The sequence below is a fragment of the Pipistrellus kuhlii genome, unplaced genomic scaffold (assembly GCF_014108245.1).
Source record: "Pipistrellus kuhlii isolate mPipKuh1 unplaced genomic scaffold, mPipKuh1.p scaffold_m20_p_13, whole genome shotgun sequence".
Lineage (NCBI taxonomy): Eukaryota > Metazoa > Chordata > Mammalia > Chiroptera > Vespertilionidae > Pipistrellus > Pipistrellus kuhlii.
In genome coordinates this window covers 38,735,927-38,792,969 of record NW_023425438.1, presented here as the reverse complement: position 1 = coordinate 38,792,969, position 57,043 = coordinate 38,735,927, and the positions used below count along the sequence as shown (strand labels likewise).

The 57,043-nt window shown below is 44.5% G+C and overlaps 2 protein-coding genes and 1 long non-coding RNA gene across 6 annotated transcripts; 2 read left to right on the top strand and 1 right to left on the bottom strand.

Moving 5' to 3' along the window:
* Positions 1-14,708: 14,708 nt before the first annotated feature.
* Positions 14,709-38,101, top strand: MOB1A (MOB kinase activator 1A). Of its 3 annotated transcripts, XR_004987526.2 has the most exons (7): positions 14,709-14,950; positions 19,342-19,508; positions 27,893-27,986; positions 30,164-30,297; positions 31,098-31,158; positions 34,191-34,354; positions 37,000-38,101. XR_004987526.2 is itself a non-coding variant. In XM_036435746.2 (6 exons), exons 1-6 carry the CDS (start codon positions 14,937-14,939, stop codon positions 37,075-37,077), a joined length of 648 nt encoding a protein of 215 aa, XP_036291639.1. In that variant the 5' UTR covers positions 14,714-14,936; the 3' UTR covers positions 37,078-38,101. The 3 variants fall into 3 exon arrangements, 2 of the variants coding, with proteins under 2 accessions (XP_036291639.1, XP_036291638.1); XM_036435746.2 differs by lacking the exon at positions 31,098-31,158 and having other exon boundaries at positions 14,714-14,950; positions 19,345-19,508; XM_036435745.2 differs by lacking the exon at positions 31,098-31,158 and having other exon boundaries at positions 14,715-14,950.
* Positions 34,419-48,230, bottom strand: LOC118717553. The gene is made up of 3 exons (XR_004987528.2): positions 47,892-48,230; positions 47,579-47,661; positions 34,419-34,693 (listed from the first exon to the last, which is right to left on the bottom strand). It is a non-coding gene; the product is annotated as an uncharacterized LOC118717553 (long non-coding RNA).
* Positions 48,231-48,303: 73 nt separating this feature from the next.
* BOLA3 (bolA family member 3) lies at positions 48,304-56,024 on the top strand. Of its 2 annotated transcripts, XM_036435747.2 has the most exons (4): positions 48,315-48,470; positions 50,998-51,118; positions 53,330-53,418; positions 55,787-56,024. In XM_036435747.2, exons 1-4 carry the CDS (start codon positions 48,417-48,419, stop codon positions 55,850-55,852), a joined length of 330 nt encoding a protein of 109 aa, XP_036291640.1. In that variant the 5' UTR covers positions 48,315-48,416; the 3' UTR covers positions 55,853-56,024. The 2 variants fall into 2 exon arrangements, with proteins under 2 accessions (XP_036291641.1, XP_036291640.1); XM_036435748.2 differs by lacking the exon at positions 53,330-53,418 and having other exon boundaries at positions 48,304-48,470.
* Positions 56,025-57,043: the final 1,019 nt, after the last annotated feature.

The window sequence follows — 57,043 nt, the reverse complement described above, 5'->3', positions numbered from 1 at the left end:
TTCAACCATGCTCCACCTCAGTGACAGCTCCTTGTACTGATATCTCAGCTCCCGCCAGGTGGGGGCTCTACCATCTCATAACAGTAAAAAACAGTCCAAGCAACTAGCACTCACCGACCCCCTCCTACTCGGTGCCAGACTCTCCCTGTTACCTCTGCTAGTCATCCCAGGGACTCCGTGAGGAAGGTGTGGCTCTCCCCACTTTACAGATGAGGAAAACGAGGCACAGGGAGCAAAGTGGCCTGGCCACGCCACAGGCTGGTGGTGAGTGGCAGAGCTGGGGTCTGGCCCATGCCTACCCATGTGGGACCACACTTGCACCTGTGTTCCCAGCCTGAGCACAGGGTCTGGCCCCCGCTAAGGGCTCAGCAGAGGTTTGTGGAATGAATCAGTGATCCACGGCATGAGGAAATAGGGCTCAATCATTCATGCTTCCCTGTCCCCTCACCCATCTGAGACCCAGTGCCACGGAGTGAATGAATGGGCTGCCCACCTCCTCGGGGTCCCAGAGGTTCCAGGGGTGGGCCTGGTGTAGAATGCTGTTTCATTCTCACTGCTGTGTGACATGCCACGGAGTCTCCTCTCCCAGCCTCACTGTCCTCACCAGTCAGGTGGGTTAGCAGTGTCCAACAATTGTTGGGGTGACAAGCAAAGGACTAAGCACCATGGCACTGGGGGGTTGGGGGGGTGTCCTCCTTGTCACTTGTATCCAAAGGAGCTGCCGCATGGAGAGGGCACGTGGCCTTTTCTTCTCTGCCCTGAGCAGAGCAGTCTGATGCAGGCCCGGAGGATGGCTGGGAGGATGGGGCCCAAACGGGTAGGTTACTTTCTGTGTGCCAGTCAAAGGCATGCCCTGGGTGATGGAGACAGGCTGGCACAGGGCATGTGTGCCTAGGCTTGCTCCTGGTCAAACCTTTCAGGGTGTGACTGCCTGCCCCCAGCCTTGGTAAGAGGAAATCAGATTTAGAAGCCAGTGGGTGCAGTTAAAAGAGGCTGGGGCTAGCCGAAACCAGTTTGGCTCAGTGGGTAGAGCGTCGGCCTGCGGACTGAAAGGTCCCAGGTTCAATTCCGGTCAAGGGCATGTACCTTGGTTGAGGGCACATCCCCAGTGGGAAGTGTGTAGAGGGCAGCTGATCGATGATTCTCTCTCATCGATGTTTCTAACTCTCTATTCCTCTCTCTTCCTCTCTGTAAAAAGTTAATAAAATATATTATTTAAAAAAAACAAAAAACAAAACGAGGCTGGGGCTAGAGGGAGGCATGGGACAAGGACATGGGTTGGAGAGGAGGGAGTGAGTGTGCAGAGGGCCCAGAAGCCAGCAAGGAGGAGGCTTTCTAGAGTGGGGGAGGGGAGCAAGCAGAAACCAGGAGAACAGGACAAGCCCAGGCCATGGTCTATGGGGAACTGGGGGAGGGCTTTCCAGCCAGTGCTGGCTCCTACCCCAAGGGAATGAGTGCTTCCCCCCTGAACAAGTCCCAGTGGTCCTTGTGGGACCCAGCTCCTGGCTGTCCCCGGAAGGTGGGTCCTGTTTCTAGTCCACTCTACAGAGTGTTGAAAGCTTAATCATGGTCACACTGAGGGCGGTGTGCACCAGACGCTGGCTCACTCAAAACTTCACCTCAGGGCACATTTATGTCACCATTTCTCACTCAAGAACAGTACACTTTCAGAAAAAGCCTCCAGTGAGTATCGCAGGACGTGCCCTGGTGATAAAGGTTTTCTTCAGTATGTCTGGCTCCTGTCTGAATCTCTTTCCCTACCCCCATGGCACTTATAGCTTCTCTCTCTGACCCAGGGCAGTGGACCGTGAGGATGAGAACTGCTGTGAGAAGAGTTCCCCACAGCTATTATTATTATTATTATTTTTTAATCCTCACCCGAGGGTTATTTTTTTCCCATTGATTTTTAGGGAAGTGGAAGAGAAAGAGAAAGACTGAGAGAAACATTGATGTGAGAGAAAGAGGTCAATTATTGTAATAGTTGCCTCCTATACAAGCCCTAATCAGGGCCCCAGACCAGGGAGGATCCTGCAACCAAGGTACCTGCCTTTGGCTGGAACTGAACCCAGGACCCTTTGGTCCACAGGCTGACACTCTATCCACTGGGCCAAACTGGGTAGGGCCCCATGGTCATTACTGTTATAACCTTTCCCTTCAGTCCTCATCTAACTGGAACTTTGAAGATCACGTCATAGAGTTGACCCCTTTTATTCCTCAACACTCTGCTCTTGCTTTATCACATCCCTTCCTATTTCTCTGACTGTTCCTTCTCAGCCTCCTTTGCCACAGCCTTCTCCTCTATGCAGCCTTTGAATATCAGAGTTCATCAAGGTTCTCTCCTGGCACCTCTTACTCTTCACCTTCACTGTTGGCTGTGAGAATGGCACCGGGTGTTAGATCAGACCAGACCTGGGTTCAGCAATCTTAGCACTTGAGTTCTGGCTAGGAAAGAATTCAGAGCCAAGACTCAAACTAAAAGACAAAGATTATTTAGAGCCGAAACCGGTTTGGCTCAGTGGATAGAGGGTCGGTCTGCAGACTGAAGGGTCCCAGGTTTGATTCCGGTCAAGGGCATGTATTGTACATTGGTTGCGGGCCCATCCCCGGTAGGGGGTGTGCAGGAAACAGCTGGTCGATGTTTCTAGCTCTCTGTCCCTCTACCTTCCTCTTTGTAAAAAAATCAATAAAATATATATTTTTTAAAAGATTATTTAGAAAGTCACAGAGGTAGAAGACATGGGCTCAGGAAACACATTACAGAAGCAAAAGAAGGGCCCTTGCAGCTTGGGAGAAAAAGAGGCAAGGAAAATACTCTGGGTGGAGATATGGGGGAGGGAGAAAAGAGGGAAGGGGAGAGCTGTTCCTGCCTGAGAATGAGCACTGGGTCTTCATCCTGGGGGCTTTTTTTAAATATATTTTATTGATTTTTTTACAGAGAGGAAGGGAGAAGGATAGAGAGTTAGAAACATCAATCAGAGAGAAACATCAATCAGCTGTCTCTTGCACACCCCCCACTGGGGATGTGCCCGCAACCAAGGTACATGCCCTTGATCGGAATTGAACCTGGGATCTTTCAATCCACAGACCGACGCTTTATCCACTGAGCCAAACCGGTTTCAGCAGAGCTTTTTTTAATTTTATTTTATTGATTTTGTACAGAGAGGAAGGGATAGGGATAGAGAGCTAGAAACATCGATGAGAGAGAATCATCGACCAGCTGCCTCCTGCACACCCCCCACTGGGGATGTGCCCACAACCAAGGCACTTGCCCCCAACCGAACCGAACCGAACCCGGGACCTTTCAGTCCATGTTGGAAACTGATCAGTGTCTCACTAATAGAAAGATGTAAAAGGCTGGTCAACCTTAAAGCTCTGAAAGGTCAGAGCTAACCATTCCCTATCTAATTGAGACAATGGTAGCTGAGGCAACTTCCCCATCTTGTAATCATGTAAATCCTTACTGATATGATAATCCACTTATTACCTGCTTAAGGGTAAGGGGTGTATCCTATAGTCTCAAAAAGGGATAGCAAGCCGAAACCAGTTTGGCTCAGTGGTAGGGCGTCGGTCTGCGGACTGAAAGGCCCCAGGTTCGATTCCGGTCAAGGGCATGTACTTTGGTTGCGGGCACATCCCCGGTGGGGGGTGTGGTCGATGTTTCTCTCTCATTGACATTTCTAGTTCTCTATCCCTCTCTTCTCCTCTCTGTAAAAAATCAATAAAATAGCCGAAACCGGTTTGGCTCAATGGATAGAGCGTCGGCTTAGGGATTGAAAGGTCCTGGGTTCGATTCCGGTCAAGGGCACGTACCTTGGTTGCGGGCATATCCCCAGTAGGGGGTGTGCAAGAGGCAGCTGATCGATGACTCTCATCGATGTTTCTAACTCTCTATCTCTCTCCCTTCCTCTCTGTACAAAATCAATAAAATATATTTTTAAAAATAAATAAATAAATAAATATCCACAAATGGGGGGAAAAATCAATAAAATATATATTTTAAAAAATAATAAAAGGGATAGCAAGGTCAGAGCCCAGAAGCAGTTCTCCCACTAGACCGCCTGGCCCCCATATCGTCAAGTTAAATTTCTTCTGGTCTCTCTCTCTCTTTTTAAAAAAATATATATTTTATTGATATTTTACAGAGAGGAAGGGAGAGAGATAGAGAGCTAGAAACGTTGATGAGAGAGAAACATCGACCAGCTGCCTCCTGCACACCCCCCACCGGGGATGTGCCTGCAATCAAGGTACATGCCCTTGACCGGAATAGAACCCAGGACCCTTCCGTCCGCAGACCGACGCTCTACCACTGAGCCAAACTGGTTTTGGCTCTAGTCTCTCTTTAATTTGCATGCGGCCCTTCTCCAGAACCCGAACCCTGAGCTGGAATCCTGAACCACGTGGGACGTGAAAGGGGTTCCCATAAGTCCACAGACTAACGCTCTATCCACTGAGCCAAACCGGTTTCGGCCATTCTAAGGGCTTTTAATGGCTGGACATTTTCCCTGGGAAAGATCTCAATAGAATATTCATCAGCGTTCCAGGAGTGTCCTTTCAGGGCATGGTTACCACTGATTGATCAGTGCCAGGCAGGACCCGCTGATTGGTCAGGACCCCCTGCATGGTCATGAGTCCCTGCAGCGGGTCCTAAGGTCAGCCATGGCCTAGCTTGTCTGGTTTTGCTGCTTTTCTGGGCCTGGAGCTGAAACTCATCTGAGGCCTAGATGTGTTTGATTTGGGTCAAGATCTCATTGTCCTGGGGGCTTAATGCTTAAATGGCTATTCTCCACTCCTCCCAACTCATTTCCTCTCCTAAGGGGTCTAACCTGCTAGACTAGCAACATGCCAGGGGAGGAAAGGTCAAGGGAGGGTCTGAATCACGTGATGAGCACCAAAAGGTCAGGTGGCCTAAACTGCATGACCAGTGATATAGAGGAAGAAAGATTACAGAGATGGGGGTGGGGAGGGGGAAGAAGCAGTGTGGAGGATTTTCTACCCTGGTGGCCTTCTATACCTGCTCCATCATCCTCGCTCTGCTCCTATCCATCTAACTGCCTATCACACTCACCTCAGCTATTTGAAAAATATATATGTATTTTTATTGATTTCAGAGATGAAGAGAGATAGAAACATCAATTGACGAGAGAGAATCATTGATTGGCTGCCTCCTGCATGCCCCACTGGAGATCAAGCTCGAAATCCAAGCATGTGCCCTAACTGGGAATCGAACTGTTTTCATAGGTCGCCGCTCAACCACTGAGTCACACCAGCCAGGCTTACCTCAGCTGTTTTGTCCACTGCCATGCCTGTAACTATCTATATGCTGACAATTCCCAAATTTATCTCCATCCTGCACTCTTTTCTGAATTCCAAATCTGTATATACCTGTACTATTGACACTTCAGAGTTAATACATTTACAACAGAACTGACCTAATCCCAAAGCTGCTTTTCCTCCCAGTCTTTTGGTAACAACCGATTCCCAGTTAATTGGTTGTGCCAGAGGCACAGAGAGTCAGCCTTGACTCACATCCACTGAGATCTGTGTATGCTTTTCCCAGAACAGATGTCAGTTCCATCTACTTCTCTTCATTGATCTGGTCCAGGTCAACTCCATCTGCTGCCCAGACAGCTACAATAGACGTAGTTGAATCTTAACTGATTTAGCATTTAATTTTTTAATTTTTATTTAATTTTTATTTTTTTAAAATAAATTTTTATTGATTTTTTACAGAGAGGAAAAGAGAGGGACAAAGAGTCAGAAACATCAGTGAGAGAGAAACATTGATCAGCTGCCTCCTGCACACCCCCTACTGGGGATGTGCCTGCAACCAAGGCACATGCCCTTGACTGGAATCGAACCTGGGACCCTTGAGTCCACAGGCCAATGCTCTATCCACTGAGCCAAACCGGTTAGGGCAGCATTTAATTTTTTAAAATGTATCTTTATTGTTGAAAGAACTACATATGCTCCTCCCTCCACCCCTTGCCTCGCATTGACCCCCTGATTCTAGGTTTTAGACTGCAGATGGCATCATCCTTCCCTTGAAAACCTTCCAGTGGCTGGCCACCTTGCTTCAAATAAAAGCCAAGATTCTCGGTGGCTGGTTTCAGTCCCTTTCACTGTCCCCTCGCCTGCCACATTCTCATCACTCTGACTTTTTTCAGTTCCTGGATCATTGTAAACTCTTTAACACTTTTGCACATTGTGCTGACTCTGAGCAGAACTTCTTCCTCTTCTTCATTCAGTTAGCTCACCTTCTGGGGTCTTGGCTTGAATACCATCTCCCAAGACTCCTCAGTCTCTTAGATCTCTCCTGCCTGTTCCACCCTCTTAATGTTCTTTTTAAAAAATATTTTTAAATTGATTTTTTTTCAGAGAGAGAGGAAGGGAGAGGGAGAGAGGGAGAGAGAGGGAGGGAGAGAGAGAGAGAGAGAGAGAGAGAGAGAGAGAGAGAGAGAGAGAGAGAGAGAGAAATAAACATCCATCAAGGATGGAGCCCCCCTGGGTACAGGCCCTGTCCTGAACCAAACTGGTGAAGTAGTGCAGTGATCTGCAAACTCATTAGTCAACAGAGCCAAATATCAACAGTACAACAATTGAAATTTCTTTTGAGAGCCAAAAACTGACTTCTGTGCATGGTCCACGAAGTTTCAATCGCACTGTATGTGTGTGCCTGCACGTGGTATTGTGTGGAAGAGCCACACTCAAGGGGCCAGAGAGCCGTATGTGGCTCGAGAGCCGCAGTTTGCTGACCATGGAACTAGTGTATGGGACAATGCTCAACCAACTGAGCCACACCTGCCAAGACTCTTTTAAGATTCTTAATGCATTCTGTGATTTTCCTCCTAATCCTTATGGTGTAAAAATTTGATTAATATCTCTCTTCTCCACTTGAACATAAGCTCCAGGGGGGCTGTGTATTTTATTTTTTTATTTTTAAAATATATTTTATTGATTTTGTACAGAGAGGAAGGGAGAGAGATAGAAAGCTAGAAACATCGATGAGAGAGAGTCATCGATCAGCTGCCTACTGGGGATGTGCCTGCAACCAAGGTACATGCCCTTGACCGGAATCGAACCCGGGTCCCTTCAGTCCCCAAGCCGATGCTCTATCCATTGAGCCAAACCGGTCTCAGCAGGGCTGTGTATTTTATTCACCAATGTGTATGTGTATATAATTGACAGAGGTCTGACTTTGACTTAAGACTGAAGTGGAGCCAAAACCGGTTTGGCTCGGTGGAAAGAGTGCTGGCCTGTGGACTAAAGGGTCCTGGGTTCGATTCCAGTTGGGGGCATGTACCTTGGTTGCGGGCACATCCCCAGTGGGGTTGTGCAGGGGGCAGCTGGTCGATGTTTCTCTCTCATTGATGTTTCTAGCTCTCTATCCCTCTCCCTTCCTCTCTGTAAAAAATCAATAAAATATATTTAAAAAAAGAAAAGAAAAGACTGAAGTGGAAATTTTCATCTGGCTTCTTTGCTGAGTGAGTCTTAGTTGTCTGATAAATTGGGACTTCTCTTTTACAATCTTCGGCCTGAGTCCTGAGATGACAGACAGGGACAGCTGAGCCACTTGTCCCAAGTAACATTTCTATAAATTTTACCAAATCACAACTTTATTATGTGTCTGTCTTTTTTTACCCATTTGTGATAGGGTCTAAAACACAAACTGCTACCCTAGCTGGTTTTTTTTCCTTTAAAAGTTTTTTTATGTATTTATTTTAGAGACAGAAAAACATTGATTTGTTGTTTCACTTATTTATGCATTCATTAATTCATTTTTGTATGTACCCTGACTAGGAATCTAACCTTGGTGTATTTGGATGACACTCTAACCCACATGTGTCAAACACAAGGCCCGCAGGCCAAATCCGTCCCGCCAGGCCTTGCAATGTGGCCCGCACTGCGCTGTCATCACTGCACTCCGCTGCGTTTCCATCACAATGACAGTTTATGACTGTTCAGTAAACCATTCGGCCCGCGATTTAGGCTGGATTTTAGATTTTGGCCCCTTCTCTGATTGAGTTCGACACCCCTACAACCAAATGAGCTACCTGGATAGACTCAAACGTTTCCTCATCGAATATCCATGACAACCCTTTTAAGTTTTTCTAATTTTATAGGCAAGGGAGACACAAAAATACTAATTATTTTTCTCATAATACAACTAAATAAAGACCATATTATACAAATAGAATCTTCGCTCATATCACACTTCACAAGGGTTATTAATTTACTTTTTCAGGCTCACTGACACTGGGAAGGGAACCACACAAAGCAGACCTCTAGTAATCACCACCACCATCATCTTACCATCATCTCTAATGTCTATTCCTTGTTCCCTGTGTGCTATCTGCTATGCCAAAAACATCAGAGTTTTGCTCTTATTTATTCACAAGGACAAAAGTAGTGATTCAGAAATATTAAGTAACACAGAGACAGAGAGTGAATAAATGGTGGAGCCAGGATTCCAACTCAAGTCTAACTCCAAAATTATGTTATTTATCAGAAGTAGCCCCTACAAAGTTATAATATATCCTGTACTTAAAACAAGAAAAGCATTCTGTGTTATAAAGTGAATCTCTGTGAATGTGGTTAGTGTTAGTTCCCCAGAGCCTTATGGTTTCTAAAATGTTTATAATCAGAGCCGAGGATGGGAGAAAAGCACTCCCAGTTTCCTCTCTTCTCCTCTCTGAACCTCGCTCTCACGCCCTGCCCGCCCTGTCCCCCTGCCGCCTGCTCGCCCCCCAGAGCAACTTCCACCATGTCCACCTCAGCGAGTTCCCACTTGAACAAAGGCATCAAGCAGATGTTCATGTCCCTGACTCAGGGGAATAAAGTCCAAGCTATGTATATCTGGATTAACGGTACTGGAGAAGGACTGCGATGCAAGACCCGGATCTGGACAGTGAGCCCTACCCTAGCTGGTTTTGCTCAGTGGATAGAGCTTCTGCCTGTGGACCGGGTTCAATTCTAGTCAAGGGCATGCTGGAAGCAACCAATCAACGTGTCTCTCTCACATCGGTGTTTCTCTCTGTCTCTCCCTTTCCCTTCTACACTCTCTAAAAATCAATGGAGGAAAAATATCCTTGGGTGAGGATGAAAATAAACAAGTAAATAAAACAGAAGCTGCCCAGAGGGGCAGAAACCTTACTGTGGTGACAGTGGGCAGAGGCCCGGCGTGAGCCACAGTGGTTGCTAGGGAAAGACAGGACGTTGACACAGAGTGAAAATGCAAGGTTGCAGATCCTGCCTGAGTGAGCGAGCTGGAAAGGGGAACTGTGTGATGAATGGGTGTGGGGGAGGGGAAGGGGGGGTAGCAGTACCGGTGGCTTTATAATTTACTGCTTAGCTTCTGCTTTCAAGCATCTGCTGTGACCAGATGGTGTGCAGAGATCTCTCTGACCAACTGATCCAAGGAAAGTAACACCTTCCCAGTCTTTGTACACTATAGGTTGTGTCTGGGGAAATAGCAGTAAACTGCCCCAAAGCAATTAGCACCTGTTCTCTCTCTCTCTCTCTCTCTCTCTCTCTCTCTCTCTCTCTCTCTCTCTCTCTCTCTCTCTCCCCTTAAATCTTATCTTTATTAAAAAAAATCTTATCTTTATGAATACTCTGGTCAAATGTTGATCTAGAATTTTCCCTAAATCCCCGAGGTTCCCTGCCTCTCCCCGTCACCCCAAATCTAGCTATCCTGAAAGGTTTTCCAAATGTAATCAACTTTTCATATCCTTGGTGAGTATCCAGTTTGAAGAACAGTGCCGTAAATGGGGGTTAAGAACTTGTACAAACTCCCTTCTCCCCAGGCTGCCGCGATGTCTGGAAATACTTTTATGATAAATAACATTATTTATTGAGTTGTATTAATAACAAATCATTATAAAAGTACAAATCTATACCCTGGCTTATAGCTTTTATACCACCACCAAATCGCACAGTTATAAATTAAACACCAAGAAAACGGCAAAAGTTCAGATAAAAATAATATCATTATTTAAAGTGACAGGCGATTTTTTGAATGAGATAAAATCACTTACGACATGAACATGGTAGTGACAGGTACTGGGCAAGTTCTTTTGGGATGGGCATCCTGTATCACCGTTGGCTGAGCTGTGACTTCACTCTCCCACAGTTTTTCTTGTCCTTATTTCTTCATTCCACCAAGATGTCATACGACTGTCCCTTGGTGCTACCATGTAGTTTCCTTATTGTGTGCTTCTGTTAATGTTTCCTTATTAGGGGTGTCGAACTCAATCAGAGAAGGGGCCAAAATCTAAAATCCAGCCTAAATCGCGGGCCGAATGGTTTACTGAACAGTCATAAACTGTCATTGTGATGGAAACGCAGCGGAGTGCAGTGATGACAGCGCAGTGCGGGCCACATTGCAAGGCCTGGCGGGACGGATTTGGCCCGCGGGCCTTGTGTTTGACACATGTGCCTTAGATAGTAACAACTTGGCACTTTGGTACCAACAAGAGCAAGTACAGACCTAGCCAGTTTGGCTCAGTGGATAGAGCATTGGCCTGTGGACTGAAGAGTCTCTGGTTCCATTCTTGACAAGGACACATGCCTGGGTTTTGAGGCTCAGTCCCGAGTAGGGGATGTGCAAGAGGCAGCCAATAAATGATTCTCTGTCATCATGGATGTTTCTATCCGTCTCCCTTCCTCTCTGAAATCAATAAAAATATATTTTAAAAAATAAATTAAAAAAAATAAAATCTTGGGGGGAAAAAGCAAGTTTAAATGGACCCATGGTACCGAAATTATGTTTAAAAGAACATACATATGATCTAGACCTGCACTGTCCAATATAGCAGCCACTAGCCACATGTGGCTATTGAGCATTTGAAATGTGACTAGTCCAAATTAAGCTGTAGATTTAAAATATCCTCACATAGCCCAGCAGTTTGGCTTAGTGGATTGAGTGTTGGCCTGTGGACTGATGGGTCCCAGGTTTGATTCTGGTCAAGGGCATGTACCTTGGTTGCAGGCACATCCCCAGTAGGGGATGTGCAGGAGGCAGCTGATTGATTTTCTCAATGTTTCTAACTATCCCTTTCCCTCCCTCTCTTTAAAAATCAATAAAATATATTTTAAAATAAAATGAAATACCCTCACATCATACTTTCATGACTTAGAATGAAAAAAAATTAAATATCTCATCAAAATTTTAAAAACTGATTCCTTGTTAAAAATCACATTATTTTCACCGAAACTGGTTTGGCTCAGTGGATAGAGTTTCGGTCTGTGGATGAAAGGTCCTAGGTTCGATTCCGGTCAAGGGCATGTACATTGGTTGCAGGCATATCCCCAGTGGTGGGTGTGCAGGAGGTGGCTGGTCGATGTTTCTCTCTCATCAGTGTTTCTGGCTCTCTATCCCTCTCCCTTTCTCTCTGAAAAAATCAATAAAATATATATTTTTAAAAATCACATTATTTTGGATATGTTTGAGTTAAATAAAATATATTATTAGGATTAATTTCAACTGGGATTTTGCTTGTGTTTATTTTTGCTAAATATATATATATATATATTTATAATATGTAATTTAAATATGTAATTTAAATAGTATATTTAAATAGTATATTTAAATAGTATAATATGTAATTTAGTATATTTAAATAGTATAATATGTAATTTAAATAGTATATTATGTAATTTAGTATATTTAAATAGTATAAAATGTAATTTAAATATAAATATATTTATATATATATTTAAATTACATATTATACTTCTATTAGACCACAGAGTCAGAAAGTGTGTACGACAAACAATATAAAACATTCTCATAGAGCCTGGCCAGTGCTGCTCAGTGGTTTAGCATCGACCCATGCACCAGGAGGTCCCGGTTTGATTCCTGGTCAAGGCAAATGCCCAGGTTTGTGGGCTCGATCCCCAGTAGGGGATGCCATTGATGATTCTCTCTCATTATTGATGTTTCTATCTCTATCCCCCTCTCCCTACCTCTCTCTGAAATCAATAAAAACATATTTTTAAAAATTCTCATAGAAAACACATATGCATCCAAGATGCATAAATTTAGTTTTCAGTGTAAACCAATGCTCTAGCATTTAATGGCTACATTTTTTTATATATGTATTTTTATTTTTTTATTTTTATTTTTAAAATATATTTTATTGATTTTTTACAGAGAGGAAGGGAGTAGAATAGAGAGTTAGAAATATCGATGAGAGCTGAGACCGGTTTGGCTCAATGGATAGAGCGTCGGCTTGGGGACTGAAAGGTCCCAGGTTCGATTCTGGTCAAGGGCATGTACCTTGGTTGCGGGCACATCCCCAGTAGGCAGCTGATTGATGACTCTCTCTCATCGATGTTTCTAGCTCTCTATCTCTCTCCCTTCCTCTCTGTACAAAATCAATAAAATATATTTAAAAAAAAAAAGAAATATTGATGAGAGAGAATTATCTATCAGCTGCCTCTTGCACACCCCCTATTGGGGATGTGCCCACAACCAATGTACATGCCCTTGACCAGAATTGAACCCAGGACCTTTCAGTCCGAAGGCCAACGCTCTCTCCACTGAGTCAAACCAGTTTCGGCTATGTATTTTTATTTTTTAAAATATGTCTTTATTGACTTCAGAGAGGAAGAGAGAGAAAGAAATATTAAAGATGACAGAGAATCACTGATTGGCTACCTCCTACACGACCCCTACTGGGGATCAAGCCTACAACCTGGGCTGTGCCCTTGACCGGAATTGAACACGGGACCCTTTAGTCCACAGGCTGATGCTCTATCCAGAGCCAAACAAGCCAGGGCTACATTTTTTTCTTATAGGCCAAGGGTACAGAACCAACACAGGACTTTTCTTGTGGCTCTCACTCCAGTATCCTAGTGATATAATATCTCAGTGGTTTTTCCACATGGCTGTCTTTTAAAAGTGTTTGGGAAAGTGTCCACCGATGCTCTATCCACTGAGCCAAACCGGTTTCAGCAAATCTTGCTTCTATTTTTTTTTTTTTTTCTTAAAGGAAAGTTAAGCCGAAACCGGTTTGGCTCAGTGGTAGAGCATCGGTCTGCGGACTGAAAGGTCCCAGGTTTGATTCCAGTCAAGGGCATGTATTTATTGATCTATAAAATCAATAAAATATATTAAAAAAAATAAAATAAAAAAGGAAAGTTAAAAAAATATAAGTATTTGCTTACTAGAATAAAGTTGGAAATTTAGAAAAATAGAAGAGAACATAAACTACAAAGGACAGGAAGGCAATTCACATGTTGATGAAAAAAGCAAATATTTGGTAAATAATTCTTTTCTGAGACATCTTTAACAATGGGACATAGAAAGAAAGTTGATTAGTGAACCCTGATAGGTTCTTTCCTGTCTGTCAGGCTTAATTCATATTAAACTATAGTTATATATGACAATAGGTTCCTTTCTGGAGCAGGTTCTCTCAAAATTCTTTTAGGGGTGTTGGGGTAAGGTTAAAGGTTCTTTCTGAGTCTTCTGTTCCTCGAAAATAACCAGCTTAAAATGATCAATATCTCAAAAGGCATATTTTGGGGGCCAGTGTAAACATGTTACTAGTCACATTATTCTTTTTTTTAATTTTTTTAAAATGAAATTATCTTTGTATATATACCACACATTCTTCTTTTTTTTTTTTTAAACCTATTTTATTGATTTTGTACAGAGAGGAAGGGAGAGAGATAGGGAGTTAGAAACATCGATGAGAAAGAGTCATGGATTGGCTGCCTCTTGCACACCCCCTACTGGGGATATGCCCGCAACCAAGGTACATGCCCTTGACCGGAATCAAACCCGGGACCTTTCAGTCCCCAAGCCGACGCTCTATCCATTGAGCCAAACCGGTTTCGGCTATTCTTCTTCTTAAAAAAATATATTTTATTGATTTTTTACAGAGAGGAAGGGAGAGAGATAGAGAGCTAGAATCGTCGATGAGAGAGAAACACCGACCAGCTGCCTCCTGCACACCCCCCACCGGGGATGTGCCCGCAACCAATGTACATGACCCCGACCGGAATCGAACCCGGGACCTTTAAGTCCACAGACCGATGTTCTACCACTGAGCCAAACCAGCTTCGGCCCACACATTATTCTTAATAGTGAAAATGTGGAAATGGAAATATCCACCAACAGATGAATGGATAAACAAAGTAAGGTATATTCATGCAATGGAATATTACTCATCTGTAAAGAGGAATGAAATACTGGCACGTACTACAACATAAAGATGCATCTTGGAAACCATTGTGCTAAGTGGAAGAAGCCAGTTATAAAAAGAGCACATGATTCCATGAATATCACACGTCCGGATTAGGCAAATGTATATAAAAAGAAGGTGGACTAGTTGCAGCCAGGGCTTGAGACTGAACGGGTTTCTTCATGCGGTGACAAAAATATTCTAGAATAGTGTGGATGGTTGCACAGCTCCCTGAATATATATTTTAAAAGAGTGACTTTTATGCTCTATGCATTATGCCTCAATAAAATGAAAATTTTTAGAGGCCCCCACGCTATCTAGGGAATTTAAACCAACAGCAACAAGCTGGGCCAAACACACAAGGCCAGCCTCTCTCCGGGGAACCAAGACCGCAATGTGACCACGCCTCCCAGGAAAGGAAGTCCTGGCCTGGGGGCTGGTGATTGGGTGATCTGCAAAGAGGGCGGGGCCGCGCGCCGCTCAGCTCGGGGCGGGGCGGGGAGCAGGCTTTTCTCGCGAGATTATGCTGGTTCCGCATTTCCTCTCCGCTAGGTGGGGGCGGCGGGTGAGGTGGGCACCGCGGCTCGTACCCGCTCACACTGGCCTGACCCCGGCTCGGAGCAGCGGCTGCCAGTCCTTCCGCTGTCGGCGGACCGAGGCCTCTCTGGTGCCTCCCAGCTCCCGAGCGAGCTCCGAGCCCCGACTGCGACAGGGGCCCGCGGCCCCTCCCCTCCCCTCTGAGGACAGAAGATGAGCTTCCTCTTGTGAGTGCGGCCGGGCCGAGGGTCCGGGCGGAGGGCGGAGGGCGGCGGAGGCGTGAGGGGGCGCCTGACGCGGGGGCCGGCCCTGGGGCCCGGGTGGTGGGCGCTTGGTTTGCTCCGGTTTGGGGTCACGGGGGTGGCTAGGAGGCAGGCGGAGATGAAAAATCGACGCAGAGGAAGCGGAGCGGGGAGACTTGGGGAGTAGAAAGGCCCCGGGGCCGTAGCGCCTCCAAACTTTTCCGCCCGAGCGGCCCTGAGGGCGAGGGGGCGACCCGCGGGCGGAGCCCGGGCCCCCCCTCCGCATCCCCCCACGGGCTCCCAGTTTCTCTCCAGTCTGGAGCCTTCTCCTGAGGATCCTTGCTGACCTAGCCTTTTACTCCACCGTTTACATTACCGTCGGTATTGGGTTACCCCGGGGAAAAACGCTGCCCCAGGAAAACGGCGAGTGAGTGCTGCGGGGAGAGAAGCGCTGCGCTATAGCATCTTGTTGATTACTCTCAGGTGGCTCCCTCTGACGAAGTACATTGCTTACATGTGTGTTGTCTGAAGGAATAAATACTACCCATTTTTGGTTTCAGACATTACCCACATACTTGACGTTTTTATTTTATTATTCTTTTAAAAATATATTTTATTAATTTTTCACAGAGAGGAAGAGGGATAAGAGAGCTAGAAACATCGATGAGAGAGAAACATCGACCAGCTGCCTCCTGCACACCTCCTACTCGGGATGTGCCAGCAACCAACGTACATGCCCTTGACCGGAATCGAACCTGGGACCTTTCAGTCCGCAGACCGACGCTCTATCCACTGAGCCAAACCGGTTTCAGCTTGACATTTTTATTAAAATTCAAAACTGCATGGTGTTTCATAACCAGCGTTAATCTAACTAGCTCCTTACCGTCAGAAATTTGGATTCATTTCGCTATTTATAAAATAGGACGACAGAGAATACCTTAGTCCGGATCGCTTTCCCCTCTTGATTATTTTGTTAAGGGTCTAGTCGTCAAAGTATGATTGTCAGGTCAGGAAGTCTGTATGATTTAGATTTTAATGGCAGATTTCTGTATTGCTAGAACACTCTCTTCCATCCCTCCCCCCCAGGTCTCTTTCATATGAGTTAATGTTTGTTTAGTGGTTTGTTTGTGTGTGCACGTTGCTTAGTTGCTCTTGGATGTAAATGTGAGGCTCTGTATTTCTTCTGAACTTTGTTTTGTTGATGGATATTTGGGTTTCCACCTTTTGGGTTTTACGAATAATGCTATGAACTTTTACGTGCTGTACACATTTTTGTATCCGTGTGTTCATTTCTCCTGGGTATTATACCTGAGCCAGGAATGAGCTACATGGCAATTATGTTTAATCTTTTGGGTAACTGCCAAACTTTTTCAAAGCACTGCACCATTTTGCGTTTCCAACAGTGACGTATGAGTCTCATTTTCCCCACTCTCGCTAGTACTGGTCTTTTTTTTTTTTATAACCACCCTAAGTGGGTGTGAAATGTGATTTTAATTTGCATTTCCCTAATGACTAAGAAGGTTCAGCATCCTTTCCTGTGCTTATTAGCCATTTGTATATTTTTGTTTGGAGAAATGTCTATTCAAATCTTCTGACCATTTTTAAAAAAATTAGTTTTATTATAGTTGACAACTTTTGACCATTTTTAAAAATTGGGTTCTCTTTTAGTTTTTGAGTTGTAAGAATTCTCTATCTTTGATACAAGTCACTTATCACATCTATGATTTGCAAGTATTTTCTCCCATTTTGTGGATTCTTTTCACTATCTTGGGTGTCATATGAATCACAATTTAGATGATGATGATAATTGAATATTGAGCCATCATTCTATGCCTTCCAAATTTAGTTTTCTGTCATTCACAGCTTTCTAGATGTAAAAGGCAATTCCTTGTAATTTAGCACTTCCCTAATAAATGTAGGTGTTTACCATGTTGAAAAACTTTCCATATTTGAATTTGTGTTTTTATAATTCATTTAACGTCTTTTTGTGTGTTTTTAAAATCAATTTTACTTATTAATTTTATTTAAAATTCAAATTACTGGGGTAAAATGAAAGCCCACAGTTTATTCTTTTCTTCTTTGTAGAAGTAATTAATCACCACTATCAATTTGATTTGTGTCCTTTCCGTACATTTACAAAATGGGCAATACTACATTTACATGGAGTATTGTGTTCTTAACTACAACGCAATACTCCATGGCACAGATGTGTCATAGTTTGCTTATTAATTCTTCTAATTAGCCTTGTTGTATCTCAGATCAGCGAGCTGGACAAGACACCTTAATCAGCCAATTAGTTAGGAATCATCTTTATTGCGCACAGGTTTAGAGCAGATTACCTCTGTCAAATTCTGAACAAACAGGAGGGAGTATTTCCTTTTTATATTCTTTTATTCTTTGTGTAAGACAGCTTGTAACCTTGAATACATATCGTATCTAAGACTTGTCATATCTATACAGACAACTTGTAACTTTGAGTACACATTATATCTATATAGACACCTGTAATCTTGGATGAACAAACACTTGGCAGAATATGTGAATTAATATCAGTTATCAGTGTATCAACCCCTTTAGATGGCTAGCTTGCAAGGTCAGACAGTTAAGTTTATCTTTTCTATTATTCAAGCTAAAAACAAAGTTGTATTTTATAGAATAAGATACTATCTAAAAATAGTAGAGTAGTTCAAACAGCAGTTTTAAACAGCAGTTGTCCAAAGAGGAATCACCATGCTTCAGCCTTAGGATTGTTTCCAGATTTTTCACTGTTAAAAACAATCTTGGAAAACACATCCTTACATATCTATCTAAGAGAGATACTTAGTGGAAGGGATAGATTGAGGAACATTTCAGTGTTAACATATACAGTACTGCCATGTTGCCCTCCCAAAAACACTTTGCCCTTTCACCAGTGCTGTATTAAAGCACTAATTTCTCTATACCACACTTAAGGTAATTGTTTTCACTTTTGACACTCAGTTTAAGGAAATATTTTAATTAAGTAGTTTTCCAGATGTTCATTGGTCATCGTAGTTTTCTTTTTTTTTATTTTTATTTTTTAATATATTTTATTGATTTTGTACAGAGAGGAAAGGAGAGAGATAGAGAGCTAGAAACATCGATGAGAGAGTCATCGACCAGCTGCCTCTTGCACACCCCCTACTGGGGATATGCCCGCAACCAAGGTACATGCCCTTGACTGGAATCGAACCCAGGACCTTTCAGTCCCCAAGCCAATGCTCTATCCATTGAGCCAAACTGGTCTCGGCGGTAGTTTTCCTTCTGAATCTGTCTCAGCCCATTTCTCTCTAAAGGAACGGTTTCTTACCTTTTTCTTAACAGATTATGGAAGCCCATTATTAATCCAGTTTATCTTTTGTAATCCATATTGCAAGTACTTTTTTTTGATTACTTGTCTTCTTGCTCTGTTACTGAAGTTTTAATTATTTTAATTTGAAATTCATCCATTTAAGGTTTCTGGGTTTTTTTGTGATATGTTAGGAAGACCTTCCTTGTGGATGGTGTGAGATAGGAATAAAAATGTATTCCCCCCCCCAGTAACTAGTTTACTTTTACTTTTTCTGCTTAAAACTTCAAAAAATGTGTTGCTTCCACTATGGTTTACTTTGATGGCATCCCAAATATTTTGGTATAGAAACTTTTTTTGTTTATGTTTGTTTTTTTAGCTGTTAGAACCTTAGGGCTGCTTCCCTTGCAGCACCATTTTGGGTAGGTGGAAATTGAGGCCAAAAGGAGGTTAGGTTTCTTTTTTTCTTTTTTTCTTTCTTTCTTTCTTTCTTTTCTTTCTTTTTTTTTTTTTTTATATATATATATCTTATTGATTTTTTACAGAGAGGTAGGGAGAGAGACAGAGCTAGAAACGTCGATGAGAGAGTAACATCGACCAGCCGCCTCCTGCACACCCCCCACCGGGGATGTGCCCACAACCAACGCACATGCCCCTGACCAGAATCGATCCCGGGACCATTCAGTCCACAGACTGGTGCTCTACCACTGAGCCAAACTGGTTTCGGCAAGGTTAATTGAATATTGAGCCATCATTCTATGCATCCACAGAGATAGTAGTAGATCAAGGATTAGTATTCAGGTTTTTTCTTTTTTTTGTTTAAGTGCCCTTTCTATTACACCAGACTGCTTCAGAAGTCATAGTTAAATTGCTTTCTGTGTGACATTGTGCTGCTAATACTGTTTCTACATGAGAAAAAAAATTAATGCATTCTTTTATTGTGATCATCACCCCCTACCCCCAAATCCTGGCATTGTTTTTTATTTATTTTACAGTTTATATTATGCCATTAAAATTCTGCTTCTTTCTAGACCTAAAAATGTATATACTTTTTCTTTTAACCTAACAGCAGCAGCCGCTCTTCTAAAACATTCAAACCAAAGAAAAATATCCCTGAAGGGTCTCATCAATATGAACTCTTAAAACATGCAGAAGCAACTCTAGGAAGTGGGAATCTGAGACAAGCTGTTATGTTGCCAGAGGGAGAGGATCTCAATGAATGGATTGCTGTTAACAGTAAGTTTTTAATAACATTCTACTTTGCTGATTTATAGGAATGCTTTGCTAAAATATTTTTGTAAATGAGTTTTATTTTACAGCTATGTGTAGGTTGTATATTATCTGTAAAGAAACACATAAATACATATATAATAAAAGAGTAATATGAAAATTAATCATCACTCTGCTACACCCACCAGCTAATCTGAGTGAGTATGCAAATAAACCCAACCACGATGGCTACAGCCACAGAGAACAGTAGAGAGGTTTGGGTTTCCCCAGCAACAGAGGAAGCCAAGCTTTCTGCCTGCAATTGCTGGCCTAGGCCTCCACTCGAGGCTACAAAATTTCAATTATAGAAGGTAAACAAATCCAAACTGAGCGAGCAGGAGGCTTGGCTCCGCTCCAGACTACAAAGTTTCAATTTTAGAAGGTAAGTAAATTCCAGGTACCAGGGCCTCCCCTTGGGTCGCCAGGGGAAGTGACCGGCCTGCAAACCACCACAGGCCCCTTGCCCAGGCTGCCCTATGCCCCAAGGGAAGCCCCGGTCTGATCCAGGACACCCTTCAGGGCAAACCAGCTGGCCCCTATCTGTGCACCAGGTCTCTATCCTAATAAAATAGTAATATGCAGATTGACCATCACTCCAACACACAAGATGGCTGCCCCCATGTGGTCAAAGATCCTGCCCCCATGTGGACACAAGATGGTCACCACAGGATGGCCAGCATGGGAGGGCAGTTGGAAAGGACCAGGCCTGCAAGGGAGGGCAGTTGGAGGAGATCAACCCCGCAGGGGAGGACAGTTAGGGGTGACCAGGCCGGCAGAGGAGGGAAGTTGGGGGCAAAAAGGCTGTCAGGGCAGCAGTTATACATCAATCAGGCTGGCAGGGGAGTGGTTAGGAGGTGATCCAGCTGGCAGGCAGAGCTGTTAGGGGCAATCAGGAAGGCAGGCAGGCGAGCAGTTGGGAGCCAGCAGTCCTGGATTATGAGAGGGATGTTCAACTGCTGGTCTAAACAGGCAGTTGGACATCCCTCGAGGGGTCCCAGATTGGAGAGGGTGCAGGCTGGGCTGAGGGACACACCCACCACCACCCCCATCCCCGGGCCTCTAGCAAATACATATAAATTAAAAACTGTAGTGTTCTCTTCAGAGTACTTGGTTGTAGCTTTTGTGGTTGAGAAAAGAGACCTAAGAAGGAACGATGAGTGCTTGGGAGAATGCAGCTGAGTTAACTTAAGTAAAAGATCGGTAAATGTAAAGATTCTACTTGTGGTGCACCGTGACTTTGTAGGGAACCCCATCTGTATAATTGTGTTCCCAATTCTAGCAGCTCTAATTTGCTACTACGTATACAGAAAAGCCAATTGCTATTTAAAGCTTTTATCACTTTTTGGTTGTGACTTGAGTAGTCATAGGAAATTGAGAGTTTGGGGGAAAATGGTAGAATCTATAAGCTGAAAGTCACTCTTGGAATTCAAGAAAGTGAGGGCATGACATGGAAGATTATGCTGAGACTAGAGATTTGAATATTAAGGTTATATCACTTCTGAGATAAGATCAGCTCTGGGTAATAAGCTTTAAGTCTATTATTCAATAAAAATTTCCGATGTTTTAGGAATTTGGGAACACAACTATACAGATGGATTCCCGTGTGCTCAGTGGTTGAGTATCAACCTGTGAACCAGGAGGTCATGGTTTAATTCCTGGACAGGGATTGAGAACACAACTATATTGATGGTTCATTTCCTGGTCAGGGTACATGCTCTGGTTGTGCATTTGATCCCCAATGCGGGGTGTGCAGGAGGTAGCTAGCTGATCAGTGATTCTCATCATTGATATTTCTATCTTTCTTTCTCCCTTTCTCCCTGAAATCAATAAAAATATATTATAAATAAATAAATTATTTAATGGAAAATTTCAAACATACAGAAGTAGAGAAACTAGCACGGTGAATTCCTGGGTAACCATTATCCAGCTTTAACTGATCAGATCATGGCCAATTCATGACTCTTCTGTGTATCTCACCGTGATTATTTTGAAGTAAATCGCAGACATATTATTTCATCTATAAAGATTTCAATATCTCTAAAAGACAACTCTTTTTATTTTTTTATTTTTATTTATTTATTTATTTTTTAATCAATCTTTATTCATATTGTTACAAAGGTTCCTCATTTCTTACCCCCTCCACCAGGTTCCCACCCCACCCTCCGCCCCCTCCCCATCCCCCATTGTCCTCATCCATAGGTGCACAGTTTATGTTCAGTCTCTTCCTCCCTCCCTTTCCCCAATAGTAAATCCCTTTTCAGATAGTAAATCTGTTACTTAGCATTTTCTCATATCAATAATACCACCACATGCCCAATGATACATTTCACACAAAAGACATTTACAAATAGGTCAACCAGCCTCATCCAGGCCCCACCCAAGGCACTCATAGATCAACACCCCAGCCCTATACTAACTCAACACATCCAGATCTAAGCCTTCATCACTTGATTCAGCAGACCCTCAAGTTCCCACAAAAGTTTCCAGCCATGTCTGAGAGGCCGCCGTGGGGCAGGGGCAGGCGAGAAGCGAGCTGTTCCAGGCCTGGTTGCTTCGGGCCTGGCCTCTGTTGCTCTGGTTTGTTCCACAACCAGCTGCTCCGGGTCTGGTCACCGCCGCTCCCAACCTAGTTGCTCTGGACCTGGATGCTGCTGCTCCGGGCCTGGCCGCACCCGACCCGGCTGCTCTGGGCCCAACTGCTCCAGGCCTGTCCGCTCCCAGCCTGGCAGCCGCTGCTCCGGGCCTGGCCGCACCAGACCCAGCTGCTCCGGGCCTGGCCGCTCCCAGCCTGGCAACCGCTGCTCCGGGTCTGGCTGCTCCCAGCCTGGCAGCTGCTGCTCCGGGCCTGGCCGCACCAGACCCGGCTGCTCTGGGCCCGGCTGCTCCGGGCCCGGCCGCTCCGAGTCTGGCCGCTCCCAGCCTGGATGCTCCGGGCTTGGCTACTGCTCTTCTGGACCTGGCTGCTCCCAACCCGGCTGCTCCGGGCCTGGCCTCACCAGACCCAGCTGCTCCGGGCCTGGCCGCTCCCAGCCTGGCAGCCGCTGCTCCGGGCCTGGCCGCACCAGACCCGGCTGCTTCGGGCCTGGCGAGACAACTCTTTTTAAAGATAATGACAATACCACCATTCTTTTATGGTATCAAATATGCAATCAGTGTTCATATTTCTATTGATTGTCCTATAAATGTTTCTTTAAAAAAAAAGTATGATTGGGCCCTGGCCAGTGTCACTCAGCTGGTTGGGTGTTATTCCATGTACTAAAAGTTTGCCAGTTCTAGTCTCGGCCCCAGGTTGTGGGCTCAATCCCCAGTAGGGGGCATGCAGAAGGTCACTGATCAGTCTTTCTCTCCTCTCTCCTCCCCTCTCCTCTCTCCTCCCCTCTTCTCCCCTCCCCTCTTCTCCCCTCCTCTCTTTTCTCTCTCTTCTCTCCTCTCTCCTTCTCTTTCCCTCTCCCTCCATTCCTCTCTTTCTAAAATCAATTTAAAAAATATATTTACAAAAAATGTATAGCTGTCAGACCTAATGGTCCCAGAAAGGTATATACCTCAGTTGCAGGTTCCTCTCCAGCCTGAACCCCAGCCTAGTCCCTCTGCCTGGCCTGGTCTGATGTGTTTCTTTCACATCAATATTTCTCTCTGTCTTTTCCTCTCTCTCCCACTCTCTCTGAAAAATCAATGGAAAAATATCCTTGGGTGAGGATTAAAATAAGTAAGTAAATAATAATAATAATAATAATAATAATAATAATAATAATAAAATGTATGGTTGGTTTAAATCAGGATCCAGGAAGGCCTGTTTTTTTTCCTTTTTTTAAATTTTAAAAATACATTTATTGGGGTGACATTAGTTAATAAAATTGTATAGAGATGTTTTACACTTTTATACACTTTTATAATACATCCTGTGTGTATTGCATTGTGTACTCACCACCCAAAGTCAGATCTCCTTCTGAAATCATACATTTGACCCCTGGTGGTCATTGCGCATCATAGCTACCGGTCAGATGGTCACTTAGGCTTTTATATCTGTCTTCTATGTGCATAAAAGGCTAATATGCGAAGTCTCCCCTCGGGAGTTTGACCAGGAGACTGGGAGTTTGCTCATATGATGTGCATTGACCACCAGGGGGAGGTGTGGCCCGAAGGAAGGTCCTGGCCAGTGGCTGGCAGCTGGGGAAGGAAGGCCCTGGCCCCGATTGGCGCTGATCGCCCGCCAGGCCTAAGGACCCTACCCCCTTTTTTTTTTTTTTTAATCAATCTTTATTGTTCATATTATTACAAAGGTTCCTCATTTCTTCCCCCCTCCACCAGGTTCCCACCCCACCCTCCGCCCCCTTCCCCTTCCCCTCCCCCATTGTCTTCATCCATAAGTGCACAGTTTATGTTCAGTCTCTTCCTCCCTCCCTTTCCCCAATAGTAAATCCCTTTTCAGATAGTAAATCAGTTACTTAGCATTTTCTCATATCAATAATACCTCCACATGCCCAAAGATACACTTCACACAAAAGACATTTCCAATTAGGTCAACCAACCTCATCCAGGCCCCGCACAAGGCACTCACAGATCAACACCCCAGCGCTATACTAACTCCACATATCCAGATCTAAGCCTTCATCACTTGATTCAGCAGACCCTCAAGTTCCCACAAAAGTTTCCAGCCATGTCTGAGAAGCAGCCTTGGGGCGGGGCCAGGCGAGGAGCGAGCTGTTCCGGGCCTGGCTGCTCCGGGCCTGGCCTCTGTTGCTCTGGTCTGTTACACAACCAGCTGCTCCGGGTCTGGCCACTGCCGCTCCCAACCTGGTTGCTCTGGGCTTGGCTGCTGCTGCTCCGGGCCTGGCCGCACCCAACCCGGCTGCTCTGGGCCCGGCCTCTCCGTGCCCGGCCGCTCAGGGCCTGGCAGCTGCTGCTCCGGGCCTGGCTGCTCCCAGCCTAATAGCCACTGCTCCGGGCCTGGCCGCACCCGACCTGGCTGCTCCGAGGACCCTACCCTTACATGACTTTTGTGCACTGGGCCTCTAGTATATAGATAGATGAGTGAAATCATATGGTTCTTGACTTTTTCCATCTGACTGACTTTGCTTAGCATGATATTCACAAGATCCATCCATATTGTTGTAAATGGCAATATTTCATCTTTTCTTATGGCTGAGAAATATATATGTACATATATTCCATTGTATATATGTACATGTTTCCCCTCTTTATAGTCTTTTCTCTTTTGCTGTTTTGTTGTTCTTAAAGACATTAGTTCATTTGTTCTCCACAGTGTGAATTTTACTGATCATCCCAAGACACCAATTATGTTCTGTTCCTCCTTTTATTTCCTGTAACTGTTAGATCTAGAGCAACACTGTCCAGTAGTACTTCCTGTTATGATGTAAGTGTTCTATATCTGCACTGTGGCCACTTGAAATGTGGCTAATGTGACTGAAACTGAATCTTAAATTTCACTTCATTTAATGTAAGTGGCTACCATGTTAGCACAGATTTGGAGCTTGGATTAGTCAGACTTGATTTTGTTTGTAAGAGAACTTCATAGATGCTAATTTTATCTAATAAAGAGGAAATATGCTAACTGATCCTCATGCTGTCTCAAAGATGTTGGCGCCCCCAGACACAAGATGGTGGTGCCCAGTCCCCCTCAGCCCCTCTGGGATGGCAGGCATGGCAATGCTGGGCCTGCCCCACGCTCCTGCCTCCAGAGTCCCCCAGTCCCATAACCCCCCAGCCGACCAGGGGTGGCCCTAGGCGCAGGCAAGCCTCAGATGGTGACTGCCCAGCCACCGAGATCCTGTCTGAGGTCAGGTAACCAGGGCCGGCCAAGGCTTGTGCTGCCAGCAGCAGCAGCAGAGGTGCGGTGGGTCGTCGCCTTTCCCTGATCGCCAGGTCGCCTCCTGACCCTGAGGGCTTCCGGACTATGAGAGGGGGCATGCTGGGCAGAGGGACCCTTCCTCCAGTGCATGATTTTTCGTGCACCGGGCCTCTAGTGCTACTGTATGCTTTTAATGATATAGTGACTTCCATAGTGTTTAGTTGCCTTTATGTGGTATATTATTAATCAGCTGTTGATAACTGTTGCCTTGATTAGCACATCTGATAGAAATATAATGTAAGATCCAAATTTAATATAAAATTTTCTAATAGCCACATAAGAAAAATGTTGCTTTTTTTCAACTCTCTTAAAAAGCCATTATTTATATCACTAAGAGAAAAAAACAAGGTGCAGCCCTGGCCAGGTAGCTCAGTTGATTAGAGCAGTGTTTTTCAACCTTTTTTGGGCAAAGGCACACTTGTTTCATGAAAAAAATCACGAGGCACACCACCATTAGAAAACGTTAAAAAATTTAACTCTGTGCCTATATTGACTATATATAAAGTAATTCTCTTGAATAGGAATCAAATAAACACAAAGAAAGTATTTTATAATTACTTTATTATGAAATATTAAGTAAACAAAATAGTGAAAAATTATAAAATTCTTGTCTTGTCTGCACCTACGGCACACCAGGCAACATCTGAGCCGCGGAACAGCGGTTGAAAAACGCTGGATTAGAGCATCATTCTGAAATGCCAGGGTTGCAGGTTCAATCCCCAGTCAGGTCACAAACAGAATCAACCAATGAATGCATAAATAGGTGTTCCTCTTTTTAAAAAAAATATATATTTTATTGATATTTTACAGAGAGGAAGAGAGAGGGATAGAGAGTTAGAAACATCAATAAGAGAGAAACATCTGATCAGCTTGCACACCCTCCACTGAGGATGTGCCCGCAACCAAGGCACATGCCCTTGACCAGAATCAAACCTGCGACCTTTCAGTTTGCAGGCTGACGCTCTATCCACTGAGCCAAACCGGTTTCAGCAATTTCTCTCTTTTTTTCTAATAACAAACTTCTCTCTGACAATAAACTGATTGCTAAAATTCTGCGGCAAAGCAAAAAATTTATTTTTACCTGACCAAAAATAAATAAATAAATAAATGGTATAATTTTGAGTCATTCACACCAGACAGCTATTGAGTTGACTCTTGTCATTTTTTAATTTTATAATTTAAGGGAAAAAGAGGTCAGTGCCCCTGACTAGTCAGGTATTGCATGTTTTAAAATTCCTTGCAGCACACTGGTTTGAAAATTGCTGCTTTAGATTTATAAACTAAACTAGCATACCATCTGAGCATACTTTTGTTTTGAATGAATATTGAGTGCCTAAGTATTGCTTTCTTAGAAACATGACTAAAAGTAAGGTTTGTAAGTGAGGGAGTTTTGTACAAACTTTCTTAAATATGTTTTTAAGAAACTTGAAAAAACCCAAGTGGATTTTTAGGTACTGCTTTAGACAGGGAAAGAAACCATTTTTAAAAAACTTGAGTTTTAAGGCTTATGTGGTTTGCTTTGTACAGAGGGTAATATGCTTCACTCAGTTGTTTCACTCTCCTTCCTGTTCCATTTTTCTTTTTTCTTTGCAGATCTAGCTGAAGCTCCTTGACAAGCACTCCCTGACGACTTCAACTCTTTAATATGTTACCTTTTCTCTAAACTCTCGCACTTATTGTTGGCCTTTGTATAATATAACTATCTATCTTCTTATATTGTATTATTCATCTCGTAATTTTGCCCCTTCTGGGAGAATTCAGGGTAAGGGACATTGTCCTGTGTATTTTTTTTAAATGTCTTCAATATGTATAGCCTCAATTTTTAAGAAATATATATTTTTATTTATTTCAGAGAGGGAGAGAGATAGAAACATCAATGATGAGAGAGAATTATTGATCGACTGCCTCCTGCATGGCTCCTCCTGGGGATCAAGCCCACAACCCTTGTGCCCTTGACTGAATCGAACCTGGGACCCTTCAGTCTTCAGGCCGATACTCTTATCTACTTAGCCAATCCAGCTAGAGCTAGCCTCAAATTTGTTATGATGAATTGGACTTTTTTAATGACTGTTCATAACTGCCAATACACTTCCCTCACAGTGTATTTCCTAACACTCTTCTGATGCAAATGATAATTGTCTGGTCCAGCTGAATAGAAGCTATGTCTTTTTTCATTCCCTTGGATGTAATCAAATTGTATATTCTAATGATGTATAGTCACCATTAAGTTAGAATTATCTCTGATTTTTATTTTTCTGCTGTTACATGCTGGTTAAAAGCTTAGTATATTAAAAATGAATATATATTAAAAGTTTACTTAGGTGTGACAACTTACAAAGGAAAGAGAATTTACAGTATCCTTGGATCGTTGAATTTCCCAAGGATTCAGCCAAGAATTTGTCTACTTTTCTTTCATCTGAGAGGTCTGATGGTGGTGTGTTTACATAGATATTTTAACACAATTCTGCTGTTATATTTCTAGCTGTGGATTTCTTCAATCAGATCAACATGTTATATGGAACTATTACAGAATTCTGCACTGAAGCAAGCTGTCCAGTCATGTCTGCAGGTCCAAGGTACATATTACTGCATTTTATATAGGAGTACTAAGTAAAGGTAATCACTAGTTGATAGAAATTAAATAATGAAGACTTTCTTCTTATCTCTGTAAAAGCAGTTTGATTTTATGGATTCTTGAATACTTACCTATAAGCTTTTAGTTATTAAATACTTTGGCATTTGGTACTTAGTGCTTGATTTTGTAATTGCATTAAAGTAAGGAGTTGTAAAAGGAAAAGAAATTTAGAACTCTGTTAACATTATGGTTCTGTTTTTTAAATTAGTTCTTGAAATCAAGTTTTTAGTTAACTTTTTAATATTTGATTCCTTTTTCTATGCTTATTTAGTGTTAATTACTTCCAACTGTGCTGTGTTATTTGGCTTAAAGTTGCTAGATTTTTTAAAAATTGACTATAATAAATTTCAAGAAATACTGAGAAAGAGATGGAACTCTGTTATCTGTATGTTGTCAAAGTTTGATGGTGTGTGATTTAGGTGTTTCCTTCTAGTCTTTTCTAGATAGTATGAATTTATGTCATGGTAGTTGGTGTCAAGGTATTTATTCACCTCTTGGGGGAAAAAATTGTCTTTTCTGAATTTTCTACAGGTGTGAAGGATAGATCCCCAGGCAGTTGGTAATCCTATCTTCTATACTAATAAAAGCCCTCACACTGTCACAGTCCATCACTAGGGTGGGCAGGGCTTGGCACTGCGTGTGCACGTGGGGGTGGTTCCCGCCTGCACACACCTGCTGTGGAGGCGGGAACAGGGCTCTGGCCTACCTCTTTGGGGCAATTCATCAAGGAGCACTGATGGGTGGGCGGGGCCTACCTCTTTGGGGCTATTGATCACAGGGCTCCTGCACTGTGAGAGCGCACAGGCTGGCTAGGGGACTCTCTCCCCCTCCCTGAGTGCACGAATTTTGTGTACTGGGCCACTAGTTTTTATTATGGTATTTTAGGAATATCTTTTAAAAATATATTTTTATTTACTTCAGAAAGGAAGGGAGAGGGAGAGAGAGAGAGATAAAAACTTGAACGATGAGAGAGACTCATTGATTGGCTGCCTCCTGCACGATCCCTACTGGGGATTGAGCCCACAACCCGAGCATGTGACCTTGACCAAATAAAAGCTGGGACCCTTCAGTCCACAGGCTCTATCCATTGAGCCAAACCAGCTAGTGCTAAGGATGTTTTTATTTTGTGTTGTTTTAAGTTTTAATTCTCAAGCTTCCTTAAAGAAATTTAAGAAAGTTAAACTATCTATGGCTTAAATACTTTATATAGTGAGGTTTCCTATAAGTCTTTTAATCATTCTAGTTAAGCACACCATCTGAGCATACTCTTTGTTCTGAATGAATATTGAGTGCCTAAGTATTGCTTTCTTAGAAACATGACTAACTTACACCCTTTCCAAAAAACAGGGTTTTATAATGTTTTTAAAAAATGTCTTTATTGCCCTAATCGGTTTAGCTCAGTGGATAGAGTGTCGGCCTGGGGACTGACAGGTCCCAGGTTCGATTCTGATCAAGGGCATGTGCCTTGGTGTGCAGGAGGCAGCTGATCAATGTTTCTCTCACATTGATGTTTCTAACTCTATCCCTCTCTCTTCCACTCTGTAAAAACAATAAAAAATATTTTAAAAAAATGTTTTTATTGATTTCAGAGAGGAAGGGATATGGAAAGAAAGATAAACATCAGTGATGAGAAAGAATCATCCATTAGCTGCCTCTTGCATCTACCCACTGGGGATCAAGCCCACAACCCAGGCATGTGCCCTGAATCAACCATGACCTCCTGGTTCATAGGGCAACACTCAACCACTGAGCCATACTGGCTGGGTAGGGTTTTATGATCTTTACTCTATTGGTGATAACTTGGTGGCCAAGGAACTCAGAATGCAGTGATCCATCAGTCCCTTCCCCAGTCTTCACAGACAGAAATACAGTTCATTTATCTTTCCTAAGGCTATGCTAGAAAATATCCATTCTGGCACTGCCAGCTGCCACATTATTTTCTCTTTTTCTTCTAACTATAACCATCACTTTTCAAAATAATTCAATGGGAAGCTCTCAGTAATCTTAGGTAGTTTAGGTAATTTACTAAAGATATGTTGACAAAATGTGAACCTACTTTGATTATAAGTTGCACATTTGTTAATGTGAAAACTATGAATAAAACCTTTCTCTCTTCAGATATGAATATCATTGGGCAGATGGTACTAATATTAAAAAGCCAATCAAATGTTCTGCACCAAAATACATTGACTATTTGATGACTTGGGTTCAGGACCAACTTGATGATGAAACCCTTTTTCCTTCTAAGATTGGTGAGTTAATGTTGTAGAACTGCTTTTCTTTTTAAATGATAAATGTGTGCTTTTTAATGCTCTATTTTTTAAAAATGTAACACTGTCAAAATTTATCTGCAAAAGATTATAAATGGATATTCCTTTCACAGATGTTTGTGTCTGCCTGTGTTTCTTCACCAATACTGGTTGTTAGTCACTGAAAAATTTTTTTTTTAATTTAGGTAAATAAGTTTTAAGGTACATTTTTAAGCTATTGATGAGATTGAGCATTTTTTCTCGTATTGATCATTCTGTTTTCTCTTTATATTCTTTGTTCATTTATTTATATGTTAAGGAAGATATTAGCTTTTTGTCATAAATGTTGTATTTTTCCCTAGGTTGCCTTTTGTCTTACTGTGTTCATCAAGTGATTTATCTATATATAACTTTATTTTGTCTTATTAATCTTTTCTTTAATGATGTCTGGGTCTTAATCAATGATTAGAAAGGTTTTCCCTACTTCACTATTATAAAAATATTTATCCATGTTTTCATTTAGTACTTTTTGTTTTTACATTTAAATTTTTGTTCTGTCAGGAATTTTTTTCTCATTGTTTCCTTCATTTTTTCCTCACTTATAATGGTAGTCAGTTTGTCCAGTACTATTTATCAAATACATGTGTCTTTTCTTCCCTGATCATCAAATTGTCACATATTTTGGAGTCTTTTAATCTCTTTATCTGTTCCTGTAGAAATTCCATACTGTGTTAATTAACCATGGGCATATATCTTTGAGCATCTTATAGGGCTGGTCTCTCTTCCTTGCTCTTCTTTTTCAGAATATTCACGACTATTCTGGGATATTTGTTCTTCCAAAGAACTTAGAATCATTTTGTCAAGGTAAAAAAAATATATCTTTGTGAGATTTTTATTATTTTATTCAATTTGTAGATTAATATAGGGATTCTTGTTCTCTTGACAATCCTGTACCTTCCTATCCTAGAATAAGGTATATTTCTTCATTTACTCATGTCTTTTATTTGCTATATCCTCTTATAAAATTCTATAGTTTATGCTAATCCTTCAAGTTTCTTCAGTTTATTCCTAGGCATTTAATATTTTTTTAAATTAATATTTGGTTTCCAGTGGTTAGTGGTTAGTATATAGAAAATCTGTTGATTTTTATATAAATTTTATAATTGACCACCAGATTTTGATTATTCCTGTTGTTTTGGGTTGTTTTTCTTGAGTTTTTAAAGTATACAGTTACATCAAACTAATGGTAATTTTGCCTCTTTCTGATAATGTATATTTCTTGGTAACTCTTACCTAATTGTACTTCCCAACTAGTACTTCCAGAGCAGTGTTGATTAATGGTGATGATGGCAGACATCCTTTTCTTGTTTCCTTTTATGAGTGTGTCTGGTATTTTAGCATTAAGCAAGAATCTTGCTTTTGGTTACAGGTGTGTGAATTGTGTTGCTAATGACCATCAGATTTTCTCTTTTTTTTTTTTTTTTAATGTTCTCCTAGAAGAGAATTTTTATTTGCTAATATTTTGATTAAGGTTTTGAAATTGGATTTATGGATGAGATTGGTCCTTGACATTTTCAGGGTAAAGGTGTCTTATGAACATGTTGGATTCTGTCTTGTTTGTTAAGGCTGTTGTAATAATAAAAATGCCAGAAAGTGGATGGCACATAAACAAGAGAAATTCATTTCTCAAAGTTTAAAGGCTGAAAGTCTGAGGTCAGGTGCCAGCGTGGCTGGACTCTGGTGAAAGCCCACTTCAGACTGCGGACTTCTCACCTAGTCCCACATAGTGGAAGGGCAGCTCTCTGAGGCCTCTTTTTATGAGGCCATTCATCCCACCCATGAAAGGCGGGCCCTCGTGATCCAATCACCTCCTCAAAGCTCCACCTACTAACGCCATCAACTAGAGCCGTGGTCGGCAAACTGCGGCTCTCGAGCCACATGCGGCTCTTTGGCCCCTTGACTGTGGCTCTTCCACAAAATACCACGGCCTAGGCGAGTCTATTTTGAAGAAGTGGAGTTAGAAGAAGTTTAAGTTTAAAAAATTTGGCTCTCAAAAGAAATTTCAATTGTATTGTTGATATTTGGCTCTGTTGACTAGTAAGTTTGCCCACCACTGAACTAGGGGATAGGACTTCAACGTACGGATTTTGCCAGGAGGTAGGAGGAGAACAACACAGACCATAGCAGATTCCTTTTTTGCAGTCTAAAGGTTTTCCAGAAGTTATATCTTGTTACATTTTTCCTGTTTGCTATTGGTCAACTTTTCTATTAAGCATTTTATTTGCTTAATAGCAAATAAAGATTTGTTACTATATAGTGACTCTGCTTGAATGTTTCTGTCAAATTCAACTTGAAAGTGCTTAGATTTAAACAAATAGTTCTTTATTCATTAAAGTTTTCTTAAGAATACTTTTGACTTAATTCTCTTTTCTCAGCTTCCCATTCATCAGTAATTTACCCTAATGTTCTGGCATTTCCCCCCCTCATTACATTATTATTACATACCACATTTATTTATGCCAATTATCTGCTTTGACGAAATTGTTTATTCACTTTTAAACTAGTATATCCAAGTTATATCTGTTCTTTTTATTAGCAAGGTGCCCATTTATAAATTTTGAAAAGAATTTGACATAAAATCCATCTTTTCAGTACATTTATACAAGACCAATTTCAGAAAAACAGGCCCATAAGCTCCACAATAATGTTTGAAAGGGCAGGTTGTTAGTCAAGACAGCAGGTGGGGAGGGGAATCCCCCAAAAAACCACCTTATAAGAGCAAAATATACTAAATTTCAAGATAGTAAGAACTATTGAAAAACAAAACAAAATTCAGGGAAGGAAAATTGTTTAAGCTTTTGTTCTTGAAAATTTAAAGAAAATGTTTCAAGAGTAAATGTTCTGGAACAGACCGTTGTGGTTATTGTACTCAGTGCCAATTGTATTGTTTTTCTCCTCTCCCTGCCTTCTAAGAGACTTTGTCTTGTTAATCAAAATTTTCAGGAATGTAACCAGTTGCATCCCTACCTGCACTGCTTGGGAAGGGCTTATCAAACCCTCTCCCTGTTACTTCCTAAGGAGATACTTCTTAGAAAATAGGAGCTGCTCTTCCCCTCTTTTTTCAGAAAATATATTCCCTTCTTAGACTATAGAAAAATGAAGATAGCCTTAATAAAATAAATACTCCTAGTTTAAGAAAACTGGCTTTTCAGAGGAATTTAAGAAGATAAACTACTTGTAAAACAGTAGGTTATGATGACCTGAAAGGTGCCTTTTCTTTTTCTTAGGGGAGTTTCCAGTCCTAGTTGAGTGTGTAATTTTTTTTTAGTTACAGATTACATAAAACAAAAATTTTCTATTTATAGTCAAATGCTTACTATTGTTACATTTTATCTTTTTTTTTAAAGTGTTGGTTTTTAGAGAAGGGAAGGGAGATGGGTAGAGAGAAACACCAGTAGGCTGCATCAGTTCTCCCTATTGAGCCCACAACCTGGGCAAGTGCCCTGACCAGGAATCAAACCTGCAACCTCTTGGTTCCTGGGTCAGTGCTCAACTGCTAAGGCACACCGGCTGGGCATTCAGTCTTAGGAAGACATTCTTCAATATTAACCACAAATAGGCTTATTTTAATTTTGATTCAGTAACATTTTATATATACATTTTGAAACCCGTGCCTGCTATTTTAAGATACAAAATGTGTGGTATATGAGCATACCTCATATGCTTATGTTTGGAATTACTTTTTCATTGTCTTTAAAAAGATGTATATATGGCAGTAGGCTTGTATTTGTGAATGTGCATGTTTGTCTTTTGGAGTTAATTATGGCTCTATCTAAACTTTCTGCTGTCCCATTAGATAAAAGACTAATGGATATATATATGTATATTTATTATAGGTGTCCCATTTCCCAAAAACTTTATGTCTGTGGCAAAGACCATCCTAAAGCGTCTGTTTAGGGTTTATGCCCACATTTATCACCAGCACTTTGATTCTGTGATGCAGCTGCAAGAGGAGGCTCACCTCAATACCTCCTTCAAGCACTTTATTTTCTTTGTTCAGGTAAGTTGAACCATGTTGACTTTTGTGTTCTTCAACTTGAACATACTTGGTTTGGTAACTTTAATAAAGAACAATTTATAGAGTTTTATTTATAGATGCAGAGCTAAGAGTAAGCAGTGTTCTCTTTTCTACATTATTTTATTGATGTGTGTAGCAGCATAGAAAGCATCATCTCCATCTGGGTTTCCTGCCTCTGGCTGCCCAGGTCTCTGGTTAGGCTATGACAAGGAGCACCAAAAACTCAAGACCACTTGTCCACATCCTTCTGACCCATCGCCACTGCTGGTAAAGGGACGCATGAAAAACATCGAGTTGGGTTGTTTCATGAGATGTTTATGCCTGGAAGAGAAATATTTAGAAGAATCTGTGACATGTTATCTTAGGTTCAGTGTCTAGAAGTCCCACATAAGGCCAAATGTTATGAAGTTTTAGCAGCTAGAATCTTTAAAAATCAAAATAATCACATTGTTTGAAAAATATGTGGAAAAATGGGGACTTAGTCTTGCTTTAGAAATATATAATTCTGTATGCAAAATACAAATGTCTAGATATTTTTTGGTGGAAAACTCAGAAGCTTTATAATAGACTAGAGGCCCAGTGCATAAAACTTATGCACTGGGGTGGGGGAGTGTCCCTCAGCCTAGTCTGCACCCTCTCACAGTATGGGAGCCCCATGATCGATTGCCCCCCAGAGGGAGGCCCCGCCCACTCGCCACAGCCCTCCCGTCAGTGGTCTGGGCCTCCCTCTTTGGGAGGGTCAACTGCAGAAGTTCCCCCTTCCCCCGAAAGATTGCCCCGTAGAGGGAGGCCAATGCTCTCCCCTCCCCCAATGATTGCCCCACCTGCCAGTGGCCTGGGCCTCCCTCTTTGGGGCCCCCAACTAATTGTATCACACCTGCCTTGGCTGGCCTGGCACTAGTGCATGTCATAGTGTGGTCGTTTGGACAGTCGTTCTGCTGTTCAATTGTTTGGTCAGTTTGCGTATTACAATATTATGTATCACGTAAAGGATAATGTACTATGCTCTTTATCTTCTGGGGTTGTATGGCATATAGAATCCTATCTAATAAAAGAGAAGCATACAAATTGTACCTCCACTATGCCCACCAGCCAATCAGGAATGAGTATGCAAATTAACCCAACAAATATGGTGGCAGCCACAGAGCTGGAGAGAACAGGAGGCTTGGGTTGCCCCTGGTGATGGAGGAAGCCAAACTTTCTGCCTGCGCTGGCTCTGCTCAAGGCTACAAAGTTTCAATTACAAAAGATAAGTAAATCCCAGATACCAGGGCCTCCACTTGGGTTGCCGGGGAGCATGGCTGGCCTGCAAATCACTACAGGCCCCTCATCCCGGCCGCCCCATGCTCCTCACCCCAAGGGAACCTCCACCATGATCCCAAACAAACCAGGGCAAACCAGCAGGCCCCACCCATGCACTAGGCCTCTATTCTAATGAAAGAGTAATATGCAAATTGACCACTCCAACATAAGATGGCTGCCTCCCTGTGGATACAAGATGGCCAGCAGGGGAGGGCAGTTGTGGGTGATCAGGCCAGGAGGGGAGAGCAGTTGGGGGCGATCAGGCTGGCAGGGGAGTGATTAGGGGTGATCAGGCTGGCTGGTAGGCAGAAGCCGTTAGGAGCAATCAGGAAAGCAGGCAGGCGAGCAGTTGGGAACCAGCAGTCCCGGATTGTGGGAGGGATGTCTGACTGCCCTTTTAGAAAGGATCCGGCCTAAATGGGCAGTCGGACATCCCTCGAGGGGTCCTAGATTGGAGAGAGTACAGGCTGGGCGATCACAGAGCCTCTCTCCCCTCCCCCACAGATTTCATGCTCCGGGCCTCTAGTCTATAACAATGAGTGTAACATGCAAACGACCAAACAGTAGAACAACCATCCGAATGACCACACTATGACACGCAGTAGTGCCAGGCCAGCCAAGATGGGTGTGTTGTTATTGGTCAGGGGGCCCTGCCATCGTCCCATGATTTCCCCACAGAGGGAGGCCCGTTCTGTGATCACCCCAAAGAGGGAGGCCCAGGCAGGTGGGCTCAGGCTGAGTGGATGGGTGGGGCCTCCCTCCCTGGGGCTATTGGTCTTGGAGCCCTGTGATTGATCACCCCAAAGAGCGGAGGCCCAGACTACCAGGCCGGTGGCACTGCAGTGATAGACAGGGCCTCCCTCTGCGGGGCGATTGATCAGAGCCCCGGGTGGGGGGAGGCCCAGGCTACCCAGCCAGTGGCAGGGCTCCCGGGCTGCGAGAGGATACAGGCCAGGCGGAGGGACACCACCCCCCAGTGCACGAATTTTGTGCACCAGGCCTCTAGTATAACTATGAAAAGGTCTGCTGCCCCTGGCGTGACCACTAGCAAGGGTTCAGCATAAAGTTTTCAGATAATTCCTATGTAAATGTGAACACAATTTTAATTTCAGTGTTTTACCCAGTGAGCATCATGCTATTATAATTGCTTGTTTAGTAAGCTCTCCGGATTTTAAAAAGGAGTAAAAATTATTGTATTTTAAAATGTTCAGAGATCATTTCATTATTTCAATTTCAGAAAACTAGTGTTGGGAATACTTTCTCTGACATTTACAGAGTTTTAATTTTAGATCTATTTTTAAATTTTATTTTTCTTCTCTTTTTAGGAGTTTAATCTGATTGATAGGCGTGAGTTGGCACCTCTTCAGGAATTAATTGAGAAGCTTGGATCAAAAGACAGATAAATGTTTCTTCTAGTACACGATTACCCTCTTGCTTCATCTACTGCTAGAGCTATCTCATTCCTATCTGTTATAGACTAGTGATACAAACTTTAAGAAACAGGAGAGAGAGACAACTATTGTCTCTGCTGATAAAAATTGTCCCAAAGGTAGGTTGGCCTAATACCTTCCGAGTGAGAAATTCAGGACACAGCCAGATTTGAGGCACTATGTCATCACACTTCTTATCACCTGGTCACATTTTTAATGTGATGTTTAATCTGTAGTTTATCAGTTTACATATTCTTTTACTAAAGAAAATGACTTAGTTTGTTTCAGGTTATAGCAGAATGGATATTAAGAATTTGGACCAATAATTTATTAACAAGTTTCCACCACAAATTTGTTAATATCTCAGTCAGATAGGTTTTATTCTGCTTATAAAAGAGGTGGTGTTTTTTTTGTTTCCTTAAGGTTTAGAACAATTTGTCACTTTGGATAAACATGTTGTTTGAAGTTATATACTAGTGTTTTTATAGATAATACATAATATGTATATTTTTTCAAAATCCATGATTGCCATTTAAGTCATAAGACATATGTGAGAGTAACCAAAGTTATTTCTAAAATGACTTTGCTTTTTAATCTTAATTTGCATTTTATTCACATATGAACCTCAATGTTTAGTAGTGTGTGCATATTAGAAATAATTGTTTTAAGGCATCTAAGGTGGTCTTGTAGATTTTTGTTTTTTTAAATACTTTGTTCAGATTAATTTGAATATATAACTTGGCTGACAAAAAGAAAACTTCTAAAAAATTAAGACAGATTTAGGCCTCAAACCACTATTTTCATTCATGTTGTCTTTCAGAAGGTTTGAAATTCTGGATAGGATGGAAAATACTCAGATTACTTTATTGTTTTGAATTTCCTTTTTAAAAAATGAATTGTGTGTTTGGGTTGTTTTTGTGTGTGTGGCTTGAGACTTAATAAAGAATACTATAGAAATGCATCAACTTTATCACAATAAGGATAAAACTTAAGGAAATCACACACACAAAAAAATCTTGAAAGATGTACACATTTTATATCAGTTATAAGTTTGATGTTTCCTATTCTTGTGTTTGTGTGTTTAAAGGAGACAGCATGGGAGGAATAAGAAAAAAAAGATCTTCATTCTGTTAATAGTTAAAGGATGGATTAAGCTCCCCTGCGTTTTTTAAAAATATATTTTATTGATTTTTTACAGAGAGGAAGGGAGAGAGATAAGAGCTAGAAACATCGATGAGAAACATCGACCAGCTGCCTCTTGTACACCCCCTACCGGGGATGTGCCCGCAACCAATGTACCTGCCCTTGACTGGAATCGAACCCGGGACCTTTCAGTCCGCAGACCGACACTCTACCACTGAGCCAAACCGGCTTCGGCTCCCCTGGGGGTTTATCCTGTGTTAATTATTGTATTAAAACCTGAATTCTACTTCCATTCAGATAAAAAGGATCTTCCCTTTAACAAAGAAAATATCTGATTTTCATTAGGCTTCTAGGATTTCATGAATTCTGACGGTTTAAGTGTATTGAGGCACAAATATATTAAAGACTTGCTAGACAGCAGCCACTTTAAGTTCACCAGCATTCTGTTTCAGAGTTGTGACTTTTGCAAAGTACTCACCACCTTCTTGATGGCTTTGGCATAGGTTAGCTTTGATAGTTTTTTTTGTGGGTTTTTTTTTTTTGTTTTGTTATTTATTTTTATTATTCCACTAGAGTATAAGGAAGAGAATTACTTAGAAACTGTTTTTATAATAAGTCAAAGTCAATTTCAATGAATTATTAAATATATTCAGGATTTTAAAGGAAACAAAACATTTAATCTAATTAGGCTGAAACTGTACCTCATTGTTTTAGAAATTAAAGAGTGGGATAATCACCTATGAAAAAAAAGAAAAGCCCTCTATGAGACATTCCATGGTCCACATTTTAAGTTTATTCAAAGGCCCCTGTCAGGCTGTATATATGTTTATGTTGATCCTTTACAAACAAGAGGGCAGATTTCTGGATACCGCTGAGAATGTTACTGCCTCTCAACTTTAAACCTTATTGGCTTTAAGTCTGCAAGGAATAAAGTTAGATTTTTCAACAAGGGTTGCACTTGCATCATCATTTCTAATATTTCTAATATTCTCAAACAAAAGGGTTGATTTTCTCCTATTTTCCGTGATAGAAATCTTCCCTCTCTTCAAGACTCAACCCAAAATTAACCAAAGACTAACGTTAGAATAAGGAGTAAAGGCAGCATACTAGTACACAAATAAAATTGTTGGTAATTTGAGATTCAGAATGGCCTTTTTAAAAATAAAAACATTACCAGGTTCCCATACAATCTGGTTTGGTCAGCAATGCATTCAAACATCAGTGTTAACATTACTTGTTTATATCCAAGGCCAGGGAGTTGAAGGCAGGATAATTGGAGGAATGGGGGTGGGGGGGGGGGGAGGCCCCTTCTTGACTTGGCTAAGGGGCCAGCTTCTGGTAACTGTTGTTTGACTTATCTCTCTGTGCCCAGCATATGCCTGTTGGACAACACTCCCTACCCTGACCCCTCCCGATCACAAGCCATCTCCTGTCAAAGTGACCCACTCTTACCTGATAATAATCATGGGGTTTAGGGGGAGTGTTTTATAATATGCAGTTAATCCTTTGGTGCTTTTATTTTCAGGCCTTTAAGAAAATGTGCAGATTTTTATTTAAATATTGAAATTTCCTTGTACTAATTTTTGTATTGACAGCCAAATGAATCTTTTATTCTTCTCTAGACTGAATAAAGTGATTTTAGAGGGCTTCCAGCCCTTGGCTCATGTAACTGCCTGCTCAAGAAATGCAAATCTGTAGTCATCATGACTCTGATCTCTGATAACAAAAAAAAGGAAAGTTTTCCTAGTCATGTGAGGCAAGAGGAGCAATCCTGGTGCTGATTTTAACTTCTGCAAACTTTGTTGAGGTTTCCTGATTATACTGTTGGCCTTTTCTCTGAGCAGTGAGGTTACTAGAAGTAGAACTTTGGAGAAACATTACTGCTTCACAAGCATAAACAAATCAGGCCCATAGAATATAAGTCCTAGAAGTTTATGCAGCAGCCCCAGGCACAGCGTGGTGTTGCCCCTGTGTGGTGGTGGAGGCTGTCTGCTGTCTGTAGAACTCCAGCCTAAAATACGCTGGCCTGGGACACCAATCTGAGCATCTTCAACAGGGACATTATATCCTCCTGATATTTGTTCAATAAGTGGATTTACTATTTATTGTAGAATTCTGGCAAAGAGGGAAAATGGTAGTCCCTCAGTCTTCCTGTATTTTTACTTTGAATCCAGACTATAGGAGGTTTTTGGGGATATTACATGTGATTGTAATTTTACTGAAGCAATTGCATTAAGATTCACTTGGGTTTTCCCTCATCAAATTGTATTCCAAACAAGTATTCTGTAAATCCAAATAGACTGCTGATTTATTATGTTTGGTCTACATCAAAAATAGCTTGTATAAATTAGTTTTGGTTACCATCTAAAACATTTTTAAATGTTCTTTACATGAAATCTTATGTTGTATTTTTAAATCTTTAGGGGCTTTATCTATTTTTCTAAGTCAGTTAAGTGTACTTTAAAAAAAGTAATTTGTATCTACTTTTGTAACTTCATCAGAATAAAATATATTGAAAGAAATGACTCAGGTATGTGTCTCAACACTTATTTGTGAAATTTGAGAATTTTTGCAGCCTCTGCTGAAGATTGTCTTTGCTTTTCATTTAGTAGCTAAAATGTTTTCTTAGCTCTTAGAAGAAAGGGTACTGTGTCTAAAGTACATCCCAGAGGAAAAAAAAGTAGTTTCCTTTCTACCTTGCTAACCCAGATCTACATTCCTGGCTATGAGATTGAGAAAAGGGAATAGGAGAAACTGGACTTCTTAATTTTCTGACCTTGAAATTGAGTACTCAGCATTTTCTAAAAGACACCCCCACCTCAGCCATTTTTCATTATTACAAGAGAATATTATTTTTAGAGGTCCAAATTATAGATACTTAATTTTAGGTCCAGTCAGAATAGTAGTGCTAGAATTGTTTTGACCTTTGTTGAGTAAAGTTAAAAACTTCAATGAATGTGAAATAAAAACTTAATGACTGTGGCTAAATACTGGTAAGTTAGTTTTGGAATTTTTGGACAGTTATATTTTATTAGGCTTAAAATTGACTAAAAATATTAAATATCTAATGGCTAAATTTGAAAGCTGTTTCAAACTTTATAAATGAACTAGAGGCCCAGTGCACAAAATTTGTGCATGGGGGGAGGCCCTCAGCCCGACCTGCACCTTCTAACGGCAACAGGTAAGCAGGCCGTGCTTTCTGCTGGGCCCGCTTGCCTGCTTCCCACCGGTGGGACTGAAAGGACTGGGGGACTCTAGCAGAGGCAATTAGCGCAGCCAGACCTGCCTGGAGGCGATCCAGCTGCACTGCCCACCTGCCGCTCCCCAGGACTGGGGGATTCCGGCAGGGCTAAGGGGACTGGGTGCTACCATCTTGTGGCTATGAGCGCCACCATATATGTGATGGAGTGGTCAATTTGCATATTCCCTCTTTATTAAGAGGATACTACAATAGAATAAACCAGATAATCTTTGGCCAGAGTCACTCTTCAAAGTTGCACTGTCAGAAACAATGTCCAAAACAAGCCTTAGGACTCCTCTATCAAATACTTCATTGCTATCTGGCTAGGTATGGACACCTCAACCTGCATCTTTACCACTAACCACGAGATGTCAGTCTCTGAGCTCCCAAAAGCTAGGTGTGTGTGTCCTGACCAGATAAAGAATTTTAGCGGGGAGAACCAAGATGGTGCTTCTGTAAACTGTATCTGCCACCTCCCACAACCACATCAAGATTACAACTAAAATACAGAATAACCACCATCCAGAACTGCTTGAAAGCTGTCTGAATGGAAGTCCTACAACTAGAGAAGAAGCACATTGAGACTGGCAGGAGGGGTGGAGGTACAGAACACACTAGTCCGGCACACAAGGGTGCCGTATTTATTTAAATTAATTGGGAGAGATTGTCTCTGCACAGGCCCCTCATGAGGTCAAGGGGTGCCAGCTCCACACCAGACTCCCAACCCAGGATCTCGGAGCTGGGAAGAGAAGTTGCTACGACCACGAGCTATAAAAACCAGTGGGGATTGTGGCTGTGGAACACGGGAGCTGCCGGAGATCCAGGTGTCCCTAATAAAGGGCAGGTGCACAAACCTACTTGGTCTCAACCCCAATGAGCTCCAGCGCTAGGTGGTGTTGGGGGACCCAGACACATACAGGGAGGAACTGGATTGTCTGGCATTAGAGCAGGAACTCGGGATGGCTTTCTCCCAGACAGGGGTGCTTGCAGGGGACTTTCCTGTGCTGGGACCTCCCCTGCCACAGGGCTGACTGGCAGTCATATCCGAGTCCCCATCAACCTGGCTCAGCCTGTTTTCTCGGCCCTGGTGATTCCTTGAGACCCTGCTCCATCCTATTTCCAGCCCCACTCAAGTGTTGGCAGCAGCTTTTCCATATGAATGGCCTATCCTGGATCAGGTTTCAGACTTTGCTAAAATCTCTCAAACAAGCTGCAGCTGGTAAGAGCATGTCCCAAATCTATCAATAAAAGGCCCAAGACCTGGCATTAGTACCAGACCGCCTTAACAGCTGGTGCTGGCCTGGGCACTTCCAAACCAAATACAAATAGAAGGTATCTGCAGGTTTTTCTTTAGCTCCTGCCAGGTGGCCTCAGGCAATGGCTGACTTTGCACCTCCCTGTAGACTCTACAGCTTCAGACCATAGCAGATTACAACTCTACACATTTACAGGTGACACACTCAAGGGGCAGACTCAGCCAGCACCAAAATCCCACTGAAGCAAGTCCTCCATAGGGGTGTTTCCTATCCAGCAGCCCTCCCATAGTAGTTGAAACTAGTCATCACGGCCAATTGGCCTGGAGGTCAATTCCTCCCAGTGGCACCAACAGCAATCAAGACTCAACTTCGTATGACAAGAGTGCACACAGCCCACACAGTGGGTGGACCTAGAGTACCCAACTCAGGTTGACTAAGGAGGCTGAGCCACTGGATACCTACTGCACAAGGCCATTCTACCAACTTCAGGAGACATAGCAGCTCTACCTAATACATAGAAACAAACACGGGGAAGCAGCCAAAATGCAGAGACAATGAAGCATGTCACAAATGAAAGAAATAGAAGAAAAACTTTTGGATACAACCGTGGTTTAAAGCCATACTCAAAGATCTTCATGAGATCGTCAAGGGAGACTTTCAAGGATATTAGTGAGAATGTCAAAAACATGAAAAGGACCACTCAGAAATTAAGCATACACTAACTGAAATACTAATAAAGAACAGTTTACAGGAATTCAACAGTAGAGTTGAGTCTGAGAAATCAACAACTTGAAATATGAGGAAGGAAAACAAAACCCAATCAGAAGAGCATTAAAAAAAAAAAAAAAAGAACCCCAAAATATGAAGAGAATATAAGGAGCCTTGGGGACAACTTCAAGTGTACCGATATTTCCATTTATGGGGGTGCCAGAAGGAACAGAGAGAGCAAGATATTGAAAGAAATAATGACAGAAAACTTCCCCCACCTGGTAAAAGAAATAGACTTACAAATCCAGAAAGTGCAGAGAGCTCCAAACAAGAGGAACCCAAAGGCCCACAATAAGACACATCATAATTAAAATGCCAAGGATTAAAGTCAAAGAATCTTACAAGCAGCAAGAGAAAAGCAGTTAGTTATATGACTTGTCAGCTGACTTCTCAACAAAAACTTTGCAGGCCAGACGAGAGTGGCAAGAAATATTCAAAATGATGAATGGCAAGGACCTACAACCACCATTACCCAGCAAAGCTCTCACTGAGAATTGAAGGTCGGATAAAGAGCTTCACAGACAGAAAAAACTAAAGGAGTTTATCACCACCAATCCAGTATTACATAAAGTGTTGAAGGGTATTCTTTAAGAAAAGGAAAAAGAAAAATATCAAATACATGAACAAAATGGCAATAGATATATACTAGTATCTGTCAACAATTGAATCTAAAAATAAAAATAAAAATGATATCTAGCTGAGACCGGTTTGGCTCAGTGGATAGAGTGTTGGCTTGCGGACTGAGGGGTCCCGGGTTCGATTCTGGTCAAGGGCATGTACTTTGGTTGTGGGCACATCCCCAGTAGGGGGTGTGCAGGAGGCAGCTGGTCAATGTTTCTCTTTCATCGATGTTTCTAGCTCTCTATTCCTCTCTGTAAAAAAATCAATAAAATATATTTTTAAAAAAAGAATAAACTCAAGATGCATAAAAGACTTAAAAGGCATGAAACCATAAAAATGTTAGAGGAGAAAATTTCAGACATCTCACATAGCAATATGTTTACAGAACATCTAGGGCCGTGGTCGGCAAACTGCAGCTCTCGAGCCACATTGCGGCTCTTTGGCCCCTTGAGTGTGGCTCTTCCACAAAATACCACGGCCTGGGCAAGTCTATTTTGAAGAAGTGGCGTTAGAAGAATTTTAAGGTTAAAAAATTTGGCTCTCAAAAGAAATTTCAATCGTTGTACTGTTCATATTTGGCTCTATTGACTAATGAGTTTGCTGACCACTTGTCCTAGGGCAAAGGAAACTAAGGAGGAAATAAACAAATGGGACTACATCAAAATAAAAAGCTTCTGCATAGCAAAAGAAACTACCAGCAAAATGAAAAGGGAGCCCACTGTATGGCTTGTTAATGATACATCTGACAAGGGGTTAATATCCAAAATATATAAAAACTCAACAAAAGGAAGACAATCAAATTAAAAAAAAAAAAAAGGAAGACCTGAATAGACTTTTCTCCAAAGAGGATATACAAATGGCCAAGAGACATATGAAAAAAATGCTCAAAGTCACTATCATCAGAGAAATGCAAATTAAAGCCACAATGAGATGTCACCTCACACCTCTCAGAATGGCTATCATCAACAAAATCAACAAACAACAAGCGCTAATGAGGATGTGGATAAAAGAGAAGCCTAGTTCACTGCTGGTGGGAATGCAGATTGGTGCAGCCACTATGGAAAACAGTACGGAGTTTCCTCAAAAAATTAAAAATGGAACCGTTTGGCCCAGCAATCCCGCTTCTGGGAATATATCCTAAGAAACCCCAAAACTCCAATCAGAGAGAACATATGTACCCCTATGTTCATAGAAGTGTTATTTACAATAGCCAAGATCTGGAAACAGCCCAAGTGCCCACCATCAGCAGATGAATGGATTAAAAAGCTGTGGGACATTTACACAATGGAATACTATGCAGCTGTAAAAAAGAGGAATCTCTTACCCTTTAGGACACCATGGAAGGACCTGGAAAAATTATGCTAAGTGAAATAAGCCAAACGGAGAAAGACACATATCACACAGTCTCTTTTATTTGTGGATTCTAATGAACAAAATGAATTGCCCAACAAAATAAGACCTGAAGCATGGAGGTATGGAACAGACTGACACACCTCAGTGTGCGGTTGAGGGACGAGAAGAGGTAAACCAAAGAACTTACATACTTATATGCATAACCCATGGACATGGGCAATAGGGGAGTGAAGACAGGGTGTAAGGTTGGGGGGGGGGGGAGTAGGACTACGAGGAGGGGGAAAGGGTGTGGAATGAGAGATATCTGTAATACTATCAACACTAACAACATATAAAATAATAAAATTAAATTAACATCCCTAGGTTATCTGCACCAATAGAAATGCTTTCCTTCTGCTGTAATTGTTCCCTTTTCCTTTGTCATTAATACCCATTGCCTTTGTCTTCTAATCAAACAACATTTGGACTTCTGCCTAAATGAATGATTCCTGGATACCCATTCTTATTGATCTCAAATGAACACTTGCTTTCCTCTCGCTTTGAAAGGACTTTTTAATTTTTAAAAAAATATATATTTTATTGATTTTTTTTTACAGAGAGGAAGAGAGAGGGATAGAGAGTTAGAAACATCGATGAGAGAGAATCATGGATCAGCTCCCTCTTGCACACCTCCCACTGGGGATGTGCCCTCAACCAAGGCACGTGCCCTTGACCGGAATCGAACCTGAGACCTTTCAGTCCGCAGGCTGACGCTCTATCCACTGAGCCAAACTGTTTCGGCTCAGCAGGACTTTTTAATTCTTAAGTTAACACCAACTAAAATGTCTTTAGTGCCGGGACTGGTTTGGCTCAGTGGAGAGAGCATCGGCCTGTGGACTGAAGGGTCCCGGGTTCGATTCCGGTCGGGGGCATGTACCTTGGTTGCGGGCACGTCCCCAGTGTGGGGTGTGCAGGAGGCAGCTGATCGATGGTTCTCTCTCATCGATGTTTCTCTCTGTTCCTCTCTCTCAATTCCTCTCTGTGTAAAATCAATAAAATATATTAAAAAAAAATGTCTTTAGTGCTCATTCTGGCACTGCTGGTTTCCAGTTGCACAAGCAACATCACACTTGTCTCCTCTCAGCCCTGCTTTCTTCTGTGTGCTTCATTTCCAGAGTGGCTCTGCCCCCTTGGTTGCAAAGATAACTGCCCAGAGTAGGTTCTTTCTCTACCAGCTTAGCAACCAGCTGAAAATGATCTTTTCTCCAGTTCCAGAAAAATCATCATTGGTCTGGCTCAGAACATGTGACCAACCCTAAGCCAATCCCTAGGTCTAATTGGCCAAACCTGGGTCGGGTTATCTCCTAAAGTGGGGTGGGTCTGCCTCACCTGAACCTGTGGTTTTTGAGTAGCAAAGGCTTGTTCACCACTCCACCAATGGGTAAAAGAATGCTGGCAGCTTTCTTTTTATCATTTTTTATAAGTATATTTTATTGATTTTTTACAGAGAGGAAGGGAGAGAGATACAGAGCTAGAAATGTCGATCTACCAGCTGCCTCCTGCACACACCGCACCGGAATGTGCCCGCAACCAATGTACATGCCCTTGACCGGAATCGAACCTGGGACCTTTCAGTCCGCAGACTGATGTTCTACCGCTGAGCCAAAACGGCTTCGGCAGAATGTTGGCAGTTTTAATTATGTCACAGACATCAATGAAGAGAAATTAAAAGTTAGCAAAGTGCCCTTAATCCCATCAACCATACTTTTTTAAGGCATCAAAAAATGTGAGAGGCTATTGCAGTAACTCAAAGGAGGAATTAATGAGACAAGATGTAGAGAGTCACTCAATACTGGAATGAATGAGCCCATTTTTAGCTGAGCACTTTAAAGAACAGCTGTAGGTCTGACCAACCCACCCGTTTGAAACGCTGAAGGTTACTGATTGGATAGGCCGGAATGAAATAGCAAAAAGGGCTGGTAAAGGGTAGAGGATATAGCAGACTACGTGCTGCAACCAAACACAGCTGGAGAGAGAAAGGGCTTGGTAGAATTTTCACCTTCGTTTTCGTCTGATACACTGGGGGCGGGGCAGTTTTTGATGAAAATCTTACCTCATGGCGTCAGCTTCCACTACATTCTTGGGACCCCACGGTCTGGGGAACCTAAGCTTCCTGTGGGCCGTTCCTGCAGGCACCTTCAACTCCGGCAAGTCCAAAGCGGAGTTTGGCGCTCCCCCTTCACGCCCAGCTTGGGCCTCCTCCACCCACATCGTCTTCCAAGCCAGACACCTGGGAGTCAACCCGGACGACTTCCTCTCTCTCACCCCCAATTTAAGTCCCTGCATTGCATTCATCTTCCCCCCAAATCTCAACCCACCCCTGCCCGCCCTGCTGCAGCGGCTCTCGTTCAGGCCTCAGGTCTCACCTCAATGCATCCACAGCCTCGGAACGTCCGTCCTCAGCTCCAGTTCCAGCCCCCACAGTCCCTCCTCCTCGCAGGAGCCACCGGGACCTTTCTAATACGCACATCTGAAAACGACACCCCTGTTTTAAAGTCCTTCTCCGGCTCCCCTTTTCTGGAGGAAGGAACCCACGCTCCCCAGCAGGGAAGCCAGCTTGCAGGAGCTGGGGAGAGTGCGGTCGGCCCAGCGCACGAGGAGCCCTGGGATGCGGGAAACACCTGGGCAGTGTTTGCAGGCTGAGGGGGCGGGGCCCGCTGGTGGGACGCGCCGGGATTGGCTGTCGGAGCGCCTGGGTGGGCAGGGCCCAGGGCGGGGGCGCGGCCTGTTCCAGGTGGCGAGTCCCGCAGGCACAGACCCGGCGGGGCGGGCGGCCGCGGCCTCCGGACGGCAGGGGGCAGCCTCGCTCGCCCCGGTGGCTTTCGCTTCTGGGCTCCTCGCCCTTCTCGGGAGACGCGGCGACCTCGGGCTGCGTGTCGCGTCGGCCGGGCATGGCGGCGTGGAGCCCGGCCGCGGCAGCGCCTCTGCTCCGCCGGATCCGCGGGGTGAGCACGGGCAGGCGGGGGCCAAGTGCTCGCCCCGGGGCTGGAGCTGCGGAGGGTCCGCGGGGTCGGGGCAGGGGCTCCCCGTCCTTTCGTTCGTTCGTTCGTTCGTTCATTCATTCTTTCACTCGTTGATGCGTTCAGTGGTCCCGGCAACCGGCGTTCGGAGAAGTGTCAGGACCCGGTGCGCCAGGGGGACCCCCAGGCCGGGTGGAGGCCGGGCAGACAGACACCCCAATGCAGCGCACGGGAGGGGGACAGACAGACATCCTAACGGGAGAAGCAGTGTTGACCCATCGAGCCGCCGGCATAGGAGTCCCAGCCCGGAGTCCCCGCGTGGGCGCCGGGCATGTGGCGGCGTCTGGACTGTGGGACCGTCCGCCGGCCTCGCTGACCTTGACCCGCACAAACCCCGCATTCCCGCCGTCCGGCCCAGCAGAGGGCACTCACCGCACGCTCTCCCACTGTCCTCTCCCCTCTCTGATCCACCCCTCCCTCGCTTCATCCATCCACCTCTTCCCCCGTCCTCCCTGTGCCTCCTTCTCCCCTGCTGGCCTCGGACCTGCCTCCCCCAGCGGGTCTGCCGGTGCCTGTCAGCGCGGCCCCGCGGCCTCGGGGTTTTGTCAGTGGCTTGCCTGTTTAAAGGCCGCTGCCCACAGATCTGCGAAGAAGCAACGGCTTCTCCTGAGAACTGCAATGCTGACAACCACCGCACTCCTTAGGGTCACCCTCTGCCTGCCACCCCCTTATTCTCTGCCTTTGTCCCCCCTCCCTCACCCCACTCTACCTCCAGTGCTTTTCTCAGAAGAGGCTCCGTTCCACCCCACCCCACCCCCCAGTCTTACCCAGATCCACAGCACTAAATTTCTCTCCCTTCACACAGCACTCAGAGTAAGTCCAGCTCTTTCTCCTGGCCTGCATTTCAGCTGCCTGCTGGACTTCTCTGCGGGTATCCAGTGGGCATTCCCTGCCCATCCATCCATCCATCCATCCATCAATCCTACCCTCCCTCCATCCATCCCTCCCTCCCTCCTCAGGTCCTCCGAGGGCCTGCCTGGCTCAGCCCTGGAGGGCTGCAGTAACAGGACAGACTCAGGCGTGGCCTTTGAGACCAGGTGGTGAAAGGGCCAGTGCCCAGGCCATTTTAAAGAAGGTGCCCAGGTTTCTCTACCACAGGACCCTGCTCTGGGCCGGCAGGAGAGGCCTGAGGGTGGAGGGGAGGTGCCTGTAGCTCCAGCTCTAATAAACAGCGCCCGTGTTCCCCGCCTGCTGTCCTCCTCCAGCTCCCTTTGCCTCTTCCCCGGGCGTCTTTCCCGACGAGCTTCAAACACGCTGCTTTGAGCAGGTTGCCTTGGCACCAAGAAGCCTGCCTGAGTCCAAAACCTTCAGCCTGACATTCAAGGCCTGCCATGCCCCATAGCACATGTGTCAAACACAAGGCCCGCGGACCAAATCCGTCCCGCCAGGCCTTGCAATGTGGCGCGCACCTCGCTGTCATCACTGCACTCCGCTGCGTTTCCATCACAGTGACAGTTTATGACTGTTCAGTAAACCATTCGGCCCGAGATTTAGGCTGGATTTTAGATTTTGGCCCCTTCTCTGATTGAGTTCGACACCCCTACTCTATAGGAAGCCTCACCTCAGCCGGGGGGCTGCTGCCCCGGTTTTCTGCGCCTTCCCCCTGAGGACGGAGACATGCTCCCCTCAGCAGCACGGGGTCCCTGTGGCAGCCATGAGGGGAGAGGGCAAATAATCCAAAAGTGTCTCTCCTTCCGGCTGTCTCATAGAATTCTGCGTCTCCCCAGTGAGTATTCACGGCTGAGTGCACAGCAGGTCACAAGATCACACCGCACTGGAGAGACGGGAATATTAGCCAGGCCTGCAGGGGAGGTGGCCTTTTGGCCCCACCAGCGCCTGGGGCCAGCGGAGCACAATGCCTGGCAGGGCCCAGTGCTCGCCCGGCTCTGCGTTTTGCCAATGGGCCCAGCCGTGGGCATATTGCTTAAGGACAGCTTCCTCACCTGTAAAACTGGCGTCATGATCGTATCTCTCCCGGCATTATCATGGCAAAGCCAGACATCTGCTGCATTAGGTTTGGGGCCTGGTCTCTGGAGTCCAAGTGAGTTATTTACAATCATCCCCACCCCAGGAAAGTTGGTTCTGCATCCCAGGGAGCTTAGGTGACTTAGCCCATGGCCTGCCGGCCCCTCAGGGTAGGGTGGGGGAGATGGCGGTGGGCTGCACAGTGGCCCCTCAGGGTGGGGTGGGGGAGATGGCGGTGGGCTGCACAGTGGCCCCTCAGGGTGGGGTGGGGGGAGACGGCGGTGGGCTGCACAGTGGCCCCTCAGGGTGGGGTGGGGGGAGACGGCGGTGGGCTGCACAGTGGCCCCTCAGGGTGGGGTGGGGGAGATGGCGGTGGGCTGCACAGTGGCCTCTCAGGGTGGGGTGCGGGGAGATGGCGGTGGGCTGCACAGTGGCCCAGCTGAGGCGGCGTCGTCTCGCTCAGCCGGACCTCTTTGTCCTGTGACAGCTTCCTCTTCGCTGCACCCGGCGGATGTTCGCCTCGCAGACCGAGGGGGAGCTCAAAGTAACCCAGATCCTCAAAGAAAGCTTCCCGCGAGCTACAACCATCAAAGTGACTGACATTTCAGGTAAGGGTCCCTCCTCCCCCCACAGAGGGTGTTCTCTGGAGGGGCAGAGGGGGAGGGGGGCGGTGGCACTTGGCTGCTCCTTCATCTGTGGCTTCGGGGCAGATGCGGAAGAGGGGCGACCGAAACCGTGAGGGGAACGAAGGGAACGAGTCCCTCTCACTCCGGGCTCCGGCCCAGTCTTTAATCTGACTGCCAGGTGGGCTTTGCAGAAATCCCCCACATTCTTCCCATGCCCTCGGACGGACATCAGAGCTGGAGCGGCCAGGGGCAGTCTGTCCCTTTAAGGAGAGTAGCTGCCTCACGTTCCCACGAAGAGACGCGCCCAGGGAGGCCGAGGGGCCTGCCCAGCCCCGAACCAGGACCCAGGGCAGACTCTGACCCGAGCCAGTTTCCTGCCCCAGCCAGACCGTGCCTGGCTGGTCATTGGCACCTACCGTGCTTCCCCGAAAATAAGACATCCTCCAAAAATAAGACCTAGTGCATGGAAAGATAAGACATCCCCTGAAAATAAGGCCTAGCACAACTTTGGGAGAAAAAATTAATATAAGACACTGTCTTATTTTCGGGGAAAGAGGGTACAACTCAAGTCGGCTGTGTGGCAGGAGCTGACTGGGCAACCCCCTTCTGCTGGATGGGGAAGATAGGGCCTTCTGCCAGACACACCCATGGGGATGGCGGGTGGCGGGGGCGGGGGCGCCTGACTCCCACACCCAGACTGGGTCTTTGCCGCTCTGCAGGGCCGAGGCGGCCCACGGGCTTTTCTGAGAACGTAACATGGGGAGAAGGTTTAGAAGAAAAGTTTTGTCCTGGAAACTAGAGATGAATCAATCTGAAGATCCTGCTGAAACCGGTTTGGCTCAGTGGATAGAGCGTTGGCCTGCGGACTGAAAGGTCCCAGGTTCGATTCCGGTCAAGGGCATGTACCTTGGTTGCGGGCACATTCCCAGTGGGGAGTGTGCAGGAGGCAGCTGATGGATGTTTCTCTCTCATCAATGTTTAACTGTCTATCCCTCTCTCTTTCCTCTCTGTAAAAAATCAATAAAATATATTTTTTAAAAGTACTTTAAGATCCTTAGGAGTGGGCGGGGGGGTGCACTCTGCAGGGGTCTCAGCAGTCACCAGCCCTGCACCCGCCCAGGCCCAAGGAGGGCGGAGCCGGGCCGCGGCCTCCTGTCTGGCTCTCCCAGCCCTGGACCAGGTACAGAGGGGGACCTGAGGCCGGCAGCCTTGGCTTAACCGAAGCTTGGGCGCAGAGCTCATACGAGAAGCTGCAGAGCACTTTGCACCCAGGGGCCTGGTGTACCGGCCGCGGGAAGTTCTCTTTCTCGCCGGGCCCTTCCACGCTAGAGCAGCGTGCTTTCTTATCAGCCCCCGCACTCGCTGCCCAGCCCCGGGGAGACAGAGCGTGGTCAGGGTGTGGATGAGGCCACCACAGGCTCTGCCTTGAGCACCTCACCAGAAAGCGGTCCCTCCCTGCAGAAGCCCAGGATGAAACGCTCAGCGCTGCTCACCCTGTCCGCAGCTTTGTTGTTGTGCTTTTGTTAATCCTCACCCGAGGAGATTTTTTCCGCTGAGAGTGTAAGGGAGGGACAGAGAGAGAGAGAAGCTTCGAGATGAGAGATTGGTTGCCTCCCCAGGTACATGTCCTTGATTGGGAATCGAACCCGTGACCCTTCTGTTGCTGGGCCAACGCTCTAACAATTTAGCAACACCGGCCAGGGCTGCCGCTCCTATGTCCCTGTGTCTCTTGCAAATCCTTGTCTTTTCTTTTCTTTTGGGTAGTAGGTATTACAGTTTTCAAACCAAATTTTAGTGTATTTTTGCACTAAAAAAAAGCGATTGCTGGTATATGTATTTTGAAGGTGGAACACTGAAATTCAGTCCCTCCTACCCTCTTCCATGGCATTTGTTGGCTTAATAAAGGAACTACCAGGACAGCCTACATCTGTGCCTTATCTTTCCTGCCCCACACATGATAGTCTTGGGAGGTGCACCTGCTTACTGAGGGAGGAACACATTTTGGACGGGGGCAGCCTGCCAGGAGGGGCGCGTGGTCAGATCCTGAGCTGTGACCTGTTTGTAACCGTCTTAGCGACTTCCTGCTCAACAGCGGTATCCAGAGCTTGAGACTGTGCGGGACTTCAAGGCCCTGCCGGACGGTGGCTGCCCTCCCTTAATAACCGAAACGCTTTCAAATTGCACTTATTTCAGGAGGCTGTGGGGCGATGTATGAAATCCAGATCGAGTCAGACGAATTTAAGGAGAAGAGGACTGTCCAGCAGCACCAGATGGTAAATCAGGTCAGAGAGGAACCGCGCCGCTTGGCCCCCCCCCCCCCCCCCCGCCCCCTACCTCCGGAAGGGCCTGCCGGTGGCCGTGGCATTGGCCTGGCAGTCTTAGGAAGGAATAATGCAAACAGGACCCAGGACCCGAGAAAACGTAACCGGGAACTATCTGGAATCCATTGTGGAAATTACGGCTTCTATTCAAAACGGAAAACAAGCCACCCAATAGTTTGGTCTTGTTTCTGAATGAGCCAGAGTGTACGGTTGCTGTCACATACTGAACAGTTTTGGTGAATGTAGGAGTGCCAAAAGATACGGTTTTGTAGATTTGAAGTGTTTTTAGCCTCTCTTTAGGACTGCTCCACAGATTGGGGCACAGCACGACTGAGAATTGCTCCAGCCGCCCCAGCCCCAGTGACAGACGCCATAGGGCAGTGAAGCTCCGTGGAGGCAGAAGGCATCTCATGGCACAAAACCGATCACACCTCTCTCACCAGGGACCCAGGCCATCGTGCTCGGCCTTTATTCTAGGCAAGTGGTCGGCAGACTCATTAGTCAACGGAGCCAAGTATCAACAGGACAACGACTGAAATTTCTTTTGAGAGCCACATTTTTTTTTAAAACGTAAACTTCCTCTAACGCCACCTCTTCAAAATAGACTCGCCCAGGCTGTGGTATTTTGTGGGAGAGCCACAGTCAAGGGACCAAAGAGCCGCATGTGGCTCTCGAGCCGCAGTTTGCTGACCACTGCCATAGGGGCCTGAAACATCAGCTTTAACCAGACAAGGCCACGTTTACTTATCATCTACGCTTATTTTACTTGGGATTAATTCAAGCCTTGACCCTAGGGTGTGTCTGTAAACTTGCCGCCCTCGGCAGGGATATCTGACACCTTCCGGCAGGTCTTGAACATTGTGAACTCGTGTGACGTTTGTAAAGCGCTGCTTTGGTCGTGAGAGCCCCTCTGTGGCTCCTTCTGCGTGAAGTTCAGGTGTCCCAGGCTGCTGTTCCAGGCCCTCCGCCCACCTATCTCGGCCCACACCCTCCCTTGGCCCCTGCCCCGCGGTCGCTGTGCATGAGCTTCGCCCAGATCGGACGTCCTGCAGGGTTCCCTCCCTCCCTCCCTGCCTGCAGGGCCGGATGCCTCCACGCTTTGACTCCAGCATTGTCTGCCTTGCACTCTGGGCACTAATGCCCCTTGGCCCCGCCAGCCCCGTGTGGGCTGGTTCCCTTCTAAATCTGTCTTTGGATCACCGTGGACTCCTGCGGCCCGGAGGGTCCAGGGGGCTGCCGGGCAGCAGGGAAGGAACCGCAGCCACTTTGCCCTTCCGGATGGTCTCTGCTCGGCTCCCTGTGGACGGGGTGGCCCTGCCACTACCGCTCACGCTCCTGCCCTCTTCCATCCGTGTCCCCAGAGGAAAGCCTGGGTCACACCTGAACCAGTCAGGCTGGGTCCGGGGTGCACGGCTCCCTCAGTACCGGGCCAGTTGGTAGTCCCAGCAGCGGTACACAGCGTGGACAGCAGCTGTTCCCCAGGAGAAGGGAGGGCGCTGGGCAGACTGGGGGGTGGGGTGGGGGGAGGAATGTCCACCCCACTGATGATCACATTTGGGCCTAATGGAAAGGATTTTGACTCTTCTACATTGATTCTACACCGCTGTGGTCCACACCGCCCTGGGGTCCGGTAGCTTTTCTGTTGGCCCGCCAGAGAAATAATATCCATTTGACTGTGGTGACTCATTCAGGTTTGTGCCCTGAAGCTGAGTCTCATATTTTACAACTTTATTTTTCAAGTAAAAGTGGGCTGTTTGTGCTAAATAGTGTGGCTTTAGAACAGCTGCTTGTTTGAAATAGCAAAACACAAAAAGCAGCCTAATAGTTCCTCACGATGGGCAGGGCTGGAAAGTTAGGCCAGAGCCACACACGGCGCTGGTGCCGGACACAGACAGCTCTGCAGTGGGGAGGGGACAGCAAGGTGGGGAACGCTGAGAATGAAGTGCTACCGTTCTGTTTTATTGTAAAAGGCAGTGTGGGGAGGACTGTGCGTTTATATTCGCTTCACTGCAATTTTGGTCCTCACATAGGAACTAACAGCAGTTCTCTATTGGGGGGCGGAGGTGGGAACGGGGGGAGGGGGAAGAGGGCAGGTGTGGGAAGGAAATGTCACTGTATGCCTTTTTAGGTCTAATTTTTCGAGGCAGGTTAGATTCTGATTTAAAAAAAGAATTTTTTTTTTTTTTTTTTTTTTTTAAAGAGGAAAAAGTGCTGAAAGAAGGTGCTCAGTGTCTTACAGAGCTATATGAAGATGAAGATGCTGGCTGAGGGACTAATTGCAGTCAGTGCCGTATACAAAAGAAATGATGACGCTCTTTTCCTTCCTTAGGCCCTAAAGGAGGAAATCAAAGGAATGCACGGATTGCGGATATTTACCTCTGTCCCCAAACACTGACCACGCCGCGGCTGCATAGATGCTGCTGCTTAAAACCTTGGATGAACTTGACCATTCTTTCCTAGGCATTTGCCAAAAAATGTATCTATTTTGTTCATAGACATTTCCATGTTATAATTATAGAAGAATATGTTCTCTATTTAGATGTTAATTAAAGGCAACAGATAACTGAGTCTTTTGAGGAGTCCTTTATTTCAGGAGCAATGTCCTTTTGTCCAGCATGGCCTTGTCCTTGGGCAGGCGGGATGGAGTGCCAGCTACTTCTGCCTTGTCATGAGACCTCCTTGTCTGTCATCTATGAAATGGCTCAGGCTCCTAATCTTATCAAACAAAAGAAAAGCCCTAGATGGTTTGGCTCGGTGGATAGAGTGTCACTCTGCGGACTGAAGGGTCCCAGATTCTATTCTGGTCAAGGGCACATGCTCAGGTTGTGGGCTCAATCCCTAGTAGGGGGCGTGCAGGAGGCAGCCAATCAGTGATTCTCATCATTGATGTTTCTTTTTTTTTCTTTTTTTTTTTAAATATGTTTTATTGATTTTGTACAGAGAGGAAGGGAGAGAGATAGTTAGAAACATCGATGAGAGAGAGTCATCGGTCAGTTGCCTCTTGCACACCCCCTACCGGGGATGTGCCAGCAACCAAGGTACATGCCCTTGACTGGAATCACACCCAGGTCTCTTCAGTCCCCAAGCCGACGCTCTATCCTAGGGGTGTCGAACTCAATCAGAGAAGGGGCCAAAATCTAAAATCCAGCCTAAATCGCGGGCCGAATGGTTTACTGAACAGTCATAAACTGTCATTGTGATGGAAACGCAGCAGAGTGCAGTGATGACAGCGCAGTGCGGGCCACATTGCAAGGCCTGGCGGGATGGATTTGGCCCGCGGGCCTTGTGTTTGACACATGTGCTCTATCCATTGAGCTAAACCGGTTTCGGCTCATCATTGATGTTTCTATTTCTCTTCCTTTCCCTTCCTTTTCTGAAATCATTAAAAATATAGTAAGAAAAGAAAAGATCCTTTGGTTTTGCTCTTCCCATAGTTTACCACTCTTTCCTTCCCCTCCTAACTTTTTTTTTAAAATATATTTTATTGATTTTTTTACAGAGAGGAAGAGAGAGGGACAGAGAGTTAGAAACATTGATGAGAGAGACTCATTGATCAGCTGCCTCTTGCACACCCCCTACTGTGGAT

Excerpts from the sequence above, each read along its gene's own strand:
- MOB1A (XM_036435745.2), top strand. Across the intron at positions 19,509-27,892 it reads TGAATGGATTGCTGTTAACA|CTGTGGATTTCTTCAATCAG; the intron begins GTAAGTTTTTAA and ends TTATATTTCTAG. Across the intron at positions 34,355-36,999 it reads ACTTTATTTTCTTTGTTCAG|GAGTTTAATCTGATTGATAG; the intron begins GTAAGTTGAACC and ends TTCTCTTTTTAG.
- BOLA3 (XM_036435747.2), top strand. The coding sequence starts at position 48,417 with ATGGCGGCGTGGAGCCCGGCCGCGGCAGCGCCTCTGCTCCGCCGGATC. Across the intron at positions 51,119-53,329 it reads CAAAGTGACTGACATTTCAG|GAGGCTGTGGGGCGATGTAT; the intron begins GTAAGGGTCCCT and ends CACTTATTTCAG. Across the intron at positions 53,419-55,786 it reads AGCACCAGATGGTAAATCAG|GCCCTAAAGGAGGAAATCAA; the intron begins GTCAGAGAGGAA and ends TTCCTTCCTTAG.